General features: G+C 44.5%; 1 non-coding gene across 1 annotated transcript; it reads right to left on the bottom strand.

The window, feature by feature from the left end:
- Positions 1–40,402: 40,402 nt before the first annotated feature.
- trnaa-ugc (transfer RNA alanine (anticodon UGC)) lies at positions 40,403–40,474 on the bottom strand. Its single transcript has one exon. It is a non-coding gene; the product is annotated as a tRNA-Ala (tRNA).
- Between the last annotated feature and the right edge of the window lie 31,615 nt (positions 40,475–72,089).

Raw genomic sequence — 72,089 nt, 5'->3', positions numbered from 1 at the left:
CCTTCCGGTTTCCCCCCCATGTTCCTATGGCGTACTGATTGGTCGGTTAACTGGACGCTGTAAATTGCTTCTAGTGTGTTGGTGTGTGGTAGAATCTGGGAGGAGTTGATGGAAGTGTGGAGAGGATATGTTACGGGTAAAATTAGTGGAGAATGGAATTTTACTGTGGGCTGGCATAGAGTCGATGGGTCAAATAGACTCCTTCGCTGCTATAGTGAAATCAGGAAATGTAGAACCCCATATTCGTAGATTCCCCTCTGGGAAGTAGAATGTATCAGGTTGCAAGACTCAGCCATGAGTAGTGAGGACTGGAAACAGTTCAGAAAATGTGTATCTCGGGTAGTTGATGTTTGGATTGAGCTGTTCTCTGATCTTAGCAATTTACCATACGAGGAGACATTATCAGTGCACTGTTAATTGTGACGTGTTCCAAATGCTTGGCCTTCATATCGCCATTACGGAAACACAGTTGTGTAGTTGGGAAAAAATCTAGTCGCTGATTGGTTTTGTGGCAAACTTTGTGCGATCTGGAATTTTGCCTGCATTGACTCATAAATAGGATTGAGGTTTACACGTTTTGTTTACCGTATTGCTCAGAGAAAACCATGTTTCTAGGAATTCCCTTGCATGCCATGGGTTGGTGAGGACTACACCCCACCCCACCCCATTCAGGGGGCACTGAAAATGTGCACACACCTTGGTAGCCCAGAGGGGCAATGTTACGGCGCAGACTCTTCTGGTCCTTTGAGGCACATTGCCCAGCATCACGGGACCATTTACAATGACCAAATAACCTACAAACCCGTGAGTCTTTATTGAGGCACCCGGAGGAAACCCACAAAGCCATGAGGAGAACATACAACACCTTACAGGCAGTGGCGGGAATTGAACACGGGTGGTCTGTACTGTAACCTGCTATACTAACCACCACACTGCCATGCCGTCCCATTTGAACGTGCACTTAATATCTAAATATCTGTCAATGTCTTGTACATACTGAGACAACAGGAAATCCTAAAGATTCAAAACTATTTAGATGAGGAAATTCCTTTTCATTTCAGTGCTGAAAAGCCATTTCCTTCTTTTGGGACATTAACTGACTCCACAATCAATAGACTCAATTGCAAGAACACTACAACTCAGTATTATTTATTTACTTTTTTAACTATTTGCACGACTTATCTTCTTTTGCACATTGGTTGTTCTGTCAGTCTTCGTTATGTATAGTTTTTCATAAATAAGAATATAAGAAAGAGGAGCAGGAGTCGGCTATCCGGCCCGTCAAGCTTGCTCCGCCATTCAATAAGATCATGGCTGATCTGACCATGGATTCTGTTGTGTTTCTTTGTTTTCCTGTAACTTCCCGTAAGAAAATGAATCTCAAGGTAGTATATGGTAACGTATATATACTTTAATAATAAAATTACTTTGAACTTTGATCCCTTGTTCTAGAGTCTGTATCCAGGGAAGCAGTGACCTGGTAAAGCCCTTCAAGAATTTTGCATGTTTCAATTAGATTACTTCTCAGAAGTAGAAAGTATGTTTAATATTACACGCTGGTGGAGGAACTCATCGCCCGGTACCATTCACATCGACAGTGATGAATGCGTTGAGAGGTTGGTCATGACTAGACTGAACTCTTGCCTCAGCAAGGACCTGGACCCATTGCAATTTGCCTATCGCTACAATAGGTCAATGGCAGACGCAATCTCAATGGCTGTCCACACGGATCTAGACCACCTGGACAACACAAACACCTATAGTATTGTCAGGATGCTGTTCATTGACTATAGCTCAGCATTTAATACCATCATTCCCACAATCCTGATTGAGAAGTTGCAGAATCTGGGCCTCTGTACCTCCCTCTGCAATTGGATCCTCGACTTCCTAACTGGAAGATCACAGTCTGTGCGGATTGGTGATAACATATCCTCTTTGCTGGTGGTCAACACTGGTGCACCTCAGGGGTGTGTGCTTAACCCACTGCTCTACTCTCTCTATACCTATGACTGTGTGTCTAGGCATAGCTCAAATACCATCTATAAATTTGCTGCTGATACAGTCATTGTTTGTAGAATCTCAGATGGTGACGAGTTGGTGTACAGGAGTGAGATATGCCAACTAGTGGAGTGGTGCCGCAGTAACAACCTGGCACTCAATGTTAGTAAGACGAAAGAGCTGATTGTGGACTTCAGGAAGGTTATCTTATTTTTTAACTGCATTGCATTTGTGGTTTCTAAATGACAATAAACTGAATCTGAATCTGAATATTTATATTTATTGTGCTTTCTTGTGCTGTACTGGATCCGTAGTAACAATTATTTTGTTCTCCTTTATATTTGTATGTAGGAAATGACATTAAATAATCTTGAACCTTGAGATACTTTATATTGCGGATTACTGTTCAGTTCATAACCCATTATTATTTCAGCATCATAGACTCATAATGCAATCTCCACTGACTTTATCTAATTTTCATCAGCTTTTAAATTAATTTCACTATTCTCTCCTGTTCCTCTACCAAGCTAATGAATTCCTGTGTGAGTCCGACAGGACATCAAAGTGAGATGACATTGGTGGGACACAGGGAACAGAGGCAGCCTGGCTGTTGGGAACGGATGATGCAGCCCACGCTCTCCAAGTGGATGGGAACAGATGGGCTGTTGTCCCCAGCTTTCGATGAGCCTACCAACCAATGAGACTGGCTACAGCCCCTTTGAAAGAACTTAGACGTGTGGCCAATTTGCTGGGTATGAATAGAGAAGACCTGGCATTGACAAGAAAATACCATTTTCAGTGTTGAAGGGAGCAGTAAGAAGCATCAGAATCAGACACGTAGATATGACAGCTGCTCTCTCTCTCTCTCTCACACACACACTCTCTCTTTATCTCTCTCCTGCTTTCCCTTTTCTTTCTATCTCTTACTATGCACTTGTCTCTCCATTCCTTTTTTCTCTCTTGCTCCGTCTCTTTCTTCTATTCTTTACCATGCTGTACCTTTTGCACTTGATCGTTGGGATAGTCAGAGGCTTTTTCCCCAGGGCTGAAATGGCTAACACGAGAGGACACAGTTTTAAGGTGCTTGGAAGTAGGTACAGAGGAGATGTCAGTTTTTTACGCAGAGAGTGGTGAGTGCATGGAATGGGCTGCCGGTGACGGTGGTGGAGGTGGGTACGATAGGGTCTGGATAGGTACATGGAGCTTAGAAAAGTAGAAGGCTGTACATAACCCTAGGTAATTTCTAAGGTGAGGACATGTTTGGCACAGCATTGTGGGCAAAGGGCCTGTATTGTGCTGTAGGTTTTCTATGTTTCTTTCTGTTTTTCTTTGTCTGTCCCTCTCTCTTTCACTGTCTTCTTTGTTGCTTTCTTTCGTTCTCCCACTCTCTTCCTCTGTTTCTTCTTTGTCCCTCTCTTTCTTTCTCTCTCTCCTCCGTCTTTTACATTATCTACCTTGATCCATCTTTCTCATTTTTTCTCTTTTTCTATTTTTTTTCTGCCTGCCCCCCTCTTTCACTCTTTGTTGATTTCTCTCTCCTCTGTGTCTCTGAGACACTTGTCTCTCTTCCTCTCTCCCTTCTCACTCTCTCTCTCGCTCTTACTTTCTCCCTCTCTCTCTGTCTCTCAGTCTTTTTCTCTCTCTGTCTCTGTCCCTCACTCTGTGTGTGTGTGTGTCTGTCTGTCTTTATCTCTCTGTCTGATTCTCTCTGAATCTCTGGGTCTCACTCTCTCTTCCTCTTTCTCTCTCTCTCTCTCTCCAGGACTGCACACTGCCATGTCTGGGCATGTTCATGACTTATTTATGAATGTGATATTTATCTTGCAGATTACCTTGCCCGTTGCCAAAAGCAGTGTTGCACGAGCAAGAGACTGTCCAATGGGGGAGTCATCATTCACACTGAGATTCAATGTCACTCCCAGCCCTGATATTTACCTTGGGATAAGAAAATTGTTCTGTGACTTTAGGCAGTTACCAGGATGAGAATGAAGATGAGGGGGAGGGGGAGGAGGAGAGGGAGAGAGGGAGAGGGAGCGAATGTTGGCATTCATTAGCTAGGGCAAAGGTGGCTTGATTCAACTTGATACCTCCCATCAGAGAGGAGGCCATGCAGCCAGGACCACCAGCCTCAGAAACAGTTACTCTCACCAAGAAGTAAGGGTGATCATTATGTCCACCCACAAACCCACCCCTCCATACCCCCCACCACCATTGCTTTATCATTTACTGTCAGCCACCTTACATTTAGTGTCTCGCGTCACTTCATGGACATACAATCTCCTCAAGTATGTATCAATCCCCTCTCCTCCAAATTTTACCACTCACCTACACACTGGGGCCAACTCACAGCAGCTAGTTCACCTACTGACCCGCATTTCTTTGGGATGTGGGAAGAAACCAGAGTTCACTGTTGGGAGGAAACTGTTGAATTACAGAGTAAAGTTGCTATTTTCCCCAAATTTAACCTTTCCAATGCTTCCGTATGTCTTTATATAGTCACCTACACTCAGTGGCCACTTTATTAGGTACATCTTGTTCATTCAAATATCTAATCAGCCAATCGTGTGACAGCAACTCAATGCATAAAAGCGTGCAGGTTCAGTTGTTGTTCAGACTGAACATTAGAATAGGGAAGAAATGTGACCTGTGGTATGACTGTTGGTGATTGTAAGGTGGCTGGCACTCAAACCACTCTGCACAGTGCCTAGTGTCACTTTATGGACAGACAATCAATCTATGTATGGCATCTATTTTATGTGTTTATATTTATTGTGCTTTTTATTATTTATTCTTTACTTTATGTGTTTTTGTGCTGCATTGGATCCGGAGAAACAATTTTTTTGTTCTCCTTTACACTTGTGTACTGGAAATGACATTAAACAATGTTACAGAAAGGATGTGGGCGCTTTAGAGAGGGTGCCAGAATCATCTGGATCGGAGAGCATGTTTTATGAGAATAGATTGAGTGAGCTAAAATTTTTCTCTTTGGACTGGAGGATAAAAGGTGACTCAATACAAGATGATAAGAGGCAGAGATCGAGTGGACAGTCAGAGACATTTACCCAGGGTGGAAATAAAAAAATGAGAGATAGAAAAAGAGAGGAAGATAGAGGACATAAGAGCAAGAGAGATACAGAGAAGAATCGTAGAAAGACAGAGGGAGAAAGAGCAAAGAGCACTGGCTTTGCAGGCAGTGCAGAGGAGGTTCACCAGTTTGATTCCAGAGATGAAGGGGTTAACCTATGAGGAGAGATTGACTTGCCTGGGACTATATTCTCTGGAGTTTAGAAGAGTGAGAGGGGATTGTATAGAAACATACAAAATTTTGAAAGGGATAGATAAGATAGAAGTAGGCAAGTTGTTTCCATTGGTAGATGAGGCTAGAACTAGGGGACATTGCCTCAAGATTCAGGGGAGAAGATTTAGGATGGAGATGAGGAGAAACTTTTTTTCCCAGAGAGTGGTGAATCTGTGGAATTCTCTGCCCAGGGAAGCAGTTGAGGCTTCTTCACTAAGTATACTTAAGAAACAGTTAGATAGATTTTTACATAGTAGGGGAATTAATGGTTATGGGGAGAAAAGACAGATAGATGGAGCTGAGTTTACAGACAGATCAGCCATGATCTTATTGAATGGCAGGGCAGGCTCCATGGGCCAGATGGCCTACTCCTGCTCTTATTTCTTATGTTCTTATGTTCAGGAGATCAAAGGACAGAGTACACATCCCTCTCCATATACATGGAGAGGTCGTGGAAAGTGTGGAAAAGCTAAAGTTTCTTGGAGTTACATTGTCAAAACAGCTGACATGGACTATCAACACCTCGCTGCTTGTAAAAAAAAGTCACAACAAAGACTCTTCTGCCTCAGAAAGCTGAAACAGGCCAAACTCCCGCAAAAGCTGTTGCTTAACTTCTACAGAAGCACAATTGAAACCATCCTGACCAACAGCGCCACCATGTGGTGTGCCAGCTGCACAGCCACTGAGTGACGAGACCTGCATCGCGTGGTGAAGGCGGCCCAGCGAATTGTCAGGATGGAGCTCCCAGGACTGGACACCATCTACTCCAGCAGACCCAGGAGGAAAGTAATCAGCAAAACCAGAGACACCACACACCCCAGCCACTCCCTGTTTGACCCGCTGCCGTCCAGCAAAAGGTTCAGGACACTAAAAACCAGAACAAATAGACTGAGAAACAGCTTTTACCCCAGAGCTGTGGCCTCAATCACACCACTCCCACAGAACAGTGACTGAAACTGTGAGCACAGACAAGGACTCAAATACTTGCACTAACGGCACTTTGTGCATTACTGTGATATTCTGGTGCTGCTGCAACTTATTTTCTGCTGCTTATCTATTTAATACTGTTTTTCTATTACTGTCTTGTTTTTATCTACCACTTTATTTAATTGCCTGAGAGGAAGCCAAACAGACGATAAAGATCATTCATTCATTCAAAAGCAACAGAGAAGAGAATGAAAGAGAGAGGGACGGGCAAAGAAACATCATACTGACCCTAGATGTTAATTGCTTATGAAGGGTGACCTCCTCACTGCACAGTTATGAGACTGCTTGCAGAGGTAGCTAGCGAGTCAAGTTTGTTTGTACACGAGCTTGGTGAGAAGGTTACACTTGTGGCGGCTTGTCCATGATTTCGGATACACTTTGAATGCTGTTTTAGGGTTGATTAAGTGGTTGTGTGTTTAAGTCCATGTTTAAACTCGTGTCAGGGAAAGTGATGAAGGTACTGTATTATGGACACTACAGGTATTAAGGTTTGGTGCGATTCAAGGAGATTATCCACATATAATGTTTGTGTTCTGAGCGGTGTGTAGTCCTGATGAACTGCTACTCAGGGTGCTGAGTTCTGTAAAAGGGTTGGGAAAGTTACACTGATTGAACGACATTTTGACCAGTCAGCTGGTAAGGATGTCATGCTAGTCCAGACTAGGAGTGATGTGCTTGGAGACCCTGGAGAGATGGGACCATGGGCAGGACATATTTTTAGAGAAAGGGGAAGGTAGCTGAGGGTGAAGACTTCAAAGACAAGCTGTTCTTGTTTCTGCAAAGTGAGGGGAAAGAGTTGTCTGACGTGAAAGGTCTAATGGGTCCTTCAGTGATTGATTTGAATTCTGAGCTTGTTTTGGCTGTTACATCACTGTTTGATAAATGCCAAAGCAGTTGTAGGCTAGGAGTGTTCCCTGGGGTCATGCCCAGCTCTGATGGGGAAGAAGAACATGAAGCTTGGGTGCAGCAGACATCTCAGCTACTCAATGAATGGAAGTGCTCAGATAATATTAAAAAAGGAGACTGGTAGAGAGTTTCAAGGATCTGACAGCTGATATAATGAGGTTCCTAAAGGCAGAAAACCCATCAGCCATGTCAGCTAATTACCTGGAAGCTCAGGGAGATGCTTTTGGCGTTGCAGAAAGTGCAGACAATCTTAGGATGAAGTTTAGGCGCGCGTTTCAGGAGGAAGGAGACAAACTGTCTGCCTACCTTTTCAGGTTAGAGAAACCGCTGCTTTGTTTGTGCCACAGAGGGGGCATTCGACTGTCTTGGAGAAACTGCTTGAGGATGGAGCAAGTTGTGAAGGATGCGCTGTCACAAGACGCGATTGCTCTACCTATTGGAATGACCTACCTGATGCACCCTCCTCCATCTTTTACCAAGTTACTCGGAGAAGTTAGGGAGGAGGAAAGCATGATTGAAAAGTGAGACGTATCCAAAAGGCGGGAAGTGCCTTCAGAGGTATTCTCTGACCCCTGATGCCAGAGAGAGAGAGAGAGAGAGAGAGCTTCTGAAGAATTAGGTGGAAAACCTTCGAACTGACCTGATTTGGTGGATCTCTGCTAATGCTTCAGCTAAACGTGCTACATCTCCTGGGAAACCCAACCCACCTGTAGGACTTCCGTCACAGAGGACTGCTGCTGAAAAGGGTCTCTTGACTAGGGAGGTGACTGTGCAGAAGATGGACATTTCAACCGAAACTGTCAGGGGCAGGAAAAAGAGTAAGTCCACGGTTAATCAAACGGAGGAGAAAAGATTTCCGAGGGACCCAGTTAAGGGTCAAGCTGGCGTCTTGGAGAGGATACGTTCCAATTGTTCCAATCAGTGCATCAAGGGAAATACTAAAGTGCAAAACACTATTCCTGAAGGTTTAGTGGGACCAAACTCTGATGCATCTAATGGATTAAAAGTATTTATGTTAGAGCCAGACTTGACACAGGTTCTCCAATTACTTTACTCTACAGATATTTTACAACTGGTATTTGACAATTTACCATTGATGCCACTCAGTGCCCTTGAGATCCGGGGCCTTAATACTAATGGTTACTTGTCATTGAAACTAGAGTGCTTAAAGCAGATGTTGGAGTAACTGAGACTATTGACATGCCAGTGTTGGTTTGCTTGGATCTGGTTGAAAAGGGTGAAGCTTTCATTCTTGTGGGAACGAATACTTCCAGAAGGCTCATGGGAGCATGCAAGGAGAGAAATGGAGAGAACTTTTTGAACACCTTGTCATTCACCCTGTGTTCAGAGAAGGTATATGTTCCTCCTAAGCAGGATCAGGAGCAGAAACGAGGAGCTATGTGGTACACCCCGTCTAAACCTGTCATGTTACGTCCTGGAAGAGTAGCTAGAGTGACAGGAACCTACAAATTTGCTGGAATGCCCAACGTCTTGGGCCAGCCAGCAAGGTGGATGCCCCTGATGGCCAGGAAGAAAATTCATGCTTACCTGCCGGAGTGCCAGTGGGTCCTGAACTGCAGAAACCTTCGGCCGTCTATGCAAACAGGATGGCCGTGGTCGTCAGGAAAACCTCAGAAAGAGATGTTACCCTTGGACCTAGGATGCCAATTGCCCCTCTGTTGCCTGTGACAATAGTGATTAGTTTTCCGGGGGAACCACGAGGGAAACAATCTCCTGGATCGAGGAAGTCAACATCAAAGACATTCAGCTTTGGTGATTCACCGATACCAGAGGAATGGAAAAGGAGATTAACTTTGAAGATGTTGGAATGCGAAAATGTCTTTTCTACTAATGAGTCTGACGTTCATTGCTCCAAGAGTACTTGCCACACTATTAGAGAGGCCTTGCCAGTTAACACCAGTGTTCGGCAGCCCCTGCTCAAGCTAGAGGAAGCTAAGTTCAGTTGTGGAGCAGTGGAACCTGTGCAAGTGATGGACTGGGGGAGGCATTGTCAAGTGGGCAGAAAAAGCCACAAGGAGAGGCTGGAGCTGGAGAAGCTGAAGATGAGATAAGGAGCTCACGGAGGTTCAGGAAACCCCTGGCTAGGCTGGCAGAGGGTGCTCCTGGAAAACAGAGTTATGTCCATTCCTTTCTGAAGGTGAATCTGTGGGATTCTCTGCCACAGGAAACAGTTGAGGCTGGTTCATTGGCTATATTTAAGAGGAAGTTAGATATGGCCCTTGTGGCTAAAGGGATTGGGGGTATGGAGAGAAAGTAAGTACAGGGTTCTGAGTTGGATGATCAGCCATGATCATACTGAATGGCGGTGCAGGCTCGAAGGGCCGAATGGCCTACTCCTGCACCTATTTTCCATGTTTCTATTCCCATGGTGGGATATGCTACTTGCATTTATAAATGGATTGAGGGTCCTGAAGTCATGAAATTAATTTGAATACTGTGTTATTAATAATGGTTTAATAATTTACAAAGTCATTAGGACATGATTATTTTTGGTGGGGGTAAGTGCCCAGGTTAGGATTTAAAGCATTTAAAGATCGCATGGATGAACTACAACAATTGTTTATCCCAGTCTGGCAAAAAAATAAACCAGGGAAGGTAGTGTACCCGTGGCTGACAAAGGAAATTAGGGATAGTATCAAGTTCAAAGAAGAAACATATAAATTAGCAAAAAAAAGCGGCACACCTGAGGACTGGGAGAAATTCAGAGACCAGCAGAGGAGGACAAAGGGCTTAATTAGGAAAGGGAAAAAAGATTATGAGAGAAAGCTGGCAGGGAACATAAAAACTGACTGTAAAAGCTTTTATAGATATGTGAAAAGAAAAAGATTGGTCAAGACAAATGTAGGTCCCTTACTGTCAGAAACAGGTGAATTGATCATAGGGAACAAGGACATGGTAGACCAATTGAATAACTACTTTGATTCTGTCTTCACTAAGGAGGACATAAATAATCTTCCGGAAATAGTAAGGGACCGAGGGTCTAGTGAGATGGAGGAACTGAGGGAAATACATGTTAGTAGGGAAGTGGTGTTAGGTAAATTGAAGGGATTAAAGGCAGATAAATCCCCAGGGCCAGATGGTCTGCATCCCAGAGTGCTTAAGGAAGTAGCCCAAGAAATAGTGGATGCATTAGTGATAATTTTTCAGAACTCCTTAGATTCTGGATTAGTTCCTGAGGATTGGAGGGTGGCTAATGTAACCCCACTTTTATAAAAGGAGGGAGAGAAAAACCAGGGAATTATAGACCGGTTAGTCTGACGTTGGTGGTGGGGAAAATGCTAGAGTCGGTTATCAAAGATGTGATAACAGCATATTTGGAAAGCGGTGAAATCATCGGACAAAGTCAGCATGGATTTGTGAAAGGAAAATCATGTCTGACGAATCTTATAGAATTTTTTGAAGACGTAACTAGTGGAGTGGATAAGGGAGAGCCAGTGGATGTGGTATATTTAGATTTTCAAAAGGCTTTTGACAAGGTCCCACACAGGAGATTAGTGTGCAAACTTAAAGCACACGGTATTGGGGGTATGGTATTGATGTGGATAGAGAATTGGTTGGCAGACAGGAAGCAAAGAGTGGGAGTAAACGGGACCTTTTCAGAATGGCAGGCAGAGACTAGTGGGGTACCGCAAGGCTCAGTGCTGGGACCCCAGTTGTTTACAATATATATTAATGATTTAGACGAGGGAATTAAATGCAGTATCTCCAAGTTTGCGGATGACACGAAGTTGGGTGGCGGTGTTAGCTGTGAGGAGGATGCTAAGAAGATGCAGGGTGACTTGGATAGGTTAGGTGAGTGGGCAAATTCATGGCAGATGCAATTTAATGTGGATAAATGTGAGGTTATCCACTTTGGTTGCAAGAACAGGAAAATAGATTATTATCTGAACGGTGGCCGATTAGGAAAAGGGGAGGTGCAACGAGACCTGGGTGTCATTGTACACCAGTCATTGAAGGTGGGCATGCAGGTACAGCAGGCGGTGAAAAAGGCAAATGGTATGTTGGCATTCATAGCAAAAGGATTTGAGTACAGGAGCAGGGAGGTTCTACTGCAGTTGTACAAGTTGTACAAGTTGCACCTAGAGTATTGTGTGCAGATTTGGTCCCCTAATCTGAGGAAAGTCATTCTTGCCATAGAGGGAGTACAAAGAAGGTTCACCAGATTGATTCCTGGGATGGCAGGACTTTCATATGAAGAAAGACTGGATTGTCTAGGCTTATACTCACTGGAATTTAGAAGATTGAGGGGGGATCTTATTGAAACGTATAAAATTCTAAAAGGATTGGACGGGCTAGATGCAGGAAGATTGTTTCCAGTGTTGGGGAAGTCCAGAATGAGGGATCACAGTTTAAGGATGAAGGAGAAGCCTTTTAGAACCGAGATGAGGAAAAACGTCTTCACACAGAGAGTGGTGAATCTGTGGAATTCTCTGCCACAGGAAACAGTTGAGGCCGGTTCATTGGCTATATTTAAGAGGAAGTTAGATATGGCCCTTGTGGCTAAAGGGATTGGGAGTATGGAGAGAAAGTAGGTATAGGGTTCTGAGTTGGATGATCAGCCATGATCACACTGAATGGCTGTGCAGGCTAGAAGGGCCAAATGGCCTACTCCTGCACCTATTTTCTATGTTTCTATGTTAGGATTTATACAGCTATGCTGTAAGTATTTCACTTCAGCAGCTTTCTGCAAAAGCAGTGTACCCTGCTGGTAGAATGCTTTGGTTGCGGCTAGAGATAAGATGTCACATTGTTTTACTTAGGATTGCCGTGTCAGCCAATCAGGTTGGTGGGATCAGGAGAAAGTTGCAGAGAAAGCGGGGTTGAGAGAGTTTTGTGATGAACCATTTCCTAGTTTTGGGTTCTTTTGGCAGGAGCTGCAGAACAGGACAGAAGGGAAACTACCACAGTATGCCAGAGGAAGGAGAGGTCCCGTTGCAAGAAGTCTTTTGTGCAGATGAATGGCTCCAAGGAGAGAGGACCAATACTCCTAAGGGAGAGCCAGATTGTTTGAGATTGACTTTGAGGGAAATTCGGAATGTGGCGTGTGCTTTCACACAGACCGTGGGCCCAGCGCGTGAGTAAAAGACAAAAGGTGACTCCAGTGTGAGCTCCAACACTCATGTGCGTAGTGGACAGGTTTAACTGTAATGTGCTCTCTTATTTTCTTTTTCTTTTGTCTTTCCTATTAACTGTTTGATAAAGCTGAAATTTTTATAATTTTACGCGGTGTATGATCTGTAATTTCTTGCCAATGGACAATTGTGTGTGGGCAGCATTTACACAGCATTTGCTCAGATTGGTGTTTCTTTAATCAGAACATCACAATGTTCCTGTTTGGTTGAACCCCAAATCGTACTGACTGTAGACGCTGTCACGAGACTGTTAGCGGAGCTAGCTATCGAGTCAGGTGTGAATACGGGCCCGGTGAGAGGGTTACACTGTGAAATCCATTGTTTGCACCATCGTTCTTGCGATGTGCTGGGGGGCAGCCCTCAGGTGCATCCATAATTCCAGCACCAACACAGCATGCCCACAACTCAGTAACCCAAACCTGTACATGTTTGGAATGTGAAGGAAACCACAGTACTTGGAGGAAACCCATTGCTATCAGAGGGAGGCCATGCAGACTCCTCACAGACTGCAGTGGGAATCGGACCCCAATCAATGATCTCTGCTCTGTAAAGTGATGGCGTTCGCAACCATGATACAGTTGACAGGTGAAGCGTGCCAGATATACGGAGAATCTGGGTAGGCTAGGTTTGAATCCCTTGGAGCAGGGAAGTCTGAGAAGGATCTGACAGAGACTTCCAAGACAATGAGGGGTGCAGATAACACAAATATTAAATTCACATTCATCTATTTATCACTTGTACTTCGAAACACGTAGTGAAATGTTTTCTTCCTCCGAACATTGTGTGCATGTTACATTGACACCAGAATGCATGGTGACACTTTGAGGGCTGCCCCCCCCCCCACACTCCCAGCACAACTTTGGTTTGTTAACGCAAGCAATGTATTTCACTGTACAATGTAGCATGCAAAAGTTTGGGCACCCCTGATCAAAATTTCTGTTACTGTGTCAAAATTTACTGCTAAGCAAGTAAAAGAGGACCTGATTTCCAAAAGGCATAAAGTTAAAGATGACACATTTCTTCAATATTTTAAGTAAGATTACTTTTTTATTTTCATCTTTTACAGTTTCAAAATGACAAAAAAGAAAAAGGGCCTGAAGCAAAAGTTTGGGCACCCTGCATGGTCAGTACTTAAGGCTGATTTATACTTGTGCGTCACATCTACGCCGTATGTGTCGCGTACCCTATGCTGTACCTTACGCAGTAGGGTGACGTGTATCTTTCCAGAAAAGTTATTCACATGTCGTGGTGACACAGACTGCAACAACTGTGATTGGTCCGCTTGGTAGCATCGCATTTCCTCCTACACATTTCCGGTTACTTCTTCTCCGCCATGTTTGTAGGATGTGCGTACACCGATACGAAATAGATAAACCAACTCATCAGATCTACCTGCTGACATGCGAAAATGTTTGAAATGCATTTACTCGTTCATGTCCCTCACGAAGAAACTCAACACGGTGGCATAGAAACACCACCGCCAACTAACGTTTTGGCGCACACCGGCACATGCTTGCTACAGCGTAGAGCAACACAGAAGTGAAAGTCAGGGCTGCAGCGTAGCGTGTACGCACAGGTATAAATCAGCCTTGAGTAGCACCCCCTTTGGCAAGTATCACAGCCTGTAAACGCTTTCTATAGCCAGCTAAGAGTCTTTCAATTCTTGTCTGGGGGATTTTCGCCCATTCTTCCTTGCGAAAGGCTTCTAGTTCTGTAAAATTCTTGGGCCATCTTGCATGCACTGCTCTTTTGAGGTCTATGCACAGATTTTCAATGATGTTTAAGTCGGGGGACTGTGAGGGCCATGGTAAAACCTTCAGCTTGCGCCTCTTGAGGTATCTATTGTTGATTTTGAGGTGTGTTTAGGATCATTATCCTGTTGTAGAAGCCACCCTCTTTTCATCTTCAGCTTTTTTACAGATGGTGTGATGTTTGCTTCCAGAGTTTACTGGTATTTAATTGAATTAATTCTTTCCTCTACCAGTGAAATGTTCCCCATGCCACTGGCTGCAATACAAGCCCAAAGCATGATTGATCCACCCCCGTGCTTAACAGTTGGAGAGGTGTTCTTTTCATGAAATTCTGCACCCTTTTTTCTCCAAACATACCTTTGCTCATTGCTGCCAAAAAGTTCTATTTTAACTTCATCAGTCCACAGGACTTGTTTCCAAAATGCATCAGGCTTGTTTGGATGTTCCTTTGCAAACTTCTGACGCTGAATTTTGTGGTGAGGATGCAGGAAAGGTTTTCTTCTGATGACTCTTCTATGAAGGTCATATTTGTGCAGGTGTCACTGCACAGTAGAGCAGTGCACCACCACTCCAGAGTCTGCTAAATCTTCCTGAAGGTCTTTTGCAGTCAAACGGGGGTTTTGATTTGTCTTTCTAGCAATCCTACGAGCAGTTCTCTTGGAAAGTTTTCTTGGTCTTCCAGACCTCAACTTGACCTCCACCATTCCTGTTAACTGCCATTTCTTAAATACATTATGAACTGAAGAAACGGCTACCTGAAAACACTTTGCTATCTTCTTATAACCTTCTCCTGCTTTGTGGGCATCATTTACTTTAATTTTCAGAGTGCCTGGCAGCTGCTTAGAGGAGCCCTTGGCTGCTGATTGTTGGGACAAGGTTTGAGGAGTTAGGGTATTTATAAAGCTTTGCAATTTGCATCACCCGGTCTTTCCTAATGATGACTGTGAACAAGCCATAGCCCTAACAAGCTAATTAAGCTCTGAGACTTTGGAAAAAGTTATCTGAGAGCTCAAATCTCTTGGGGTGCCCAAACTTTTGCATGGTGCTCCTCTCCTTTTTCTCACTCTAAAATTTTGCAAAGCAAAAATAATACACTAATCTTGCTTAAATTGTTGAAAAGTATGTTTCATCTTTAACTTTATGACTTCTGGAGACCAGTTCATCTTCTACTCACTTAACTATTCACAGTAACAGAAATTTTGACCAGGGTGCCTAAACTTTTGTATGCCATTGTATTTCAATGTACACATAATAAATCAATTTGAGTCTGAATCATTTTTGAGTTCTGAAGAACCTTTGGACAATATCATCTCCAGATGAAACAGGAGATCCTTTTTGCCTGTTTTGACTATTTTCAGGACCTGCCTATTGTTGGCAAAGTAGCATTTCTTGCCCCATCCTTAATTGCCCTTGAGAAAGTGGTGGTGACCTAATCCTACTGGTAAAGTCAAGTCAAGTCAAGCTTATTGTCAATTGGCTATTACACGTATACTATTAAACGAGACAATATTTCTCCAGACCAGGTCGTAAAACACAGTAGCACACATAATGCACATATAGCACAAAATCACTTAGGAAAGTAAGGATAACATCTACAAATGAATTACGCATAATTAAACAAAGTGAAGTGCATAAATTAAATATTGTAAGGTACAAAACAGATTAATCAGTGATACTTCAAATATGATGTGGCAGGGAGTTCAGAAGCCTAACGGCCTGAGGGAAGAAACTGTTTCCTATCCTGACCGTTCTTGTGTTTATCCAATGGAGTCTCCTACCTGATGGTAGAAAGTCAAAGAGGATGCTGGAAGGCTCGGTGGGGATTCCTGATAATATTAAGGTCCTGCATAAGCCGCGCTCCTGATAAATGTCCCTGAAGGATGGTAGGGAGAGCCTATGATCCCCTCACAGTCCTTTGTGGGAACTTCCAGTCCGATGCTCGGCTGCTCCCATACCAGATGGAGATGCAGCTTGTCAGGACGCTCTCAATGGTGATTCTGTAAAAGTGAGTTGGTGGGAAGAATTTTACTGATTTACATCCAGTGATTACTCTGAAACACTGGAGATCCACGGGTGACCTGACAGAGGTATGTGAAACCATGGGGAGCATAAAGAGGTTAAAAGCATGAAGGCACAGACTCTTTTTCCCATGTAGAGTTGCTAAAGCAAAAGGGCAGAGAATGAACAAGGTCATCAGTGGCAGCTTCTTCACACAAAGGGCATTTGGAACGAGCTACCAGAAACCGTGGCTGAAGTGGGCACGTTAGAGCATTTAAGAAGCTTTTTAGTTTATGGTGGCACAATAGCATGGCAGTTAGCGAAACACTATTACAGTGCCGGCGACCCAGGTTCAATTCCACCGCGATCTGTACGTACATCCGCTGGGTGCTCCCACCTGCCAGAGTATTCTGTTATTTGAATTGCAAAGACTCGACAGCAAGTTTCCACAGATGTACCATGGAGAGCTCTCTAACTGCATCACCGTCTGGTATGGAGGGGCCACTGTGCAGGGTGGGAAAAAGCTGCAGAGGGTTGTAAACTCAGCCAGCTCCTTCACGGGCACAGTGCTCCCCACCAATGAGGACATCCTCGAGAGGTGGCATCCACCATTAAGGACCTCATCACCCAGGGCACACTCTCTTCTAATCAGGGTACAGGAGCCTGAAGACACACACTTGGTGTTTCAGGAACAGCTTCTTCCCCTCCGCCATCAGATTTCTGAATGGACATTGAATACTAATTTTCTTCTCATCACTATTTTGTTCTCTTTTGCACTACTTATTTATTTTTATTGTAACATAGCAATTTTTTAATGTATTGCACTGTAAGCTGCTACAAGACAACAAATTTCATGACTTACGTCAATGATAATAAAGCTGATTCTGAACCTTAAAGTCTCTCGCTCCGAGAGGGTGGGGGAGAATTAAGTTTAGTCCATGGGGGGGGGGGGGAATAAGTTACAACTGCACCACACCGCCCCAGAAGCAGAACATGCCCCCACATTGGGAGCACGTGCAGAGGGAAGCTGGGCCCAGTGTCCAACACACTCTGCTGCAGCCAATCCTGCGCTGGGAGACTAGGCACTCACTGGTTTGATTGATGAGTCGAACAACACTCTCCCCAACCCCCCCCCCCCCCCCCCACCCAACTGCCACGGACACTCTGCTGGCTTTGCTCTGATGATTAATGTGTTAATTAGAGACCATCACAGGCTGTTCATTAACCCTGAAGCAATGATTTTTAGCCTCATGAATTATGCTGCTTTGCCCAGCTCCCGGGAGCATTGGTGCCAGTTGGAATTTGCATAGAGTCACCAGGAGAAGGGGACAAGGCGAGCAGCCTCATTTTACAGGCCGGTAAAGTGTTCTGAGGGAAAGCTGTTCCCCTCACTCACCTCTGCTGCAAATTCATTAAGCCTACCTGTTGTGTATTTAATATTTCAATAATATTGGAGACGTCTTGTTTGATTAAGCATTCTTGTTTGTTTAAATAATTCATTAGGGGTTATATGTATAAATACATGAATTGCATCAGTCATCATGTTACCACGTGATACACAAGCAACTCCAAGTTAGACTCAGATTTCAGATTTGTGTGTTTTCCTTCAAATTAGTTTAAATTACAAAATATAACTCTACCGATACCTCTTGTTTATTCACTCAGTAACTTGTTATTGCCCGTACGTGACTTTGTTTCACATGGGGAGCCAGATGCACAGCAACCATCGACAGGTCGGGATCAGGTGCCTGGGGGGGGTGGAGTGCATGATGACTGGGACCGTCCACCGCTGCAGCTTTCCTCGTCACTGTTCTTGTCATGTGACTTCATCTTCCGCCAGCTCCATCACTGAGTTCTTGGTAGGGCCTCTCCCTTGACCTTTCCACCATGGGTCATCCTACCGGGAGCTAAACTCCACATGACATCACTCTGGGAATCTCAGGAACCCTCAAACCTCTCCACCACATCAAACAGATGATCTTTGGAGAGGGGTAATATCTGTACCTGTTGTGCGATAGGCTAATTGAATAAATAGCCTATATTAAATATTGATAGTATTTTATCTGTAGGGTTCTCAGATTATTAACTGTGATGTTAACTGTCAACTGCTTAAATAAAATGGCTTCTCAGTAGAGTTATAATGAAATGGCTTCTCTGTGGGTAACTGATGAGGTAATGCTCTGTTTAGTTGGAATGTTTGGGTTATAATTGTTGATAACAGAGCAACTAACCAATGATAGCGATGTTATTTTATATGTATGTATGTGCGCGGGATTTTGGGGAGGAGAACAGAAGAGGAAGGATGTGCTGGAAGCGCTCTGGTCGGCCAGGCAGCGGGTCGAGGAGATCGGAGAAGATCGAATAGTGGACCAAAGGCTTTGATAATTGAGCCCCAACGGTTGTGCACTAATTGATTGAACTCTGATGTTTTGACGCCTTTTTCTTTTCTTTTTATATTGTATCGCTATTAATGACCTAGTTCTAGTAAGATTTATAAAGAGTAAACGTACATGGTGTGCGGTCTGATATTGTGTGTGCGAGTTTGTACCAGTGTGCATTACAGAGCATCCATGCATACAGGAGACACGATTTGGCAGGTGGACGGATTTTCCCCTAGACATACATAAGCCAATAGTCCTGGGCATTACATATCAATATTCCCATTACCAAGTAAAGAAGCTGCAACTCTATACTACTTTTCTCAATCATTTCACAATATCCCTCAGTGCCAGATAGCCAGTGAGGCGTACTCAGTATTGTCGGAAAAGTAACAACCAATGCACACCAGAGTAAAGAGTTAAAATAACCGTTGGAGGATCTCAATGGGGCAGGTAGCATCTGATAAAGCAGATGCCTGGTTGGCGTCACATGTTCTCAACCTGAGAGTATATTGACGGGCTGCATCACAGCTTGGTACGGAAACACCAATGTCCTTGAACAGAAAACCCTACAAAATGTCATGGATACGGCCAATTCCAAGATGTCCTCCCCACCACTGAGCACATCTCAACGAAATGTTGTTGCAGGAAAGCCACATCCATTATCAGGGACTCCCACCACCCACCCAGGACTTGGTCTCTTCTCGCTACTGCCATTAGGAAGAAGGTACAGGAACCTCAGGAGTCACACCAGCAGGATCAGGAACAGTTATTACCCCTCAACCATCAGGCTCTTGAACTCTTGAACTTCATGCAACTTAACTCATTCAACACTGAATTGTTCCCACAATCTATGGAATCACTTTCAATAAGTCTTCATCTCATGTTCTTGATATCGTTTGCTTATTTATTATTATTATTATTATTATTTCTTTTATTTTCTTTTTGTATTTGTTCAGTTTGGTGTCTTTTCACACTGGTTGTTCACCCTGCTTGTGCAGTCCTTCATTGATTCTATTATGCTTATTGGATTTATTGAGTATATCTGCAAGAAAATGAATGTCAGGATTGTCTATGTTGACATATACAGTACTGACACTGAGGCTGTCTACAAGAAGTGTCAGAGCCGTCTCTACTTCCTGAGGAGACTGAGGACCTGTAACATCTGCCGGATGATGCTGAAGATGTTCTACGAGTCTGTGGTGGCCAGTGCTATCATGTTTGCTGTTGTGTGCTGGGGCAGCAGGCTGAGGGTAGCAGACACCAACAGAATCAACAAACTCATTCATAAGGCCAGTGATGTTGTGGGGGTGGGAGTGGAACCGGACTCTCTGAAGGTGGTGTCTGAAAAGAGGATGCTGTCCAAGTTGCATGCCATCTTGGACAATGTCTCCCATCCACTCCATAATGTACTGGTTAGGCACAGGAGTACATTTAGCCAGAGACTCATTCCACTGAGATGTAACACTGAGTGTCATAGGAAGTAATTCCTGCCTGTGGCCATCAAACTTTACAACTCCTCCCTCGGAGTGTCAGACACCCTGAGCCAATAAGCTGGTTCTGGATTTATTTTCACTTGGCATGATTAACTTATTATTATTTAATTATTTATGGTTTTATATTGCTATATTTCTACACTATTCTTGGTTGGTGTGACTGTAACAAAACCCAGTTTCCCTCGGGATCAATAAAATATGTATGTCTGTCTGTTTGTCTGTACAAAGGTCTTAGGTATATAAAAGTCTTAGAATGTCTCTCTGGTGTTTTCTGCTCCCTCCCTTCTCCCTTCCCCTTTTCCCAACCATGATTCCTCTCTCCTTGCCCCCTTCCCACTCTTAGTCCACAACAGAGACCCATATCAGAATCAGGTTTATCATCACTCACATATGGAATGAATTTTTTTTTTTTGCGGCAGGGGTACTCTGCAATATATAAAATTACTACAGTACTCCCAAAAGTCTTAACTATATATATGTAGGACTACAGGTTTTTGGATCATTGGGATCTCTTCTGGGGGAGGTATGACCTGCTCAAAAGTGACGGGTTGCACCAGAACCCGAGGGGGACCAATATTCTCACGGGCAGGTTTATTTGAGCTGCTGGAGAGGATTTAAACTAATTTGGCAGGGGTGTGAGAACAGGAGTGAAGGGACTCAGGATAGGACAGATGGGAAAAAAGCAAAGCTAGCGTGCAGTCAGACCACCAGGAAGGGCAGGCAGATGATAAGACAAAATTGCAGCCAGCAGAGTAAGTATCTGCGTTAGGGATGCAGAATCAAAAAGGGTAGCAAATTCAGTACGCGAAGTGTTATAACTCAATGCACAGAGTATAAGAAATAAGATGGATGATCTTGTTCCACTATTACAGATTGCCAGGTATGGTGTTGTGGCCATCACGGAATCGTGGCTGAAGGATGGTTGTACTTGGGAGCTGAATGTCCAAGATTACACGTTGTATTGGAGGGATAGGAAGGTAGGCAGAGGGGGTGGTGTGGCTCTGCTGGTAAAGAATGACATCAAATCAGTAGAAAAGTATGGCATAGGATTGGAATATGTTGAATCCTTGCGTGTTGTTAAGAAACTGCAAGGGTAAAAGGACCCAGATTGCAGGGAGACTGGGAGGTGGACCACAGATTGCAAAGGGAAATAGAAAAGGCGAGTCAAAAGGGCAATGTTATGATAGTAATGGGAGATTTCAACTTGCAGGTCGATTGGGAAAATCAGGTAGATGACAGATCTCAAGAGAGTGAGTTTGTTGAACACCTAAAAGATGGCTTTTTAGAGCAGTTTGCTGTTGAGCCTACTAGGGGATCAGCTACACTGGATTGGGTGTTATATAATGGACCAGAGGTGATCAGGAAGCGTATGGTAAAAGAACCCTTAGGAACCAGTGATCACAATATGATTGAGTTCAACTTGACATTTGATAGGGAGAAAATAAAGTCTGACGTAGCAGTATTTCAGTGGAGTAAAAGAAATTACAGTGGTATGAGAGAGGAGTTGGCCAAAATAAATTGGAAGGAGATGCTGGCAGGGATGACAACAGAGCAGCGATGATGTGAGTTTCTAAGAAAACTGAGGAAGGTGCAGGATATTCGAAAAACAAAGAAGTATTCAAATGGCAAAATGGTACAACTGTGGCTGACAAGGGAAGTCAAAGCTAATGTAAAAGCAAAAGAGAAGGCATACAACAAAGCAAAAATTAACAGGAAGATAGGGGATTAGGAAGTTTTTAAAAACCTACAGAGAGCAACTAAAAGAATCATTAGGAGGGAAAAGATGAATTATGAAAGCAAACTAGCAAACAGTATCAAAGTGGAAAGTAAAAACATTTTCAAGTGTGTAACAAAATAAAAGAGAGATGGGAATGGATGCAGGACCACTAGAAAATGAGGCTGGAGAAATAATAACGGGACAAGGAGATGGCAGATGAACTAAGTGAGTATTTTGCATCAGCGTTCACTGTGGAAGACACTAGCAGTGTACCAGGTGTTGAAGGGTGTGAGGGAAGGGAAGTGGGTGCAGTTACTATTACATGGGAGAAGGTGCTCAAACAGCTGAAAGATCAAAAGGGACATAAGTCACCTGGACCAGATGACCTGCACCCTAGGGTCTGAAAGAGGTAGTGGTAGAGATCGTGGAGACATTAGTAATGATCTTTCAAGAATCATTGGACTCTGGCCTGGTGCCAGAGGACTGGAAAATTGCAAATGTACTCCACTCTTTAGGAAAGGAGGAAGGCAGCAGAAAGGAAATTATAGACCAGTTATCCTGACCTCAGTGGCTGGGAAGATGTTGGAGTCAATTGTTAAGGATGAGGTTATGGAGTACTTGGTGACACAGGATAAGATAGGACACAGTCAGCGTGGTTTTCTTAAATGAAAATCTTGCCTGATGAATCTGTTCGAATTCCTTGAGGAGATTACGAGTAGGATAGATAAAGGGGATGCAGTGGATATTGTATATTTGGGCTTTCAGAAGGCTTTTGAGGCTGCTTAACAAGTTAGGAGCCCATGGTATTACAGGAAAATTATTGGCGTGGTTAAAGCATTGGCTGATTGGTAGAATACAGTGAATGGGAATAAGAGGATCCTTTTCTGGTTGTCTGCCAGTGACTAGTGGTGTTCTGCAGAGGCTGGTGTTGGGACCATTTCTTTTTATGCTGTATAAAAATGATTTAGATGATGGAATAGATGGCTTTGTTGCCAAGTTTGCAGACGATATGAAGATTGGTGGAGGGGCAGGTAGTGTTGAGGAAACAGGTTGGATGCAGAAGGACAGACAGATTAGGAGAATGGGCAAGAAAGTGGCAAATGGAATACAATGTTGGAAAATGCATGGTTGTGCACTTTGATCATTGAAATAAATGCACAGACTTTTTTCTAAGAAACTCAAAAATCTGAGATGCAAGGAGACTTGAGAGTCCTTGTGTAGAACACCCTAAAGGCTAACTTGCAGGTTGAGTCAGTGGTGAGGAAGGCAAATGCAATGTTAGCATTCATTTCAAGAGGTCTAGAATGCAAGAAGTTCACAGGGATGATTCCGGGAATGAAAGGGTTATCTTGGGAGAAATGTCTGATAGCTCTGGGTCTGTACTTGCTGGAATTTAAAAGGATGAGAAGGAATCTCGTTGAAACCTTTCAAATGTTGAAAGGCCTGGACAGAGTAGATATGGAAAGGATGTTTCCCATGGTGGGGGAGTCTAGGACAAGAGGGCATGGCCTCAGGATATAGGGGCATCCATTTAAAACAGAGATGTGGAGAAATTTAGTTAGCCAGAGGGTGGAGAATTTGTGGAATTTGTTACCACAGGCAGCTGTGGAGGGTTATTGGGTGTATTTAAGGCGGCGCCTGATAGGTTCTTGATTGGACACGGCACCAAAGGTTACAGGGAAAGTCTGGGGAGTGGGGCTGAGGAGAAGAAACCATGATTGAATGGTGGACCAGACTTGATGAGTCAAATGGCCTAAATCTGCTCCTATGTGTTACAGTCTTTTGTGCCTCAAAGTTTTACACTGTACTGTATGTACTTTGTAATAAATTTACTTTGAACTTTTGAACTTTTTTGAAACATTGTTCATCCATTTACCTCCACAGATGCTACTTGATCAACTGCATTAGACCATAAAACCAGATACATAGGATTAGAATAAGGCCATTCAGCCCATTGAATCTGGACTGCCACGCAATCATGGCTGATTTTGATTTCAATCCACTTCTCCTGCCTTCTCTTTGTAATCCTTAACTCACCTACCAATCAAGAACCTGTCAGTCTCTATGCCTTAAATTGATAGGGTAGTTAAAAAGGTATGCGCTGTTTTGGCCTTTATTAGTCAGGGGATTGAGCTCAAGAGCCCCAGGGTAATACTGTAGCTCAATAAAACTCTGGTTAGACCGCACTTACCTATTCATTTATTTGAAGACACAACACGGAATAGGCCCTCCGTGCCTTTTGAGTCGTATTGGCCTGCAAAACTTGACAACCCTGATTTAACCCTAACCTAAGCGCCGGACAACGGACCAATTAACCTATCCAGCACATCTTTGGACTGTGGGAGGTAACTGGAGGACCCAGAGAAAACCCACATATTCCACAGGAGGAAGTACTGATACCCCTTATGGAGGACGGCAGAATTGGACTCCGAGCCCTGACACCCCGAGCTATACCAACGCCGTGCTGACCCCTAACACTACTGTGGCACCACTTGGAGTATCGAGTTCAACGATCAGTCCAGAGTTGAGGTGAGTGAAGTTATCCAGGATCTCACTGAAACCTGTTGAATATTGAAATGCCAAGATAGTTTGGCATAGTGTTTCCTACAGGAACAAAAGGCACAGCCTTGGAATAGAGGGATGTCCATTTAGGACAGAGGTGAGGAGGAATTTCTTTAGCCAGAGGGTGGTGAATCTGTTGAATCACATGGCTGTGGAGGCCAAGACATTGGTTATATTTAAAATAGAGGTTAATAGGTTCTTGCTTAGTAAAGGTGGCAAAGATTCTGGGAGGAAGAAATAGGGTTGAGAGGGATAATAATTGAGGCATGATGGAATGGCAGAGCAATCTCAATGGGCCGAATGGCCTAATTCTACTCCTTTGTTTTATGGTCTTATGCCCTTCAACCGAGAGGCTTACTTGGCCATTTTACTGGTGGCCACATGTGGGATGGGTCTGACGCCAGATAGCAGTCAGATCAGATTGAGCAATGGATTTGTTTCTGTGAAGAGCATTAGTGAAGCAGATGGGTTTTTACACCAATCGCCTAGATTTTCTCTTCATCACTCATGATTAATTATTGTCCCTTCAAATTCCAGATTATTAACTGAATCTAAATTTCACAGTGAGATTTCAGTTCATGTCTTTGGACTACAAGCCAAGTAATTTAACCAGTGCATCTCCACACACCAGGTGAGTTTAAGGCCGGATTGACTGACTGTTTGATTGGTAAGGGGGCTAAGGGCTACAGGGTGAAATGTTCAGCCATGATTGAATATCAGAGCAGGCTCGGTGGGCCAAGTGGTTTAATTCTGTTCCTATACAGAACATAAAACATAGAACATTACAGCCCAGTATAGGCCCTTTGGCCCACAAAGTTGTGCCAACCTATTAACCTACTCTAACCCTTCCTTCCTGCACGGCCCTCCATTTTTCCTATCATCCTTGTGCCTATTTAGGAGTTTCTTTAACGCCCTGAATGTATCTGCCTCTACCACTACCCTTTTCAGTGTATTCCATACAGCCACCACTCTCTGTAAAAAATTACCTCCAACATCCCCTATTCTTTCCTACAATCACCTCAAAAAGATGTCTCTCATATTAGCTGTTGCTGCTCTGGGTAAAATTCTCTGGCTCACTACTCTTATCTATGCTTCTACTCATCTTGTACACTTCTGTCAAGTCACCTCTCATCCTCTTTTCCTCCAAAGAGAAAAGCCCTAGCCAGCTCAGCCTATTTTCATAAGACATGCTCTCTAACCCAGGCAACTTCTTGATAAATTTCTTCTCTAAAGCTTCCACACTCTTCCCATAACGAGGTGACCAGAACTGAAAACAATATTCCAAGTGTGGTCTAATCAGGATTTTATAGAGCTGGAACACTACCTCATGGATCGTAAACTCAATCCCCCAACTAATCAAGGCCAATACACCGTACGCCTTCTTAACAATCCTATTAATTTGTAGTCTAATGGGCTCCAAAAGCTGATATCAGCAACGGTGACAATGAAACAAGGCGTGGCTGTAAAAATGCATCAGATTCACTGAAGTCTCTCACAGATACGCAATGCTATTCCAGCTTGGGGCTTCAAAGTTCAGGGTTCAAATCCAGCACCGCCTGTAAGGAGTCTCTGTATACCTTTCCCATGGAATGTGTGGGTTTTCCCCGGGCGCTCTGGTTTCTCCTGTTACGTTTTATAACTTCAAAACATTAAACTAATTCTAGGGAAGACACATTAGTCAAAAATGCAGGTCTAACTTTGAGTTTACTTTAAGTAATATGTATAAATACATATAACTATAATGAATTACTTAAACAAACAAGAATACTTAATCAAGCAATATATATACAAAATTACTCAAGCATTACTTAAATACACATCTCCACAGGCTAAAAACGTACTGAGTAGGTTCGTTACTCATTGTAAATTGTCCTGTGACTAGGTTGGGGTTAATCAGAGCCGTTGGGGTTGTGGGGAAAAGTGGCTCAAAGGGCCGGAATGGCCCACTCGACAACGTGTCACTGAACAAATAAAGAAATAGATAGATAGATGGAAACCTGTGTGGCCTTCCAAGTGAATCCAGACATGTCAGTCCAAGGCCTCCTCTGCTGTCGTGATGAGGCCACACTCAGGTTGGAGGAGCAACAGCTTGTATTTTGTCTGGGTCGCTTCCAACCTGATGGAATGAACATCGATTTCTCGAACTTCCGGAAATTGCCCTGCCCCTTTCACCATTCCCCCATTCCTGTCTCCCTCTGTCACCTTATCTCTTTACCTGTCCATTACCTTCCCCTGGTGCCCCTCCCCCTTCCCTTTCTTCCATGGTCTTCTGTCCTCTCCTTTCAGATTCCTACTCTTCCAGCCCTTTATCTCATTCACCACTCAACTTCCCAGCTCTTTACCTCATTCCCCTCCTTCTCACCCGGTTTCACCTATCACCTACCACCTTGTACTTCTTTCTCCTCTCCCCCCACGTTCTGCCTCTGACTTCTCGCCTTCCTTTCTGGTCCTGTTGAAGTGCCTTGGCCTGAAACATTGACTGGTTACTCCTTTCGACAGATGCTGCTTGGCCTGCTGAGTTCCTCCGACATTTTGCGCAAGGACGTAGTTGTTCTCGTTGTGTTCTGGCATGGTCTAGCAAGGTATGACAGGGTGATTACAGGGGGACAATAAGTTACCCACATCCGATGAATGAATGGATTTTAAAATAATGATAGATGATTCCTTCAAAGAGACATTCCCTTTCATTCAGTGTATATATTGAACTATCCACACATTCATTACTGTGTCCTCGAAACCCACACAGAGCATAGATCAATTTGACACATCGATACTTTGTGGACTAATCACTGGGGTCTCATGAGCCCAGGAAGGAGTGAGGATACATTGATTAATCATCTAGTTGGATCTGGAAGCCAAATTTATCAACATTCGGCAAATCTTCAGGCAGGGTCAATGCCCTCCAATTGAGAAAATCTAAGATAAAATGCATATCCTCTTTTGAAGTGTTGAAGGAGATCTTGTATTTATTTCTGCTGTAATGAGGCCAACTTCGCCAAGATTATTATTAACCCTACTTATTTAGCCTTACTTTTAACTAACACCATTTGGTCTTTTATCTTTACTTTATCCCATTGTAAAACACCGTGAACTGCTTTGTGTGAAACTGCTGCAGGAAACTGTGATGTGTTGGATCATTCTCTTGGCATTTACTGCATTTATCATCTTGAACTTGGTGGTCTTTTATTATGTATTTTTGATATATTTTTGTGTTAACTATCTGGTCCTGTATTGCTACAAAGAACCCCTCTGTTTCTGGGAAGCGGTCTCCAGCTCTGAGTCAGATGTTGAACATTCCTTGTCCACATCTAGTCTGTTCAGATCGTGGGGATGTCTTCCATGGAGGATGATGCTCTTCCATTGGGTAACTGTAGTTAAAATTTATTCATTTGTCTGGGTTGTACTTTCTTTAAGTTTAGTGGTGTGTACTCCTTATCAGAATTGCCCATATAACCGTATAACAATTACAACACGGGAACAGGCCATCTCGGCCTTTCTAGTCCGTGCCGAACGCTTACTCTCACCTAGTCCCACCGACCTGCACTCAGCCCATAACCCTCCAAACCTTTCCTGTCCATATACCTATCCAATTTTGCTTTAAATGACAATACCGAACCTGCCTCTACCACTTCTACTGGAAGCTCATTCCACACAGCTACCACTCTCTGAGTAAAGAAATTCCCCCTCGTGTTACCCTTAAACTTTTGCCCCTTAACTCTCAACTCATGTCCTCTTGTTTGAATCTCCCCTACTCTCAATGGAAAAAGCCTATCCACATCAACTCTATCTATCCCCCGCATAATTTTAAACACCTCTATCAAGTCCTCCTCTCAACCTTCTACGCTCCAAAGAATAAAGACCTAACTTGTTCAACCTTTCTCTGTAACTTAGGTGCTGAAACCCAGGTAACATTCTCGTAAATCTCCTCTGTACTCTCTCTATTTTGTTGACATCTTTCCTATAATTCGGTGACCAGAACTGTAGACAATACTCCAAATTCGGCCTCACCAATGCCTTGTACAATTTTAACATTACATCCCAACTGCTATACTCATGCTCACACAGAGTGCTGAATCCGTTTTCATTGATGAAAATATATCCTTAGAAGTTTTATCTGACAGTTGTGGAAAATTTTAATGTCTTTTAATCCTCTTCCTGCTTCTGTCCTAGGTAGTGTTAATCTAAGTGCATTCGAGTATACGTAGTGGTTTCTAAAATTTGTCATGTCAGTTCTTATTTTTCTTTGTAAATTTTCCGGATTGGTTTTGGACCAAGCTATCGTACCAGAAGAACGTATTAATGTGGGTATAGCAAAAATGTTTATTGCCTTGGTTATATTTTCACTATTGAGCTCAATTTAGAAGATTTTGGTTAAGCTTTGAAGTAAATTCTGTCTACAGTTTCCTTTTGACAGAATCAAATGCTGTTTGGTAGTCGATATAACAACATGAAAGATCTCTGCTTTCCTGCTGGGCTTGATTTAGAATCACGGAATCTATTATCAGTTTTTCTCTACATCCTTTCATACCCTTATGGCATCCTTTCAGTTCTTCTGTAAGTATATTGTGGTTATCTAAGTGAGTGGTGACTAGTTGCGAGATGCATGATGTTACAATTATGATTATTATCATCTGCAGTTAAGTTCACCCTACAACCTGATCAATCCTGATGCTTAGCTTTCAATTTTTTGTTATTGTGTTCCTGTTTCATTTACCGGGATATTTTCTTCTTTATTTAGATGTTCTTCTCAATCTGATTCTCTCTTTGATTTATGACTTTTTTCTGAAAATATATCAAATTAATAAAGCTTGCACTGCACATTTATAAAAGAGTAGAGATAAGATTTGTTTTATTTGTCATATGTACATTGAAATATCGAAACATACAATGAAAACCGTTATGAAATACAAAGTGTTATGTTAGCTGCTACACTACCGTGATGCCCTGCAGTGCTAACGTCCGTCATTTCCACCAACACAGTGAGAGGATGTAGTGGGGGGCAGCCTGTACATGTTGCCATGCTTCCAGCGCCAACATAACTTCCAGAACAGAGTTCAAAACCCTTTCAGCCAGTTCCCTCCATCAGCCTTTCTGTGTTTCTCTGCCTCACGTTGAACACTACAGGTGCATTGTTCCTGGATCTGCCACTTCCTCCTTTCGAAAGGTAATTCTGAAGCACAGTTCTATTCTTGGATTCTTCTCCGGGTTATGATGGCATTCATCATTTAGATCTTCTTAAAGATTTCATTGTAGTTGTTACTGGGAAACTGTCAACTAGAGATTAAAGAAGAAATTTATTTGTCTCATGTACATCGAAACATACAGTGAAGTACTTTGCTAGTGATGAACACTGTCCGAGGATGTGCTGAGGGCAGCTTGCAAATGGCACCATGCTTCTGGCGGATGCCCACACCGGCTAACCCGCACATCCTTGGAATGTGGGAGGAAACAGCAGTGATCGCGGGCAGAGTGAACAAACTCCTTTCAGACGGCGGCGTGAATTGAATCCTAATCATAAAGCATTGCGTTAACCCCTATGCCAGCGCGACACGCGCTGCCATTCCCAGTAAAGAGATGCCATTACAGCTCAGGCCATTCTGGAGTCAGAGTTCAATTCCGGCGCCGTCTGTAAGGAGTTTCTACATTCTTCCCGTGACAGCCTGGGTTTCCTCCGGGAGCTCCGGTTGCCTCCTACAGTCCAAAGACAGACCGGTTAATAGGTTAATTGGTCATTGTAAATGACACTGGCACTTATATGACATCAGTTTCTCTTTCTCATACATTCTGAGTGACAAGTCCCAAAGTTACATTTTGTTTTGAAAAATATTGTTTATTCATAACACATACAGTAAGTACTGGTGATGCAGAACATTAATTAGACCACCAATGCGTTACTTTCTTGCATGCATCAATACCACTCACCTCTCCTCATTACACAATGCACTGTAAGGTATTTGAGAGACGGTTATACAGGGGCCATTCGGGCAGTGAGTCGCAGATATGGGCAGGAATCATGAGGGCATAAGCCCACCCTCTCTAGTTCACTAGGGTTGGAAATCGGTGTGAGTCCAGAGGTCAGGGCTTGAAGGTCAAAAGACATCCGCATCAGTCCGGCAGTCAAGACCCAAAGGTCAAACCCACGATTGGTTAGTCCTGGGGGGGGAGTCAAAAACCAGTTGTCGGCAAAGTCCAGAGCACAGAAGTGGAGCCTGATGGTCGAAGACCGAAGGTAGAGGCCAAAGAGACATGAGGGCCTGGGTCATCAGGCCGGACGTCTGTGCGAGTCCAGTAGGTCCAACACGTAATCTGTAGGACCTCAGTCTGAGTGTGAAGTTGGAGCCCAGTGTCAGTGAGGCTGAGAGTCCGGGACCAAGGGTTGGAGGATCTCAGAGACTCTGTGTGTGTGTGTGTGTGTGTGTGTGTGTGTGTGTGTGTGTGTGTGTGTGTGTGTGTGTGTGTGTGTGTGTGTGTGTGTGTGTGTGTGTGTGTGTGTGTGTGTGTGTGTGTGTGGTGAGTTTTGCTGTTTTGTAGTTTTAGTGTTGTGTCGCTGATGAAGTTTCTGCTGAACACTGTGGGCACGCTATGTGGCGCTGGAATGTGTGGCAATACTTGCAGCTTTCCCCCACTGCAGTGTATCTAATATTTCAGTAATATTTTAAATATATAGTTTGATTAAGCATTCTTTGCTTATATAGTTCAACATGGCTTACAGTATGTGTAGGAAGTACATGAACACCATACATCACACCAGAGTGCCTTATGAAAGAAAATGAACTTAAATTTAAGTCCATGAGTCCCCCCCAGACTCCCATTTTTTTTTCCTTTGATTAGTGTTTGGAGTTTCAAAGGTAACAGCCAGCATATCCTGACGAAGGGTCTCGGCCCGAAACGTCGGCTGTTTATTTCTCTCTACAGACGCTGCCTGATCTGCTGAGCTCCTCCAGCATTCTGTGTGTGTTGCTTTCGATTTCCAGAATCTGCAGAATCTCTTGTGTTTGTGGAATGCACACTGTTGTACAAATGCAGGGAGGGGGAAGTCAGGAGTGAGGTTGGCAAACAAGAGAGAGTGAAGGGTTCTTGGAAGGTTGGAGCTGGATGTTGCGGTTTAATGCCATCTTAGCCTGTTTTTCTGTGTGACCTTCCCAACAAGCATCCACTTCCACTGAAGCAAGCTGCCCATCTCTGCATCACTTATCTCTTGAGAATGAGTGGGTGTGTGGGGTCCTTTGGCTCCTGCCTTCCTGGATCTGTCCCCACAGAAGATAATATTAATTTGCGGGTTTGAAACAATGCGCACTTGACGTGCACAAGGGAAAATACAGGCTTAATGTCACATCTGTTTCCACGCCGGATCAGATGGCAGTTGAGAAGCAGGTGGGGTGTTATACGTGACCGTCATTCAAAGAGAATTGTACCAGGCTCTCTTTCACAGCGCAGGCCGAGGGAACTGAACTGGCTGCTCTCTGGTGGCCTCTGCTAACGTTTGGGCTTTGCTGTCTATTATGTGTGATGGACTGAGTGTTTGTCTCTGGTGTGCCCAGGGACTTTCATTGCCTTGAATTGTCACTTGGCACAATGACGCAGATGCCAGTGGAGTTTGGCATAACTGGAACAAGGAGCATTCCACGCTCCTAGTGTTGCTCGTAACTCCGTCTATCCATGTTGGTTGTTTCCTCTTCAATATCCTTGCTTAACAAAATCGAAGTCAAAGTAAATTTATTATCAAATTACGTGTATTGGTTTGTAGGGTTGTTCGCCAAGCCTGGAGGCTAGATCGCAAACATTTCGTCACCAGTCAAGGTGACATCATTGGTGTACGATTGAATATTGTTTTCGCGTTGTACTCGGCACAAACAACACTCAGTTGTGCACTGCCTTGACTGGTGATGAAACGTTTGTGACCCAGCCTGCAGGCTTGGCGAACGTCCTTACAAACAAGCAGCCAATCCCCTCTTTCATTTCAAATATGTCACCATACACTACCCTGAGATTCAGGCATTCACAGGAAAACGAAGAAATACGATAGAATTTATGAAAAACTTTACACAAAGTAAGGCTGATAAACAACCAAGGTGAAAAAAAAGACAAATTGTGCAAATAACAATTTAAAAAGAAAATAAATAATACTGAGAACATGAGTTGTAGAGCCCTTGAAAGTGAGTCCATGGGTTGTGGAATCAGTTCAGTGTTGAGGTGAGTGAAGTTATCCATGCTGGTTCAGGTTGAGGGGCAATAACTGTTCCTGAAGCTGGTGGTGTGGGACCTGGGGCTCCTGTGCCTCCTACTTATTGTAGTGGCAAGAAGAGAACATGGCCTGGATGGTGGTAGTGGTGGTGGGGATGTCAATGGTGATGGATGTTGCTTTCCTGCATCAGCGCTTCACATGGATGTACTCAGTGGTGGTGGGGGGGGGGGGGTCTTTGCCTGTGATGGACTGAGCCGTATCCACCACTGTTTGAAGAATTTTCCAGTCCTGAGCATTGGTGTTTCCATACCAGACTATGATACAACCACTCAGGATACTCTCTACAGTGCAACAATACTGTGTCTATAGAATTGTCAAAGTTTCAGACAACTTACTGAATCTCCATGAACTTCTAGGAAAATGGAAGCGCTGTTGTGCCTACTTTGTGACTGCAGGTTACGTGCTGGTCTCAGGACAATTCCTCAGTTGTGGTAAGAGCACGTGGTACTAAAGTTACTGCCCCTCTCCACCTCAGATCTCCTAATGTGAGGACCGGCTCATGGGCCTTCAGCTTCTTCCTCCTCTAGTCGATAAACAGCACTTTGGTTTTGCACAGAGGTTATTGTTATGGCTTCTCTCCAAACGGCTTTTCAATTGAGCCCCGTTTTCCAGAGGAGAGAGTTCCTGGCTTCCGTCCCACTTTGAGAGAAGAAATGACCTCTGCTCTAATATTAGACTGCTCCCACCTACTCCAGAGTCTGAGGTCCTCATCCACGGTCCCAACTCGTCGTCATCGAGGCCAAGAGGATGATTGGAGATCCAGGAGCCAAGGACTGAAGGCTAAAGCTGTCAGCCCACTAGGGAAGCCAAAAGCCCAACGTCCATGATTCACAAGTCTACTGGAGGCTGGAGGCCCTCGTCTGGGCTGTCCTTGGGTTAGAGGGCTGTCTGTGTGTGCTCATGTCTGAACAGGGTAGTCAAGAGGGAGGAAAGGGGCTTGGGGTAGCACAATAGCATAGTGGTTAGCTTCACAGTACCAGCGACCCAGGATCGCTGCCTGTAAGGAGTTTGGGTACATTCTCCCCGTGACCGCGTAGGTCCAGAAACGTACTGCTTGGCAGGTAAACTGGTTATCGTACATTGTCTTGTGATTAGGCTAGGATTAAACCAGGAGATTTCTGGGTGTAGTGGATGAAGGTCGGAAGGGCTGTTCTATACTGTATCTCAATAAATAAATAAATTGGTTTGCTGTTGTTGCTTTTGTGTTCCACTGAGCTGAGCATTGAGGGCAGGCTATGTTGGCGCAGGAGCGTGTGGTGGCACTTGTGGGCCACCCTCAGTGGATGCTTAAGTTGCTTTGGTTGTTCATGCAAATGATACATGTTTCAATGTACATGTGACAAGTAAATTTGAATCTAAATTATTCCAACTCTTCCATACCACAACAGAACAAAATAGTCCTTCTTTCTATTTCTCCCAACCTCATGGACCAATACTATTAAGCAAAGGACCTGTGGACCCCTGGTCTAAATAAACTAAATAAATTTCAAAGGTTATGGGGAGAAGGCCGGGAACTGGGGTTGAGGAGAAGGGAAAAAAAGGATCAGCCATGATTGAGTGGTGGAGCAGACTCGATGGGCCAAATGGCCTAATTCTGCTCCTATGTCTTATGGTCTTAAACATCCTTTGGTCTTCAGGAGAATACCAGTCTCATCATTGTGATTAAACACTTCAATTCAATTTATGCAGTTTAAAAAAGACCTATTTATTTTCTAATAAAAGACATTTCACTATGAAGTCAGAGGAGTCTCAATGGACAAAACCAAATTTAATTTTTTGGAAAATAGCTATTTCATTTTATGACAACAGCTGATTTTTTAATTAGACTCTGCTCTTCACGGACAGGAATTTTTTGTAGGAAGATCTGAATAAAATTAAAGTAATAACTAGTGCTTTAGGGCCATCCCCACCACCCAGGACATGCTATCTTCTCACTGCTGCCATCAGGAAGAAGGTACAGGAGCCTCAGCACCCACACCACCAGGTTCAGGAACAGTTATTACCCCTCAACCATCAGGCTCCTGAACCAGTGTGACCAGTATGAGTGACATCTCTCCACCTCAATTCTAGATGTTTTTCTTTCATAGGCTTATGAGTGGAAGGTGAAATGTTTAAGGGGAACCTGAGGGGTGAACTTCTTCACTCAGAGGGTATTGCGAGTGCGGAATGAGCTACCAGCGGAAAAGGGGATACAGGTTTAATTTCAATATTGAAGAGAAGTTTGGATAAGTACACGGAAGGGAGGGGTCGGGAGGGTTATTGTCCGGGTGTTGGTTGATGGGACTAGGCAGAGCGACAGGAGTCCAGGTCTCAGGATGTTGGATAAAACACAGAGTCATAGACTTCCAGAGCACTAGGCACAGAGACAATCCCTTAAGCATGGATTTGATAGGCTGAAGGGTCTCTTTCTGTGTTGTAGTGCTTTATGACTCTGTCTTATCCCATACCCTGAGACTAGAACTCTTGGTCAGTGGGCAACATCTTCCCTGCACCCAAACCTCCACCCCTCACCCAGCATGTCCACTAATTCTTGCTCTGTCTAGAAACACCAGGGTCCTTTGTGAAGACCCTTCCTCTTTACAGACTGATGCACCATCAATAACTCACACTGAGACGTAAGGCGAGATATCGGCTTTTATTGACTGGAAGAAGGAACCAGGAGTGAGTGTCTATCATACAATGTCTTGGAGACTGAGGCCGAGCGTCAGGCCGCAGGTCTCCTTTATACAGGGGCCTGTGGGAGGAGCCACAGGAGCAGTCAGCAGGGGCGTGACCTGACAGGCACATAGTTCACCACACAGACCTTCTGTCTCTGCCGTTGGATGGGTGTTTTTAAGGAAGAGGCCCTTTCTGCACTGTGGAGCTCCTGGACTCTAACTTCTGGTAATTGTTCCCCCCCCCCCCCCCACACACACACACACCTTCTTCACCATTCCTCATTCCTGTTTCCCTCTCACACCTTATCTCCTTACCTGCCCATCACCTCCCTCTGGTGCTCCTCCCCTTCCCCTTTCTTCCAAGGCCTTCTGTCCTCTCCTGTCTGATTCCCTCTTCTCCAGCCCTGTATCTCTTTCATCAATCAACTTCCCGACACTTTACTTCACTCCAATCTCCCCCTCTCCCAGTTTCACCTATCACCTGCCACCTGGTACTTCTTCCTTCCCTCCCCACCTTCTTACCCTGACTTCTGCCCTTCCTTTCCAGTCCGGATGAAGAGACTTGGCCGGAAGAGTTGGCTGTTTACTCTTTACCATCGATGCTGCCTGGCCTGCTGACTTCCTCCAGCATCTTGTGTGTGTGGCTTTCCTCACTGACGTTGGGTGAGACTAGAACTAGAGGTCATGGGTTAAGGGTGAAAGGGGAGATGGGGCACATGAGGGGGAGCTTTTTCACTCAGAGGGGGGCGAGTGTGGAACACGCTGCCAGCAGAAGTGGCGGATGCAGGTTCAATTTCAAATTGGAGGGCTATGGTCTGAGTGCAGGTTGATGGGACTAGGTAGGCTAGTAGTTTGACTTGGATAGAATGGATCACAGGGCCTGTTTCTGTGGTACAGTGCCCTATGACTCCATGAATTTAATGATGGAGCCATACAGCACGGAAGAAGGTTCAACTTGTCTAATCCAAACATGGTGCCCACCTAATCTAACCTTATTTGCCCATATTTGCCCCATATTCCCCTAAACACTTCCTATCCACGTGCCTCTCCAGCACAGGTGCATGGCTACACAGTGACTGAAGTGGTCCTGCAGACTTGTCACGCAACTGGATCTGCTTTATATATAACATTCATATCATTTTGAAATTGTTAATATAGTTGTGAAATACCCTGTAATTAATTGTGTTCATGAATATAACCCATAATTTTTCTCAATAATAAACATGCCACAACCTTTACTTTGAAACATTTTTGCGTTTCAACGTATTTACATTCAGTGCTTCAAGTTACAAATTGCAGCTCATTTGTAATAGACTGTCGGCCTGCTGAACGCTGACACTGTAATATGTATATTGCAAACAAAACACTTAAAGTGCCACAAAGTTTTCTGGCTTTGTGAAAATTTCTTGCTCAGAACAGCTGTAAAAAAAAAATTAGAGGGAACTTTGCCCTCCAAGCTTTTAAATGTTATTACTGGACCTGTTTCAACCTGTTCATTCCATATACTGACCACACTCTGGGTGAAAAATTTGCCCCTCAGGTTCTTACTAAGTCTCTCCCCTCTCTCCTTAAACCTGCACCCTTCAGTTCTTGATTCCCCAACCTTGGGCAAAGCTCTGTATACATTCACCCGACCTATAACCCTCATAATTTAATACTTGTCTGTCTTGGGCACTAGCCCACTAACAAGGGCAACTTCAGGTGGCAATGCCTCAAGAAGATTGCATCCAATCACTGAAGACCCTCAGTCTCCAGGACATGCCTCCTACTCATTACTCCCCTCATGGAGGAGGTGCAGCTGGCATTCCCAGCCCAGGGTCCACATTTAATGGTTTTGGCCCATGGATCCCACAAAGCTGGGAGCTCCTGGGGTATAGGAACCTGACGACACACACTCAAAATCTAAAGAATAGCTTCTTCCCTTCCACCAAAAGGCTCGTTAACCAATAAACACCTCACTATTTTCTCTTCTTTTGCATGATTTATTACTATTGCTGTTTTTTAAATTTGTCATGTTGTAACATAGTGATTCGTTATGGATTGCGCTGTACAATTGCTGCAAAGCAACAAATTTCGTGACATGTCAGTGATAAACCTGATTTTGATTCAGAGTACCACCTTTCAGTATCCTATACGCTCCAATAAATAATGTCCTGGGTCACTAGGCTGAGGAACCCACCAATTCTAGCTGTTCTAATCTTCCCACATAATCTTCCCACAACAGCTTATTGACACCATGGATAAGGAATTATCCAGCTGGCCTCTGGGAAAGAGAGATAAGTTTCCTCCCCAGTGGAACTAACAAACATTGGTATGTTTATGAGACAGGAGGCTGTCAGAAAGAAAGCTAATCATGACAAATAGTTGTTAGGGGGATAAATGGTCACCCTGGGTGAGGTCTTGTAGTTTTCCCATTACCCAGCATCAATATCAGGTGGTGAAACTCATAATCGCAGGTCAAGCTTATTAACGGAATCGCATCAGGGCCTGTTTAATCCATCGGAGAGCTACACGTTTTCTCACACACGGAGAATTCTCGGGCCCGGGGGGCACAGCTCAGAACACAGAGATCTCCAGTTATTGTTCATCTGAACACAGGACAAAGGAGACCGATAGCTGAAATTGAATTTATGTGAGAAATTTGTCTGCTTTAAATGTAAAACGCCCCCAGATTTCCTCTGGATCGTTGAGGGTAAATAAGGCATCAAGGGTTTCTTCACAAAAGCAGCATCCATCACTAAGGACCCCCATCACCCAGGACATGCCCTCTTCTCATTGCTACCATCAGGCAGGAGGTACAGGAGCCTGAAGACACACTGTACACTCAACTTTTTAGGAGGAATTTTTTCCGCTCTGCCATCAGGATTTCTGTATGGACATTAAATCCTTGTACAGTACCTCACTACTTTTTATCTTTATTTTAAAAAATCTTTTTCACTACTTATTTCATTTATATATGTATATACATGGCACTGTGCAAAATATTTATGGGACTCTTGTCGACTGAGAGTGAAAAAGGGGAATCATAGTTGGGAAAAGGAAAAGGGAGAGGGGGTGGAGCTGGAAGCACCAGAGAGACATTCTGTAATGACCTATAAACCAATTGTTTGGAATCAAATGACCTTGCCTGGTGTCTCAGAGCTGGGTGTGTCTGCATGTACAACACCCTCCTCCCCTGGCATTTCTTCTCTGCCGCCTGTCCCACACCCATAAAACCATAAGACATAGGAGCAGAAGGTGGCCATTCAGCCCATCGAGTTTCCATCATAGCTGATGCCGGATACCACTCAACCCCATACACCTGCCTTCTCACCATATCCTATGATGCCCTGACCAATCAGGAAATGATCAACTTCTGTCTTAATACACCCACGGACTTGGCCTGCACCGCAGTCTGTGACAGAGCATTCCACAGATTTCCTGCTCTTTGGCTAAAACAATTCCCCTGCTTACCTCCATTCTATAAGGTCACCCCTCAACTTTGAGGCTGTGCCCTCTAGTTCTGGATACCCCCACCATAAGAAACTCCCTCTTGCTATCCACCCTATCTAGTCCTTTTAACATTCGGTAGGTTTCAATGAGATCCCCAGCATTCTTCTAAAGTCCACTGAGTACAGGCCCAAAGCTGCCAAACGCTCCTCAGATGTTAACCCCTTCATTCCTGGAATCATCCTCGTGAACTCTCTCCAATGACAACACATCCTTTCTGAGATATGGAGCCCAAAACTGTTGACAATACACCGTGTGTGGCCTGACTTGTGTCCTATAAAGGCTCAACATTATCTCGTTGCTTTTATATTCAATCCCCTTGAAATAAATGCCAACATTGCATTTGCCTTCTTTACCACAGACTCAGCCTGTGAACTAACCTTCTGATGGTTTTGCATGTGGACTCCCAAGTCCCTCTGCACCTCTGATGTTTGAACCTTCTCCCCATTTAGCTAATAGTCCACACTATTGTTCCTTTTACCAAAATGCATTATCATTCGTTTCCCAACAGTTTCCCATCCCTCTTGTGGCACTCCATCCTCACCATTCCCAATATCCTTTGCTTCCACCAGATTTACAAACTCGCTCTCCGCTCCACGTTGACAAATAGTACTGTGTAGGTCTTTAAGCATCCTGGTGCACTCTCTCTCTCTACTGTATATATTTCTTATTGTGATTCATTGATTTTTTTCATTATGAATTACAATATACTGCTGCCATTAAACAACAGATATGACAACGTATATATATTAAACCTGACTCTGATTCCAAGCCTATGAACTCCACTCCTTATTCTCGTGATGTGGGTGGGCATAGAGGCTTGATAGGAACCTGAGGGGCAACTTTTTTATACAGTACGTGGAATGAGCTGCCAGAAGGAAGTGTTAGAGGCGGGTGTTATTGCAACATTTAAAGCACATTCGGACCAGCACAGCAATGGGAAATGTTAGAGAAAGTCTTCCTAACCGTTTTTTATTCTATGGACCAATACCACCAAATAAGGGGTCTGTGGACCCCAGGTTGGGAACCCTTAGTTTAGGGGAATATGGGCTAAGCTAGGACAAATGGGACTGTCTTAGTTGGATAATTTTTTTCTGCATGACAGACCCATCTGGCCTAACAAGCCCGCGCTGCCCATTACACCCAAGTGACCAATTAACCTACTGACCGGTACGGCTTTGGAATATGGGAGGAAACCGGAGCACCCGAAGGAAACCCATGCGGTCACGGGGAGAACGTACAAACTCCTTACAGGCAACGGCCGGAATCAAGCTGGTACTGTAATTGTGTTACACTAACCGTTACACTGCCATGCTGCCCCAATGTCCGAGAGATAACAGCGGAAATATTGGAGGTGAGGTCTCCATGTCAATGTCTCAGGTTTGGATTTTACAGTCCGAATTCCCTCTGAGGTCAGGTCAGAATTCTTTCTATTTATTATTAAGACCCAACATGGAATTGGCCCTGCTGGCCCATCGAGACACACAACCAAGAAATCCCCGGGTTTTAATTCCAGCCTAATTCCGGGTCAATTTACAATGACCAATTTACCTACTTATTGTTATATCTTTGGACCATGGAAAGAGCACTCAGAGAAAACAGCAGGAGAACATACAAACTCCTTACAGGCAGGAGCTGGAATTGAACCCGTGTCACTTCTACTGTAAAATGCTGCGCTAAACATTACCCCCCCCCCCCACCTCCCCACCTCCCCACCTCCCCAGGGACTTCCTTCCAGTTATTGTTCAAAACTCAAAAACTCCTTTGTGGAGATGCTGGGGATTGAACCCAGGACCTCATACATGCAAAGCATGCACTCTTCCACTGAGCTACATCCCCACTTTGATTAGTTGGGCCAAAGGCTCTGCTTCCATGCTGGGTTATTCCGTAGGTGGTGGATGAGGCTGTGAAAGAGTCAAATGTTTTGTTTGATAATAGGGGAAAGAATTTTTTTTAAAATTCTGTGGTTGTAATGCAAGCACCATATTTGTCGCCTTACAGCCTCTTTCACAGCGATTAATCAGTCGCAGAAGCTGGAAAGAACATCACTTACCCCAGCCAATCTCAGATCTATCGTCTGAGTCACCGAGCAGTGATCTGTCTTATGATTGAAAGGTTTAATTTACTAGAGCCACTGACACAGTAACATAATTAAATAGTTAGCGTCAAGATGTAGTATTTGTCAAATTTAGAATCCTCACCTCAGAAATCTGAAGAGAATTTCGAGAGAAGATTTACAAGAATGTTCCCGGGATTCGAGGACCTGAGTTATAAGGAAAGATTGAATAGGCTAGGAACTTACTCCCTGGAAGGTAGAAGATTGAGTGGAGATTTGATAAAGGATATCATAAACATGAGAAAGTCTGCAGATGTTGGAAACCCGAAGCAACTCACACAAAAAGACAGAGGAATTCAGCAGGTCAGGCAGTATATATGTAAAAGAGCAAACAGTCGATGTTTTGGGCCGGCTGAGAAGGAAGGGGAATGGTACCAAAATAAAAAGGTTGGGGGAGGCTAGCTGGAAAGTGAGAGGTAAAGGAAGGAGGGTGGGAATGATAAAGGGCTGGAGAGGAAGGAATCTGATAGGAGAGGAGAGTGGACCATAGGAGAAAGGGAAGGAGGAGGGGACCCAGGGGAGGTGATAGGCAGGTAAGAAGAGGTAAGAGGTCAGAATGGGGAATTGAAGAGGGGGAGGAATTTTTCTTAACCACAGGGAGAAATTGATACTCATGCCATTGGATTGGAGAGTATCCAGATGGAATATAAGGTGTTACTCCTCCACTCTGAGGGTGGTTTCATATAACCATATAACATTTACAGTACGGAAACAGGCCACCTCGGCCCTTCTAATCCTTGCTGAACGCTTACTCTCACCTAGTCCCACTGACCTGCACTCAGCCCATAACCCTTCATTCCTTTCCTGTCCATATACCTATCCAATTTTACTTTAAACGACAAAATCGAACCTGCCTCTACCACTTCTACTGGAAGCTCATTCCACACAGCTACCACTCTCTGAGTAAAGAAGTTCCCCCTCGTGTTACCCCTAAACTTTTGCCCCCTAACTCTCAACTCATGTCCTCTTGTTTGAATCTCCCCTACTCTCAATGGAAAAAGCCTATTCACGTCAACTCTATCTATCCCCCTCATAATTTTAAATACCTCTATCAAGTCCCCCCTCAACATTCTACGCTCCAAAGAATAAAGTCTTAACTCGTTCAACCTTTCTCTGTAACTTAGGTGCTGAAACCCAGGTAACATTCTATTAAATCCGCTCTGTACTCTCTCTATTTTGTTGACATCTTTCCTATAATTCGGTGATCAGAACTGTACACAATATTCCAAATTTGGCCTTACCAATGCCTTGTACAATTTTAACATTACATCCCAACTCCTATACTCTGATTTATAAAGGCCAGCATACCAAAAGCTTTCTTCACCACCCTATCCACATGAGATTCCACCTTCAGGGAACTATCCACCATTATTTCTAGATCACTCTGTTCTACTGCATTCTTCAATGCCCTACCATTTACCATTTACCATGTATGTCATTTTGGCCCAAAAAGAGGCCATGGACCACCATGTTGGAATGGGAATGGGAATTAAAATGTTTGGCCTCTCTTGAGTCTTGGGACCTGACCTGTTCTGGACAATGAAAGGTGATTAACTGGATTTTAAGATAAGAAGCTGGGGGAATTCAACGTGTCAGGCAGCATCTGTGGAGGGGAATGGACAGACAATGTTTCTGGTCATGTCCCTTCATCGGGGTTGAAAGATCAAGGGAGGTCACCTGTATCAAGAGGTGAGGAGAAAGGGTTGGACAGGTATGGTAGCTTAGTGGTTAGTGTAATGCTATTTCAGCAACAGAGACCTGCGTTCAGTTCCCACTGCTGTCTGTAAGGAATTTGCATGTTTTACCTTTGACCGTATGGGTTTCCTCTGGGTTCCCTGCTCTCTTCCCACATCCTAAAGACATATGGGTTAGTGGGTTTTTTGGTCACATGGGTGTAGTTGGGTGGCGCGCTGTCATTGGGCTTGGAAAGGCCTGTTACCGTGTTGTATCTCTAATTAAAAATAAAAGAAGTGATTGGCGGACCCAGTTGTGGTGGGGTTGATGGGCAGATAGAAGAGGGGGGAGTGGGAATACCGACAGGAGGTGGGAGGTGGGAAATGGGGAATGGGGGCTGCAAAGATATGTTCAATCGTCTGAGTTGCTGCAATAGTTATTCGGTGTACCTTTGCTCTCCCCAACTTTTCTGCGGAAAGGAGACACTGCGTTCAAATGAGTATGCACTGTGTGTATGAGTATGCACAGTGGCCAATGATAATCAAGCGTTTGAGATTCTGCATGATGCCATCTCCAAACAAGAACCAGTCCATCCTGACACATTTCAGGCTCATTTGAAGAAACCCCTGCCCAATTACCATCAGCGTATAACCTGCAGCATCGGTGGTCCCAACACACTGGACCACAAGATTGCAGTTCAGTAAAGTGAATCACTTGGCTGTCCTTCTACCTGCATACAAGCAGAGACTAAAGAGCAAAGCTCCAGAGATCAGGGCAACAGAGAGCTTATTGTGGAAGGCAGAGGAGTATCTTTGGGATTGCTGCAAGTCCCTGGACTGGGCCATGTTCAAGGACACAGAACCATGAGGCAGCAAGTGGGAATAAAATTATCCTTTTCTGGTTGGCTGCCAGTGACTAGTGGTGTTCCACAGGGATCGGTGTAGGAAGCACTTCTTTTTATGCTGTTTATCAATGATTTAAATAATGGAATAGATGGCTTTTTTGCCAAATTTGCAGATGATACTAAGATTGGTGGAGGGACAGGTAGTGCTGAGGAAACAGGTAGGATGCAGAAAGACAGACAAATTAGGAGAATGGGCAAGAAAGTGCCAAATGAAATACACTGTTGGAAAATGCACTTTGGTAGTAGAAGTAAATGTGCAGATTATTTTAAAAATGGGGAGAAAATCCAAAAATCTGAGATGCAAAGGGTCTTGGAAGACCTTGTGCTGAACACCCTACAGTTAACTTGCGGCTGAGTCGGTGATGAGGAAGGAAAATGCCCTGTTAGCATTGATTTCAGGAGATCTAAAATACAAGAGCAGGGATGTGATGCTGAGGCTTTATAAGGCACTGGTGAGGCCTCACCTTGAGTATTGTGAACAGCTTTGAGCCCCTCATCTTAGAAAAGATGTGCTGGCATTGGAGAGGGTCCAGAGGAGGTTCACAAGGATGATTCCAGGAATGAAAGGGTTATCATACGAGGAATGTCTGATGGCTCTGGGTCTGTATTCACTGGAATTCAGAAGGAGGGATCTCATTGAAACCTTTCGAATGTTGAAAAGCCTAGTGGAGAGGATGTTTCCTATGGTGGGGGAGTCTAGGACAAGAGGGCACAGCCTCAGGATAAAGGGGTGTCCATTTAGATCAGAGACGCAGAAAAAATTCTTTAGCCAGAGAGTGGTGAATTTGTGGATTTTATTACCACAGGCAGTTGTGGAGGTCAGGTCATTGGGTGTATTTAAAGCAGAGCTTGATAGATTCTTGATTGACACGGCATCAAAGGTTACAGGGAGAAGGCTTGGGAGTGGAGCTGAGGAGGGGAAAGAGCCATGATTGAATGGTGGAGCAGACTCAATGGGCCAAATGGCCTATATCTGTGGATCTGAATGAACATATCATGATTGTCACGGACTTTATAAAAATAGTCATAGATGAATGTGTCCCCACAAAATCTACAGAGTCTTCCCAACCAGATGCCCTGAATGAATCATCCTTGTGAACCTTCAAATCTCTATCTCTGTCTCTCCCTTTCAGTCACTCACCTGCTCTTCCTCTCTCTTCCAATCTCTATTTCTCTGTTTCTCTCACTCTCTCTCTCTCTGCCTCTCTCCCTCTCCCAGTTTCTCTCCCTCCCCCCTCTCAATCTCTCTCTCTCTCTCTCTGTCTCACTCACTTGCTCTCTCCCTCTCTCTCACACACACATGCACACTCTCCATCTCACTCATGCACTCCCTCTCTCCCACTCTCTCTCACTCTCTCTCTACCCCTCTCTCCCACTCTCTCTCCCCCCTCTCAACAAGTAGTTTGAAAGCCACGTGAGAACGGAAATCGCAGTTTGAGAAAGAAAGCTGGATAATTGCTCGGCTCATCAATCTGGGACAGATAGGTTTTGGAGCTGAGCAGGACGTTGCGGTCAGGACGAAAGCTGCACTCGGGAACGTTTGCCCGGTCTTGCCTCGCGAACTGGAAGGGTAGGCAGCTGCTGTGCCTCGTCCTCCTCCCCTGGGAAGCCAGGCAGAATGACTACTGATCCACATTCATTATCAAATGCAACCAGGAAACTAGCAGTAGAAAGAAACAGAGGGCTGGCAGAACAAAGGGAGTTCCCTCTGTCCTCTGGCTGGGAGCACGGACAAAGTGAAATGCTTATGGGCTCTGCATAATTTGAGGGTGTGGAAACGATCAGGAGAATACTGAGCTACAAGGATTAATCTATGAGGACAGGTCCAATGGAGATTAGGAGGCTGAAGGGTGATTTTAAAGGTACATAAACTAATTATAGGATCATAGGGGTCTCCCTACCATCCTTCGGGAAAAGTTACCAGGAGTGCTGCATATGCAAGCCCTTAGTATCCATCCATCCAGCATCCTTTTTGACTTTCTACCATCAGGCAGGAGACTCCGATGCATAAAAAGAAATGGTCAGAATGAAGGCAACACGAGTGAATCTGCAGATGCTGGAAATAAATAAAAAACACAAAATGCTGGCAGAACTTAGCAGGCCAGACAGCGTCTATGGGACGAGGTAATAACCCTGATGAAGGGTTTCAGCCTGAAACGTCGTTATTACCTCCTCCCATAGATGCTGTCTGGCCTGCTGAATTCTGCCAGCATTTCATGTTTTTTATGGTCAGAAAGAAGAACAGTTTATTCCCCCAGGCTATTAAGCTTCTGAACTCCTGCTGCATCGTATTTGAAGTGTCACTGGTTCTGTACCTTACACTATTTGATATTAGTGCAATTTAGTTGTTATGGATGTGTGATTCATCGGCAGATTTTATCCGTGCCTTCATAAGTTATCCTGGTTGGGAGAAACATTGTCTCATTTCTGCATATGTAATATGGTTATGTATATTATATACATGAATATACTTAACTGATAATGAACCTGACTTGATAAGAGCTGATATTATGGAGTTTAGAATTAGTTTTATTTATTTAGAGATTCAACACAATAACAAGCCCTTCCAGCCCAACAAGCCCCCACTGCCCAATTAGACCCATGTGGCCAATTAACCTACTAGCCATTACATCTTTGTATATGGTCCGGAAACCAGAGTACAGGAGCGGTTAGCACAACGCTTTACAGTACAGGCTGTCTGGGTTCAATTCTACTCTGCCCCTAAGCAATTTGTACATTCTCCCTGTGACAGCGCGGGTTTCCACTGGTTTATGGTTTAGCATTCCCCCCCTTCCCATTATCACTGATATATGTTGTGAAAGTCATTTTGCAACAGCAGTACGGTGCAAGAGAAAAATGATCATAAATCCCACAAATAAATAAATAATGAGGTATAGCTCATGGGTTCATGGACCGTTCAGAAATCCGATGGCAGAGGGAAAGAAACTGTTCCTAAAATTACGAGTGTGTGTCTTCGGGCTCCTGTAGCTCCTCTCTGTTGATAGCGATGAGAAGAGGACATGTCCCAGATGGTGAGGGTCCTTAATGATGGATTTTGCCTTCTTGAGACGCTGACTTTTGAAGGTGTCCTCAGTGCTGGGGAGGGTTGTGCCTGTGTTATAACTGGCTGAGTCTAAAATCCTCCGCAGCCCTTTTTTGATCCTGCACGTTATAATCTCCATTCTGTTCCCTGATGCAACCAGTCAGAATGTCTTCGGTGACATCCCAAATCTCTTCAAACTCTTAATAAAGTCTAGCCACTGTCAAGCCTTATTTGTGATTGTTTCAATCAGTTGGGACCTCAATAGATCCTCCAGGGTGCTGACACCCAGGAACTTGAAGCTACTCATCCTTTCCATTGCTGATCCTTCAATAATTTGGATATGTACGTGGATGGCATGAGCGTAGAGGGCTATGGTCCAATGAAAGTCAACAGGACCAGCCAGAATAATAGTTTGGCATTGACTAGATGGGCCAAATGGCCGTTTCTTTGCTGTAGTGGTCTATGGTTTGCAGACTCTAATGAAGACTGGTGTGTGATGGCCCAACTTCTCTTTCCTGAAGTTCAAAATCAATCCTTTGTCCTTGTTGACATTGAGTGTGAGCTTGTTGTTGCAACACTACCCAATCAGCCGATCTACCTCATTCCTGTACGCCTCCTTGTGATCATCTGAGATTTGGCCAATGACAGAGGAGTCTTTGACAAATTTGTAGATGGAGTTTGAGATGTGCCTAGCAACGCAGTTTAGAGTGTAGAGAGCTGCGGGCTAGGAGAGGAGGAGATGTTATTTCTGATCCACTCTGACTGTGGACTTCCGATGAGAAAGTTAAGGAGTCAGGTGAAAAGGAGGTACAGTGGTCTAGATTTTGAAACTTGCTGATTTGTACTGAGGGGTTGCTAGTGCTGAATGCTGAGCTATATTCAATAAACAGCAACCTGACATACTGTAGGCATTCTCATTGCCCAAATGCTCCAAAGCTGAGCGGACAGCCAGTGTGATTGTGTCCTCTGCGATGGGAGAGAGCAGAAGGGAGAGTCAAACAACACACACAAAATGCTAGTGGAACACAGCAGGCCAGGCGGCATCGGCCCGAAACGTCGACAGTGCTTCTCCTTATAGATGCTGTCTGGCCTGCTGCATTCCACCAGCATTTTGTGTGTATGTTGTTTGAATTTCCAGCATCTGCAGATTTCCTCGTGTTTGCAGAATTGAGAATGTCAGGTCTTTGATTATACTGACTGCCTTACTGAGGCAGAGTCCATGGAGGGGGGAAACTAGAGCTAGGGGACATAGCTTCAGGATTCAGGGGAGTAGATTTAGGACAGAGATGAGGAGGAACTGCTTTTCCCAGAGAGTGGTGAATCTGTGGAATTCTCAGGCAATGAAGCAGTGGAAACTACCTCAGTAAATATATTTAAGACAAGGTTGGACAGATTTTTGCATAGTAGGGGAATTATGGGTTGTGGGGGAAAGGCAGGGAGGTGGAGATGAGTCCATGGCCAGATCAGCCATGATCCTATTGAATGGTGGAGCAGGCTCGACGGGCCAGATGGCCGACTCCTGCTCCTATTTCTTGTGTTTTTATGTATGCTGTGATATGCTTAGCTGTGTGTACACTCTCTGTAGTTTCCTGTGGTCACGTACAGAACAGTTGTCAGAGGAGACAGAGTTATCCCATCTCGTTCCAGCTCTTGAACCATTCACCCTCACTCACCCTAACACTGATCCCACAGCCAATGGACTCACTTTCAAAGACTATTCATCTCATGTTTTTGGTATGTATTGCTTATTTATTGATTTATTCTTTTTGTATTCACACAGTTTGCTGTCTTTTGTACACTGGTTGTTTGTCTGTCCTTGTTGTTTGTGGTGTTTTGATTCTATCGTGTTTCTTTGTATTTACTCTGAATGCCCGCAAAAAAAATGTATCTCAGGGTAGTATATGGTGACATATATTTGCTTTGAACTTTGAACTTTGAAGCCTTTATGCGCCCACACAGAATGCTTTCCATGGTGAGAATTGGTAAGAGTCGATGGGGAACATTGAATTTCTTTAGCCTCCTGAGGAATTAGAGGTGTTGGTGATGTCAACATGGTTGGAGACTATTGTTGACCTAGGAACTTGAAGCTCTCAACCTCTCCACAACAACACCACCGACGTAGACAGGAGCATGTGTCCCGTCCGCTGTTACCCCAATCTGCACGGGCACATGGCCGCGCAGTAACTGAAGTGCTCCCGCGCAAACAGGCTTTGTTGCAGCATGGCTGCAAATGGACGCAGTGAGAAGAAGTTCACAAAACATGAAAGAGCTTCTTTGTTGTACAGGTATTGTGTTTCATTATACCCTTCAATTAGTAAATAGGATCAAAAGTATGTGATTTCCCCATTTTCGTTCTGAATATTCATGGCATGTATATTACAAAAAGGACATTTAAAGTATCATGTAGTTTTCAGGCCATGTAAAAATGTCCTGTTCAGAGCAATGGTTGGTCCACACAGCTGTAAAAAGAAATTAGAGGGAATGTTGGCCCTGCCTCCCCCCACCTTTCTGAAGTTAATGACCAGCTCTTTTGGTTTGTTGACATCGACACTAAGTTTATTATCTTCTTCCTCAACTCTGACTGGTCATTATCTGTCATGAGCCCTGTTGGCCTCTGCAGCTGGCACTGGGCTTCTGGGCTTCTCAAGCTCCTGCATTTTACTAATTGTGTCTTGACTAGAGCCGTTAACCCCTGGTGACTTCCGTTTAATCCTGTCGAGTTAATTGTGACTGGCACAGGCTTCCTGCATTCTCTGATTATTTAAAGCTGACTCTGTAGTGGATCCTCTGTATGTTTGTGGAGAATGATTTGTGTCGCTCAGTTGTGCCTCCGATTTCATGTTGGTATTCCTATGTATAGCCTCGTGTTTCTGTCTCCTCCTCGAGAGTCTGCCGTTCCTCCGCTCCTGGGTCTAGTTGTCGCCAGCGCTCACCCCGACAGGGTCTGCCGTTCCTCAGCTCCTGGGTTCAGTCATGCCAGCAGTCCACTACAGTGCCATCATCTGTAAACTTTCAGTGGGAGTTAGACCCAAATCTGGCCACACAGTCCTGTGTGTACGGGGAGTAGGGGATGAGAATTCATCTTAGTGGAGCGTCAGAGTTTTATAAAAACCATGGCAGAGATGTTGCTGTTTACCAGGGAGGTGAATCTGTGCAATTCATGGGAGTGGAGACCCAAGTCTTTGGATATATTTAAAATGGAGGTTGAGGGGTTCTGGATTAGCAAGGGTGTCAAAGGTTATGGAGAGAAGGTAGGAGAATGGGTTTGAGAGGGATAATAAATCAGCCATCACACACAAAATGCTGGTGGAACGCAGTAGGCCAGGCAGCATCTATAGGAAGAAATACAGTCGATGTTTCGGGCTGAGACCCATCAGCCATGATGGAATGGTAGAGTAGGTTCAATGGGTCGAATGGCCTAATTCTGCTTCTTTGTGTTGTGGTCTTGTGGTCTTATCCTTACCGATTGCAGCCTATAGGTTAGAAAGCCAAGGATCCTGTTGCAGAGGGAGGCATTGACTCCTAGGGTTTGGAATTTGGTGATGAGTTTGCTGGGAATTGAAGGCAGAGCTGAAAAGTAACGTAGCGCCATGGTAACTTAGCGGCTAGCGCGATGCTTTTACAGCTCAGAGTTCAGAGTTCGGAGTTCATTTCTGGTGTCATCCGTAGGTTGGGGTAGGGGTCTCCTCCAGGTGCTCTGGTTTCCTCCCACATTCCAAAGACGCACCAGTTGGTCAGTGAAGTGGACATTGTAAGTAGTCCTGTGATTAGGCTAGGGTTAAATTGGGGGATTGTTGGGCGGCTAGGCTCAAGGGGCTGAGAGGTCCTGTTCCTCACTGTGTCTCAATAAATAAATTAGAATGCAATGGACAAGTTCAAGTTCAGGTTTACTGACTGTACATTTATACAACCAAATAAAACTACGCTCCTCTGGACAATAGTGCAGCCACAATGCATCTATCACACACAGCACATAAAACAAAATACTACCACAGATAAGTTAATAAAATTGCATGTGAAGTGTGCAGCACAAGTAAACAATAAGCGGTAAACTGCTTACTAACCTGGTGACGAGACCTCAGTAGTGGCAGGGTATTCATTAGTCTCACAGCCTGAGGGAAGAAGCTGTTACCCAAACTGACAGGCCTAGTCCTGATGCTCCTGTACCTCCCTCCTGACAATAGTGGGTCAAAGAGATAGTGGGTTGGGGGTTGGGAATTCTCAACAATGCTTTAGGCTCTTTGTATACAACACACTTGGTAAATGTCACAATGGGGAGGACGGAGACCCCAGTGATCGTCTCTGCGGTCTTCGCTGCACTGAGGGCGTAAGTATTCTGTAAACTCCATTGCACCAGATTGCTTCTTTATCTCTGACTTAGAAATGTGCGGAGGGTCTTGTTTACGTTGTTGCTCAGCACATTGACTGCCACTGAACTCCCTACCTGTGGTTGGAAACATCTGCTATTGCTTCCTTTCACCACTTCGCCTCGACTGCACACGGTGTCAGAAGGAGCTCACCGCTCAAAAGAATGAAGCCACTCGTCTCTGAGAGCCTCTCCACTTTAAGCTGCTCTTATCTCAGAAGCTGCAACACGAGATTGGACTGCAGCCAGAACCACTTCCTCAAAAACCAGCAGCAGATTGAGAGTGTTTATGTTCAACTTTGACTTTTACCCTTGTTTTTCCTTGAAGGGTCTCTTCCTTGGGTGCACTACCAAGAAGTGAATCATGGCCATTTAGTTATTTTACACCTGCACGGACCAACTATTGCTCTAAGCAGGAAATTTTTATACAGCCTGAGAACTGTGTAGAACTTTAAATGTTTTGTGTAATATGCATACTCTGAATATTTAGAATGAAAGTTGAAAAATCACACACTTTTGATTTTATTTATAAATGGAAGGGTATAATAAAATACAGTACAAAAAAATCTTTCACGTTTCATGAACTTTTAAATTTAGACAGTGTTGGAGTTCAACAGGCTGGCGGTTTATTAAATATGAGATACAGACTTCCATTCTGAGTTTATTGTTACAATTTTTAACAGTGTTATAACTTGAAACACGGACAATGTTGAAGCTGTAAAATGTTTCAAAGTAAAGGTTGTGGTACATTTATTATTTAGAAAATTTATGGATTAGATTCATTAACATAATTAATTACAGGGTGTTTCGCAATTATTTTAATATAGCTTTCAAAATTATATTAACATGATTTCAGGCAAAACAGTGGCGTGGTGGTGAGCAGAATGCCTTATAGCACAGGTGATAGGGGTTCAGTTCCTGCCACTGCCTCCAAGGAGTCTGTACATTCTCCCTGTGACTTTGTGGGTTTCCTCTGGGTGCTCAGTTTCCTCCTACAGTCCAAAGTCTTACTGGTTAACACACACAAACTGCTGGAGGAACTCTGCAGTTGCCAGGCAGCATTTATGGAAAAGAGTACAGTCGATGTTTTGGGCCGAGACCCTTTGGCAGGAAGGTTAATTGGTCATTGCAAATTGTCACCCAATTAGGCTAGGATTAAATTGGGGCACAGCTCGAAGGGCCAGAAGGGTGTATTCTGCGCTGTATCTCAAAAATTTTTTTTTGATATTATTAACATTATGTAAAAGATAATTCCAGGTGCGTGGCAATGAAGTCTTTACAGGTGTCCCCCGCTTTCCAAATGTTCGTTTTACGCCACTTTGCTTTTACAAAAGACCTACATTGTTTTCGCATTACAAAGAGGATTTTCGCTTTTATGAAAATATTTCCCATATAAATGAATGGTTCTTCACTTTATGCCATTTCAGTTTAAGAAAGGTTTCATAGGAATGCTCTACCTTTGTAAAACAGGGACACCTGTATTCATGGGAGCATTTCAGTTATTGTGTGCCCTGTGCAACAGAGAGTAAACAGTGGCCATTACTATGTTATCCACTTAGCTGATGATTCATTTATCTGTCTGATGAAGGGTCCCAACCCGAAACATTGACTCTTTATTCCTTCTATAGATGCTGTCTCATCTGTGTGTTGCTCTGAATTTCCAGCATCTGCAGAATTGCTTGCGTTAACCCATTTATCTGATCTGTACATTGTTCAGTTTAACTGTCTCATAGTTTAGAATGGTATAGCGAAAACAATCTTGGACTTCAGGAACGAGAAGTCGGGTGAACACACACCAGGCCTCACTGAGGAGTTAATGATGGAAGCGGAGAGCAGCTGAAGTTCCCTGGCGTCAACATACTTCGATAGACAAACTCAAAGGTCTAAAGGTGGATAAGTCACCCGAACCAGATGGACAATATCCCAAAATCCCAAGAGAGGTTGCAGAAGAAATAACAGATGCATTGGTCATGATCTTTCAACAATCCCTTGATTCTGGCATGGTCCTGGAGGACTGGGAGATTCCAAATGTCACTCCACTCCTTAAGAAGGGAGGAAGGCAAAAGAAAGGAAATTATAGACTAGTTAGTCTAACCTCAGTGGTTGGGAAAGTGTTGGAGTCTATTATTAAGAATGAAGTTTCGGGGTACTTGGAGACTAATGATAAAATGTCAAAGTCAGCACAGTTCCTGTAAAGGGAAATCTTGCCTGAGAAATCTGTTAGAGTTCTTGAGGAAGTAACAAGCAGGATGGACAAAGGAGAGGCAGTGGATGTCATTTACTTGGATTTTCAGAAGGCGTTTGATAAGTTGCAACACATGAGGCTGCTTGACAAGATAAAATCTTACAGTGTTACAGGAAATATACTGGCATGGATAGAGAAATGGCTGACAGGGAATAAAGGGGGCCTTTTCTGGTTGGCTGCCAGTGACTAGTGGTGTTCCTCAGGAGTCAGTATTGGGGTTGTTACTTTTCACACTGTTTGACAATAATCCAGATAATGGAATTGATGGCTTTGTGGCAAAGTTTGTGGATGATATGAAGATAGGTGGAGGGGTAGGTAGTGCTGACTACTTACCCCTCAGCAGGGGATTGCAGCAGGACTTTGACAAATTGGAAGAATAGGCAAGAATGGAGGTAAGGGGGAATTTTTTTAGCCAGAGAGTGGTGAATCTGTGGAATGCTCTGCCAGAGACTGCAGTGGAGGACAAGTCCATGGGTATATTTAAGATGGAGGTTGATGGTTTCCTGATTGGTCAAGGTATCAAAGGATATGGCGAGAAGACAGATGTATGGGGTTGAGTGGGTCCCGGGATCAGTCATGATGGAATGGCGGAGCAACATTGACGGACTGAATGGCCTAATTCTGCTCCTATGTCTTATGGTCTTATTGTCTAAGGCTCACCAGTGGCTCTACTTCAGTAGAAGTTTGAGGAAATTTGGTATGTCACCAAAGATTTGTACAAATTTCTATGCGTTTACTGTGGGGAGCATTCTAACTGGTTGCATCCCAGCATAGAGTGGAGGCTCCAATGTGCAGGATTGCGAGAGGCTGTGGAGAGTTGTAGTCTTGGCCAGCTCCATCACGGGCACATCTCTCCCCACCACCGAGATCATCTTCAAGGGTCAATGCCTCAAGCAGGTGGTATCTACCAGTAAAGACTTTCACCACCTAGGACATCCCCTCTTCTCATTACTACCATCGGGGAGGAGAGAGAGGAGCCTGAAGGATCACGGTCAGTGAATCAGGAACAGCTTCTTCCCCTCTACCATCTGATTTCTGAATGGTCCCTGAACCCTACCACATTATTCCTTTTAGTTCTGAATGACTTATTTATTTATGTATTTGAGAATAATTTTAGTCTGCTCCCTACTGCTGCCACAAATCACCATACCATCTAAGGCTGTGATAGAAAACCTAATTCTGACTCAGATTCTGATTTTGTCATCATGTATCAAATTCAAGTTTAATTGTTGTTCAACTGTATAAGAAAACCCATGAATACAGCGAAACGAAACGTGTTCCTCCAAGACCAAGGTGCAAAACGCAGTACCAACAATAACACAGCACAAGGCACATATAGCACCTATAAGATATCATTAAAATACACAGTCACGCACAAAAAAATATAGTCCACATCTCTGCAGTTTGCAGTCAAACACAATACATCTTGTCTTCTGCTGAGTGAACACTGGCGAGCAGAACCAACTCCAGTGTGGTCACCACACTACACCGCTTCTAGCACTCTGGTGGTGTGCACTGGCTCCAACAGCTTTCTCCAGGATCAGCAAACAGGTGACACGGCGCTCGCTACAACGGAGGGCACACAGCTCCCCCACCGCTTATACACCAAGTTGCAGACATTCCTTGCTGATGTGAAGGTCAAAGAGCAAACAGTGCTCACAGTAATAACAAATACAGAAATAAATATAACGACGAGTGCACAAGAGCAGAATGGTGCAAAGAATATAGTGCCAATCCGAAGTAGTGCAAAAAGAAATGAGATAAAGGCAATAACAGAATTAATTTCAATTAACACACACAAAATGCTTGTGGAACACAGCAGGCCAGGCAGCATCTATAAGGAGAAGCACTGTCGATGTTTCGGGCCGAGACTCTTTGTCAGGACTAACTGAAAGGAAAGATAGTAAGAGATTTGAAAGTAGTGGGGGGAGGGGGAAATGCAAAATGTTAGAAGAAGACCGGAGGGGGTGGGATGAAGCTAAGATCTGGAAAGGTGATTGGCGAAAGAGATACAGAGCTGGAGAAGGGAAAGGATCATGCGACGGGAGGCCTCGGGAGAAAGAAAGGGGGAGGAGGGGGAGCACCAGAGGGAGATGGAGAACAGGCAAACAACTAAATATGTCAGGGATGGGGTAAGAAGGGGAGGAGGGGCATTAACGGAAGTTAGAGAAGTCAGTGTTCATGCCATCAGATTGGAGGCTACCCAGCCAGTATATAAGGTGTTGTTCCTCCAACCTGAGTGTGGCTTCATCTTGACAGTAGAGGAGGCCATGGATAGACATATCAGAATGGGAATGGGACGTGGAATTAAAATATGTGGCCACTGGGAGATCTTGCTTTCTCTGGCGGACCGAGCATAGGTGTTCAGCGAAACGGTCTCCCAGACTGCATTGGGTCTCACCAATATATAAAAGGCCACACCGGGAGCACCGGACGCAGTATACCACACCAGCCGACTCACAGGTGAAGTGTCGCCTCACCTGGAAGGACTGTCTGGGGCCCTGAATGGTGGTGAGGGAGGAAGTGTAAGGGCAGGTGTAGCACTTGTTCCGCTTACAAGGTTAAGTGCCAGGAGGGAGATTGGTGGGAAGGGATGGGGGGACGAGTGGACAAGGGAGTCGCGTAGGGAGCAATCCCTGCAGAAAGCAGAAAGAGGGGGAGAGAAAGATGTGCTTGGTAGTGGGATCCCGTTGGAGGTGGCAGAAGTTACGGAGAATTATACGTTGGACCTGGGGGGTGGTGGGGTGGTAGGTGAGGACAAGGGGAACCCTATCCCGAGTGGGGTGGCGGGCTTAATTTCAGTTGTAGCTCTGGGTTAAGTTTTAACTTTTATGAATAGTTTGTATAAGTACATGGGATGGGACGGGTATGGTGGGCTATGGTCCAGGTGTTGGTTGATGAAACTAGGCTGAATAACAGCTCAGCATGGATCAGATGGGCCAAATGGCCTATTACTGTGCTATAGTGCTCTATGACTCTATAATAACAGAGGTAGATATAAATGTCCAACACTTGCCAAAACCATTGGGAAGGGAATCAAAGTCGGAATCAGGTTTAATATCACTGGCATGTGTCATGAAATCTGTTGTTTTGCAGTAGCAAAACATTGCAATACATAATAATAATAAACTGTAAATTACAATAATAAATATATATATTTCCTGAAATGTTGAGTGTGTGCCTTCAAGCTCCTGTGCATCCTCCTTGATTGTAGCAATGAGAAGAGAGTGTGTCCTGGATGACGGGGGTCCTTTAATAATGGACGCCACCTTTTTGGGGCATTGCTCCTTGAAGATGTCCTCAGTGCCAGGGAGACTAGTGCATATGGTGGAGTTGGCAGCCCCCATCATCTTTGTAATGTCGAGTTTCTTGAGAGTCATAGTGCACTCATCCAGTCAAACAGAAAATGTTACGTCGCACCCCTGGCTTGTGCAGTTGATGGTTCCTGTAATGAGGCAGATGGAGACGATTGAAAAGGAAAAGCAATTCACCTCCTTCCCTTTCTCCCAGATTATTAACCTCAATATCTTTCTCTGCAGTGCTGAAGTTTTCACACCAGATTAAGTCATAGGCGTTGATTTGGCAGCAGCTGTTTCACTTTAACGCCCTTGCACCCAGAGTGTGGGCAGTTTCATGTAAATTAATGGCGCAATGAAGACTTGCCAGGCTGATTAGCTCCTTCTGGCAGCAAAGTGCATCAGTTCAAAGAATATACAATCATTAGCCACGATGTTCTTGAGGCAACAGTGAACACAAAGATGTAATGTCTCTATCAGAAAGTCATTATATGCTTTTTAATTAAAATATTTAGAAAAATTACATGAAGCCAGAAATTAAACTTAATTACATTGATGTGTGTTGTGAGCCAGTGTGGAGAATCTGTGTGTACAGTTTAGATATATTACCTCAAATATCACCTCCCCCATCCTAGAGTAATGGAATCTGATGGTCTTAAGACCATAACATATAGGAGCAGAATTAGGCCATTTGGCCCATCGAGTCCGTTCCACCATTTCATCACAGCTGATCCAATTTTCCTCTCAGCCCCAAGCTCTTGCTTTCTCCCTGTATCCCTTCATGCCCTGACCACTCAAGAACCTATCAACCTATGCCTCAAATATACATAAGCACTTGGTCTCCACAGTTGCCTGTGGCAATGAATTCCACAGATTCACCACCCTCTGGCTAAAGAAATTCCTTCTCATCTCTGTTCTAAAAGGACACCCCTCTATTCTGAATTCTAGTGAATACAGGACCAGAGGCATCAAATGCCCTTCATCTGTTCCAATCTGGACTCATTTTCATGAACCTCCATTGAACACTCTCCCGTTTCAGCACATCCTTTTTAACATAAGGGGCCCGAAACTGCTCACAGTAGTCAAAGTGAAGCCTCACCAGTGCTTCATAAAATCTCATAGAATCAAAACCATTACCAGGTTTTGCAGCAGCAGTACAGTGCAACACATGAAATATATTATAAATTACAATAAGAATATATGGTATACACTCTAGGCACTTCATTAGATACATACCTCCTGTACCTAATGAGTGGCTATTGAGTGTTTGTCCATGGTCTCCTGCTGTTGTAGCCTATCCACTTCAAGGTTCAATGTGTTGTGCATTCAGAGATGCTCTTCTGCACAACACTGTTTTAACAGGTGGTTACTTGAGTTACTGTCGCCTTCCTGTCAACTTGAACCGGTCTGGCCATTCTCCCCTGACCTCTCTCATTAACAGGCATTTTCACCTACAGGATCACTGGTCACAGTACATTTTTTTGTTCCTTGCACCATTCCTGTAAATTCTAGAGACCGTTGTGCATGAAATTCCCTGGAGACCATTAGTTTCTGAGATCTTCAAATCACCCCAGCTGGCACCGATAATCATTCCACGGTCAAAGTCAGTTAGATCACATTTCTTCCCATTCTGATATTTGGTCTGAATAACTGAACCTCTTGACCACGTCTGTATGCTTTAATGTGTTGAGTTGCTGCCACATGATTGGCTGATTAAATATTTGCATTAATGAGCAGGTGTACAGGTGTTCCTAATAAAGTGGCCTCTGAGTGGATATAGCATATATTACTGCAGCATGCAGAGACCCAATGGGCTGAATGGGTCCTTCTCTGCATAAGAACATTTGAAACAATCAAAGGAAATTCAAATCGGAATCCTTTGTGAATGCAATGAGGGAGGTAGATTTAAAAAGTACTGTCCTGATGCCTGAAACATTGGCTCTTTATTTCTCTCCATAGATGCTGCCTGACCTGCTGAGTTCCTGCAGCATTTTGTGTGTGTGTACTGCAGACAGTAAATCCCGTTACGGGAGTCCCTGGGGTCTGCAGAGGTTGGAATAAAGAACGATATGCTGGATTTGAGGCTGACTGGGTGAGAAGATGAAAGATTAGGGTGAGGAGTGCCTGACTGGACAGTAAGTGAGAGCAGATGTACTTGTGGAGGTTCATAGGGTATCAGCCCAAAACCCTATATAGTGTATATAGGTATAGCAAGGGTTCAACCCAAAACATCAACAACTCCCTTTCTCTCACAGATGCTGCTTGGCAGACTGAGTTCTTTCAGCAGATTGCTTGTTATTTATCAAAGGACCTCTTCTTCAGGGAGATCTTTTGGACTGAAATATTAAAACGTGCTTTTTCTTAGTTACAATATTACTACCTAATTTCAATACATTTTTATTAACTAAATTAAAGCCTCATCATGGAGTATTACCCACTGACTTTTCAGGAGTTAATTTAAAATCTCGTTGCCATAGCAACTCGGCATCAGACAGAAACTGAACTATTCCTTTTTATCATTACTGAAAGTAGGATAGGATTAAGTTGAAGATTACTGTGCATATTTATTCCATTTTAAATGACTAATTGCAGAGCAGAAAACAGCTCTTTGGAAAAAATCTTGCTCCAGGCAATGTTACAACATGTTTCTTAAATGTTTTTCTTGTGATTGCAAGACCCTGTTGGACTCTGGTAATATAAAATACTGCAAGTGCAGTTCATTGATTTGTTGGTGAGACTACCGGTGGGGGAACTGATTCTTGTTGTTGCTGGAGAATGACTTGGATCTTGGGCTTTTGACTTGGATTTAATCAATGTGTTTTGGGGATTGGACTCTTGTTCATGTTGTATGTGTTTCTGGTTACTACTTTTTTATTGTTATTCGGTGCAATTATGATCGGTCGAACTGGCATTGCGGTCTGCAGTCAACAAATGACACAGCGCTAAATTGAACTGAACTGAACCAAGCTGAACATTCCTGGACTGTTAACCAACTTAATGTAGGTTGATGTGATATATTCTGTCTTTCTCGCTTGTTTTTTTTCCTGTTTGCATGATTTGTTCTTTTTTTGTGTGTATTGGATATTTGATGTGAAATACCTCTGGTTTAGCTGTATTTTACTAATACAGTTATGCTATTGGGTATCTTATTTTCCGCAGATTTTCTCAAATGCAAGGTGTTCCTTTATATTATACAATTGAGTAATTCAGTAGATTGATAAGTTAGGCTTGTTAAATTCGCCAGTAGGAATTATCTTGTTAACTTCTGGTCAATAAGATGCCCTGAAACATTCTGGAGGGATGGAGGGGGGGGGGGGGGGTAGCCATTTTCTGGAGAGTTTTGCAGGAAGGAGTTTTGCTCCAACTAGATATATATATATATACACATACAATATATATGTAATGGGTCCTTTTCCTTTATTTGCTTAAAATATTTTGTCAATGTAATTTCAATCCAAGTTTATTCTGGTTAAATTATTGTTTCCTGGTGAACAGCACATTTGCATGGGTGTGTCAGTGTTCATACAAGTCATACCCTAATTTTCCATTAAAGGAACATTCAAACTGTTAAATTTTGTATATACCTGAATCATGTTCACTCTAAAGGTGTTTATTTCTTGGAAATGGTCTTTTCATTGTTATACCCCATGCATGGTTTAGTTATGTTGCACGGGTTTATAACTAACTCATTACAAGCCAACAAAAGTTTTCTTGAACGGGTTCCATGTTGTTTCTTTGTTTTGTGTCAGTCTTTGGGAAGACGAATCTCAGAGTTGTATTCTGTATACATACTTTGAAAATAAATGTACTTTGAATCTTTGATTTGTGCCATCGTGATTATACATGCCGTTTGTGACCTTTGGTTCTGTGTTTTACACCTTGGCCCCAGAGGAACGCTGGTTCATTGAGCTACATGCATCTGTATGATAGTCAAGAGTGTAATACCTTCTAATCCAACATGACCAAGGATACACTGATACACATCATACTTTTATCTCTACTGACAATTTTGTCCGATCATGTCTCTGTGTAGCGCCACAGAATGTTCCCCAGTTTGAAGTTGGTTATAAATACAAACAGGCTGAGGTTAAAAAGGTTTTTCTGAAGCAGGAAACAAAAATAATTCATTACCCCAACCCTGTAACCTAGAAGATCAGAGAGAGCAAATCCACAGTACTATCATACAACATAGAACAAACAGCACAGGAACAGAGCCGTGAGCCCACAATGATGTACGGAAAAGCAAATTAAAAACACTGAACCGTTAATACTTCCTACCTACTCCATGTCCATATCCCCCCCTCTGCCTTACATCCATGTGCCTATCCAAGCGTCTCTTAAAAGCCTCTAATGAGTTTGCCTCTACCACCAGACCAGGCAGCACATTCCAGGCATCTACCACTCTCTGAGTTAAAAATTTACCCCTCACATCCAATTTGAACCTAACCCCTCTCACCTTCAATGCATGCCCTCTGGTACTAGACATTTCAACCCTGGGAAATAGATACTCCCTTTTTTCTTCATCTATACCTCTGCTAATCTTGTAAACCTCAATCAGATCTCTCCTCAGCCTCTGGTGCTCCAGAGAAATGACTCAAGTTTATCCAGCTTCTTGTGATAGCATGTGCCCTCTAAACTAGGCAGCATCCTGGTAAATCACTTCTGCACCTCCTCCGAAGGGTTTAAACTCCTTAAAGATTCTCTCCAAGTTACCTACCACCTTGATTTGGAAATCCACCTCAATTCCTTCTTGATAGCTTGATCAGGAGTGTGGAACTCCCAGCAAAGCAGCTCTACAGAATTACGGTCCAAGTGGAGGTGTCAACATGTTTGGATATGGCCCGGCTCCTGGGAGAGGGAGAAGGAGAGGGACAGGGAGAGAGACTAACGTGAATCAACAGTTCACTGACTTTAATGACAACTGTTGCAGAATTTAAAGGGAAAGGAAACAATAAATGCTGGACCAACAGGGCCATAAACAAAAACTTTCAAACTGAAACTTAAATGCCAACGCTGCAGCTGGAAATCACAACTAAACGAATACCGTTCCTTTTCAAAGTCAATCAAAGTGGTACTCCTCTCTCCTGGACAAGGACAGGAGTGAGCAGGAAGCAGAAACACTGCTGTGCTTTGGGACAAGTCTGGACAGGACTGGGAGGTAAGTACCAACATAACGAAACTGGTTTGCTGGAGTGTGCATAGTCACGAGTGCGATGGCTGGACCTATGTCACAGCCCACCCGCGTGTGTGCATAGGATTGGTTTCAGTATCTCAGAAACTTTGGATTTCCTGCAAATTTTCACACACATCAGCCTCTACAATAGGGGTTCCGAACCATTTTAATGCCATGAACCAATGCCATTAAGCAGGGGTTCCATGGACCCCAGGTTAGGAAGCCCTGCTCTAGAGGTTACCTCTAGAGGTACGAAAAACATAAAAAAATCATCCAGTGAGCAGCAGTTCAGTGGGCAAAAATACCTGGTTAATGAGAGAGGTCAGAGGAGAATAGCCAGAGTGGTTCAAGGTGACAGGAAGAGACATCACCGAGGATCTCATGTGGTCTGTACACACCAGCTATGTGGTGAAAAAAGCACAACAGTGCCTCTTTCACCTCAGATAGTTGAGGAAGTTTGGTGTGGGCCCCCAAATCCTAAGAGCTTTCGACAGGGGCACAATTGAGAGCATCCTGACTAGCTGAACCACTGCCTGGTATGGGAACTGTAATTTCACACCACTGGTCACCAACCTCCATGTAGAATATGACCCGTCTACAACCACTCAAGTCAGTTCTAGATCCACAAAGCAATGTCCCCTTGGATTCCACGCCTCTTTACTTTCTCAATAAGCCTTGCATGGGGTACCTTATCAAATGCCTTGCTGAAATCCATATACACTACATCTCCTGCTCTACCTTCATCAATGTGTTTAGTCACATCCTCAAAAAATTCAATCAGGCTCGTAAGGCAGGACCACCTGCCTTTTACAAAGCCATGCTGACTATTCCTAATCATATTATGCCTCTCCAAATGTTCATAAATCCTGCCTCTCAGGATCTTCTCCATCAACTTACCAACCACTGAGGTAAGACTCACTGGTCTATAATATCTTTACTCCTTTTCTTGAATAAGGGACAACATCTGCAACCCTCCAATCTTCTGGAACTTCTCCTGTCCCCATTGATGAAGCAAAGATCATCACCAGAGGCTCAGCAATCTCCTCCCTCGCCTCCCACAGTAGCCTGGGGTACATCTCATCTGGTCCTGGTGACTTATCCAACTTGACTCCAGCACATCCTCTTTCTTAATATCTACATGCTCAAGCTTTTCAGTCCACTGCAAGTCATCCCTACAATCGCCAAGATTTTTTTCTGTAGTGAATACTGAAGCAAAGTACTCATTAAGTAGCTCTGCTATCTCCTCCGGTTCCATACACACTTTTCCATTGTCACACTTGATTGGTCCTATTCTCTCTCGTCATCCTCTTGCTCTTCACATACTTGTAGAATGCCCTGGGGGTTTTCCTTAATCCTGTCCATCAAGGCCTTCTCATGGCCCCTTCTGGCTCTTCTAATTTCCTTCTTAAGCTCCTTCCTGCTGGCCTTATAATCTTCTAGATTCATATCATTATATAGCTTTTTGAACCTTTTGTAAGCTCTTCTTTTCTTTTTGACTAGATTTACAACAGCCTTTGTGCACCACGGATCTTGTAACCTACCATCCTTTCCCTGTCTCATTGGAATGTACCTACTCAGAACCCCACACAAATATCCCCTGAACATTTGCCACATTTCTTCAGTACATTTCCCTGAGAACATCTGTTTCCAATTTATGCTTCCAAGTTCCTGCCTGATAGCTTCATAGTTCCCCTTACTCCTATTAAACATTTCCCTAATTTGTCTGTTCCTATCCCTCTCCAATGCCATAGTAAAGTAGATAGAATTGTGATCACTATCTCCAAAATGCTCCCCCACTGGGAGACCTGACACCTGACTAGGTTCATTTCCCAATACCAGATCAAGTACAGCCTCTCCTCTGTAGATGTGAACTTCCCACTATTCAGGACATTTACAGCAACAGGTGTGTGAAAACGGCCTGAAGATCATTGGGGATCCGAGTCACCCTAACCACAAACTGTTCCGACTGCAAACGTCCAGGAAACGGTACCACAGCTGTACAATGTCCTGTGTATGTTACTCAAAATGGGTTTTTTTGGTTTGTTAAGAGTAGGAATGCTTCTTTGTCTTATAAGTGTTTCTCTCGCAGTTGTTTTGCTTTATACTTGTTGATATGGTAATTGTATTCATTTGTTAACCAATGGGGAATGTTATTTTGTCTTGTGAGGCTGAGAACTTGGGGAAGGGGTTTTTCGCGGGCTTTTGGTAGAGAGTCGGGAGGAAGACGCCGAGGAATGTGGACGTGCACTGCACTGCTCGGAAGACCACCAGGCGTGGTCCTAGGTGCGAAGACGTGGAGGTCGGAGGCAAGCGACGAGGGGTCGAATGGTCCGATGTTTGAGCTCCAATGATGTGCATTAAACTGACTGAACTTTGATAAGTTGGCGCCTTTTTGTTTTTTTCCCTTGCATATATATTGTATTGCCTAATACTCTTTTAATTTTAGTAAACTCTTTAAAGTGTATTTCATAACGGTATTTGTTGTGGGTTTGATACTGTGGGCAGGCGCGAGGCATAAACTCGATTCTCACAGCACCTGCGTGTACGGGTGGTGGGATTGGTGTGTGGCTGGATCTCCTTTTCCCCTAGACATATACCAGCCTGTTGGGTAAGTGGTACCACAGCATAAAAGCCAGGACCAACAGGCTCCGGGACAGCTTCTTCCACCGGGCCATCAGACTGATTAATTCATGCTGATACAATTGTATTTCTAAGCTATATTGACTGACCTGTTGTACATACTATTTCTTATAAATTACTATAAATTAGATATTGCACATTTAGATGGAGACGTAGCATGAAGATTTTTATTCCTCATGTACGTAAAGGATGTAAGTAACAAAGTCAACTCAATTCAATTCAAACCTGAATCAACTTACAATCAGTTTCAGAATCAGAATGAGCTCATAGCCAGTGGCTGAAACATTCCTGCTGCTGTCTGTAAGGAGTTTGTACATTCTCCCTGTGACCCTGTGAGTTTCCTCTGGGTGCTCTGTTGCCTCCCACAGACCAAAGATGTACCGGTTCATAGGTAATTAAGCAGTGTAAATTGTCCCAAGATTAGGCTACGGTTAAATCAGGGATATCTGGGAGGCATGACTTGAAGGACTTTCCAGGGTCTATACTGCCCTGCATCTCAGTCAATCAATAAATACATACATACATACTAAAATTGATTGTGGTTCGATGCCAAGCGTAAAACACAGGACAATCCATAACAGACAGCACAATAGCAACCGACAATTTACAAGACAAGAGTGCAAGCAGACTGAGCAATCAAGAGTTATCAGAACAGTCATACATATGAGCAGACTCAATAATCATCAGCAGAACAAGGAGAGCAAAGGAAATGTGTTCAACTTAAAAGGACCATCAGTTTGGGTTTGGGGCACGTAAGGGGGAAAACAGGAAGACATCAAGGTATTTAGGTCCACCTTTAATCGGACTGGTGGAGGTGTTGTGGTCACTAAGAGAAAGGGTGAAGTCTCATTTCTAATAAGCTGAGGGCCTCCCTGCGAGCAGCTGGATTTCTGACCGAGATAGACTGAGTCAGAAACAAATGAGTGGTTATTTGTGACCCTGTCTGACCTCTGATCGACCAACCTTGTCTCCATAGTTCTAATCCCTCAAAATGTTCATGCGTCGTAATGGGTAAGCATCAATTTAGAAAATTGCAATACACTGGAAGTTAATAAATTGTGCTGTTTCTGAGGAATGCTTAAATATTTATATTAATGTGTATTCTTGTGATTTCAATAGAAAGACAGACGGAGTGATTTAAAATGTGGCTTGGCTTACTATCAAATATTCTACCCTATGCTTCAAAGTCACAATCAGAGCACCAGGGGGTTGCTTTGTACAGGACTATCAACATGTTTAGATACCCCCACCCAGGCCATACTCTCTTGCTGTTGCCATCAGGAAGGTACAGGAGTCTCAGGACTCACACCACCAAGTTCAGGAACAGTTATTACCCCTTAGCCATCAGACTCCTGAACCAGCATGGACTTTGACAAAAAATTTACTTAGAACTTTGAACTTCATAGGTTACTGAAAGGACTGCCACCAAACTCTGCGATATAGAAGGTAGAAAAAATAGTGAGGTTGTATTATGGTGGTGAAAGTGTAAAATAGAGAGAGCAAGTTATTTACCTTCATCAATCCTTTCAAGATCTTTTTAACATTGATCAAATAAACCTTTTTGTCTTAGAACCATAGAACCATAGAACATCACAGCACAGAAACAGGCCTTTTGGCCCTTGGCTGTGCTGAAACATTTTTCTGCCTAGTCCCACTGACCTGCACCTGGGCCATATTCCTCTATACACCTCTCATCCATATACCTGTCCAAGTTTTTCTCAAATGTCAAAAGTGAGCCCATATTTACCACTTCATCTGGCAGCTCATTCCACACTCCCACCACTCTCTGTGTGAAGAAGCCCCCCCCCCCCCAATGTTCCCTTTAAGCTTTTCCCCCTTTACCCTTAACCCATGTTCTCTGGGGTTTTTTCTCCCCTGGCCTCAGTGGAAAAAGCCATCATAATTATCTATACCCATCATAATTTTATACACCTCTATCAAATCTCCCCTCATTCTTCTACGCTCCAGGGAATAAAGTCCTAACCTATTCAACCTATCTCTACAGTTTCTCAAGTCCCGGCAACATCCCTGTAAACCTTCTCTGCACTCTTTCAACCTTATTAATTTCCTTCCTTCTGACTATATCATCTTCTGGACTGTAGGAGACACACAAGTGAGGGGCTTCAGAGGAAAATGTATTTACATTTAGACACTTACAATCTAGTGCACCATCTTATTGGACTCTTACAACCTACTGAGTTTCCTCAGCATTTTGTAACTGTGGCTCTGGATTTCCAGCATCTGGGTGTGCTCTCTGGATTCAAGGTACATAGCAAATACCAATTTCAACAGCAGCCAGTCTGCAGACCTGAACATGGATTGCAGATTAAATTTAAAATGCAGCCCTGAACAGTGGGCTTCCTGGAGCTGCAGACTGAGGTTAATCGCAAATCAGGAAATACCCCTTCACCTGATATGTCTGCATATGCATGAATGCAGCCAAGGGACAGTGACGATTTACATTCACTCAAATGTGTCTGGAGTGTTGGTGTGCAGGTTTAGATGTTTGAAAATTATACAAAACTTAAATAAAGCATTGTCAACCCAAAGTGTTGAAGTGAATGATATTGGTGTAACCATTGAAACTGTATTGAGATACCACTCTCTGCCCCTTTATTGGGGGAAGGGAGAGAGAGCGAGAGAGGGGAGGCAGAGAGAGAGGGGGAGGAGAGAGAGAGAGGGGAGGCAGAGAGAGAGAGAGAGAGAGAGAGGGGGGAGCAGTGAGAGAGAGGAGGAAGCAGAGAGAGAGAGAAAGGGGGGGAGGCAGAGAGAGGGGGGAAGCAGAGAGAGAGAGAGAGAGAGAAAGAGAGAGAGAGGGGGGAGGCAGAGAGAGAGGGAGGAGGCAGAGAAAGAGAGAGAGAGGGGGGAGGCAGAGAGAGAGAGAGAGAGAGGGGGAAGCAGAGAGAGAGGGGAAGCAGAGAGAGAGAGAGAGAGAGAGGAGGCAGAGAGAGAGAGAGGGGGAAGCAGAGAGAGAGAGAGAGAGAGGGGAAGCAGAGAGAGAGAGAGAGAGGGGGGAAGCAGAGAGAGAGAGAGAGGGGGGAAGCAGAGAGAGAGAGAGAGGGGGAAGCAGAGAGAGAGAGGGGGGAAGCAGAGAGAGAGAGAGAGGGAAGCAGAGAGAGAGAGAGAGGGGGAAGCAGAGAGAGAGGGGAAGCAGAGAGAGAGAGAGAGAGAGAGGAGGCAGAGAGAGAGAGAGAGAGGGGGAAGCAGAGAGAGAGAGAGAGAGAGAGAGAGAGGGAGGAGGCAGAGAGAGAGGGAGAGAGAGGGGGGAAGCAGAGAGAGAGAGCCTGTGCTATGTAGAACTGGCAGGTGAATGATTTGTTTTTGTTGTATTGCAAAAATATCTTGAGAGCTTTGCTACTGCCTACTTGGTGGGTGGAGGGTGCTGATACTTTTTGCTGAACTCATTGTGGGGGGACAGGGGTGTCGCTTTGCCACTGCTTGTGTGCGGGGGCTTTGGGTTCTAATGTTTTTACTTTCTCTCTGTCTCTCGTTCCACAGATGCTGCCTGAATGGCTGAGGATTACTCAGTTAAGCCCACCGACTCTAGGGGGCACGGGCTACCTGCAGCTCGCCGGACTCCTCTGGACAGTCTTTCAAGTTGTCCCCAGGTGGAGCCCATCTTCGAAAGACCGTCCTCTCCCAGGGATGAGGTTGTTGAAGCTTCTGCTGGTGTTTGTGTAGGTCTGCTCTTTTTTCAGGATGGTGTTGCTCGCCCCTTGTGGCTTTGAAGCCAGGCTTGGGACCGTCCATGGCAGAGATACGAGGATCCCCACGATTTTTATAATTTCACTTCCAATCCTCAAGCACGCTTATCAGACTATGAATGGAGTCTTTTCTAACACCAGTTAATAAAAAAGGAAATCTCAGTAATAAAAAGCTTTAATCAGTTCTGTCAGCATTGGCGACCCTGACTTTAATGAGATTGAGCTCTGCTAATTATGAGGCGCAAAAGCATTTCTTTAATGCTTTGAAGGAAAGGCATTCTGTGGGATGCGACTCGCTGACCACTGATAAAGAAACTGGAATTCAATGTAATAAAAAAGCACAGTTTCATTTCCTGAATCATTACTATCCACTGTTCTTTCCAAAGCATTTGCTTCTAGCTCTATTGCAACTTGGTGAATTTTAATATACTTAAAATGCAAAACAGGATGCTACACCCCTGCAATAATTCTCTGTAATTTCATCTAAATGGTTTATAATAGCATTTACAGTCCTCTGCAGATGTCTTAGGCACATGTACTGTATCTTGGGTATCTAAGACTTTTGCACAGTACTGTAGTAATTTTATGTATTGCACTGTACTGCTGCCAAAAAGAAATCAAATTCCATGATGTCTGTGAGTGATGATAAACCTGGTTCTGATATGGGTCTCTGTTGTGGGCTGAGAGTGGGAAGGGGGCAGGGAGAGGGAATCATGGTTGGGAAAAGGGGTAGGGAGAGGGAAGCAACAGAGAGACATTCTGTAATGATCAATAACCCGATTGTTTGGGATCAACTGACCCTGTCTGGTATCTCAGGGATGGATCCCTTTATTCCCACTCTTTTCCTCCTGTCAAGCAGCCAGTGCTTTAGCCATACAACACACATAAAAATTACACTCATGTCCTGCCAAAGAGTTCTGGCCCAAAATGTGGACTGTTGTAGTGAACTATGTATACCTGTCTGGACACGCCCCCTGCTGACTGCTCCTGTGGCTCCTCTCACAGACCCCTGTATAAAGGCGATCGAGGCCTGAGCACGGCCCTCACTGTCCAGGATGTAGTATGGTGGTCACTCACTGCTTGTTCCTTCTTCCAGTCAATAAAAGCCGATATCTCGCCTTACGTCTCAGTGTGAGTTATTGATGGTGCATCAATTTTATTGACTGGAAGTTTTAAAACATGGAAACCGTTTTACATCCAGAAAGATTGGATTTGGACCCCCAAGACCCTGAAGCAGCTCTTGCCTTTGAATTCTGGCTTGCATGCTTCCAATCATACTTGGAGGAGGTTCGTACAACTGAACCCACCGTTATGCACAGAATTCTCCTCTCGAGGGTCACCCCAAAAGTTTATTCATTTATCAGGGACCTGTCGACCTATGAAGGGGCACTGGACGCCCTCAAAAGACAGTACCTGCGGCCGGTGAACACCGTCTACGCAAGACATCATTTAGCTACGCGACGACAGTGGCCTGCAGAGTCATGCGCCCAGTTTCTCCGAGCCCTACAGACAGTCGTGCGGACTTGTGACTGCAAAACGCTCACGGCGGAACAGCATGCGGAGCTGCTAGTACGAGACACCTTTGTTACAGGAATCAGGTCAGTGTACGTGCGCCAGCGGCTGCTGGAAAATGCCGATCTTACCTTACGCTCGGCGATCGAGATGGCCCACACGTTGGAGGCTGCTCTGCACAACGCTGACGCTGTCCAGCCGCGCGATTCCCCACCGGTTCCGTGGATACCTCAGACCCCACCACTGCCGGTTCCCGCGAGTGAATTTGCCAACGCCGCTGCCAGTCGTGATTCCACAAACTCCCCGAACTTGACTATGGCTGCGGCCAGGCGAAAGCCTGAGCTGTGTTACTTCTGCGGACTCAAAAAGCACCCCCGAAAACGTTGCCTGGCCTGAGAAACAACCTGCTCCACCTGCGAGATGAAGGGCCATTTTGCCAAGGTCTGTAAGTCTAAACCGCGAGCGGGATCGAGCAACGCTGCGTGTGAGACGTGGGGGCCGCCATCTTGCATGCCCGGATGTGGGCAGCCATCTTTGTCGGCGTCACCATGCCCCGCCCCCGACCCACCGGTGTTTACCGGGCACCAAGACGGCAGTTCAACTCTGGCCACCGTGACCCTCAACCAAAGTGCCCCACACCAGCTTCAAGGTCAATGATAGACATCCTGGTGGAGGGGCTCAGGACTAGCTAACTGTTTGACACGGGCAGCACTGAGAGTTTTTTTGTCCCGGACACAGTGCGACGCTGCGGACTCGTGACATGGCCGGTAAGCCAGAAGGTCGCCATGGCTTCTGGATTGTATTCCACAGACATCCGGGGGGGGGGGGGGGGTTGTGTAGCGACATTGGTGGTGCAGGGCACAGAATATCGGAACTTTGCGTTACTGGTCATGCCTCAACTGTGCGCACCTGTGCTATTGGGGCTGGACTTCCAGAGCCACCTCGAAAGTGTGACTATGGCACCACTCACTGTCAGGAATCCTCAGTTTGGTGGGACTTCGCCATATACCCTGCTACTGAGCACACACACACACCGAACCACACGTCCCACCCAGCACCATGCCGACAGCTGCGCTACTGACACCACTTGCAGCCTCCCCACCCTCAAGATCCCTCCCCCACCGCTGTTCGCCAACCTGACCCCCGACTGTAAACCTGTGGCAACTAAAAGCAGGAGGTACAGCGTGGGGGACAGGGCCTTCATTAAGTCAGAGGTGCAGCGGCTGCTCAGGGAGGGGATCATTGAGCCAAGCACAAGTCCTTGGAGGGCCCATGTGGTTGTTGTTCGGACCGGGCAGAAAAATAGGATAGTCGTGGACTATAGTCAAACCATCAATAGGTTCACGCAGCTTGATGCGTACCCCCTACCCCGCATCGCGGATATGGTCAACCAGATAGCTCAGTACAAGGTGTACTCGACAATAGATCTGAAATCCGCTTATCACCAGCTCCTCAAGAGGACCACCCCTACACCGCCTTCGAGGCGGGCGGCAGGCTCTATCACTTCCTGCAAGTCCCATTTGGTGTCACAAATGGTGTCTCGGTCTTCCAGAGGGGAATGGACCGGATGGTGGACCTGTGCCAACTGAAGGCCACATTTCCCTATCTGGATAACATCACCATCTGTGGTCACGACTGGCCGGATCACAACGCCAACCTCCAACGATTTTTCCAAGTGGCCAAAGCTCTGAACCTTACATAACAGGGACAAGAGTGTGTTCGGAACCACCCGACTCGCTATCCTTGGGTATGTCGTGGAAAACAGGGTCATTGGCCCTGATCCTGACGGTATGCGCCCCCTGTTAGAACTCCCTCTTCCCACCACCCTCAAGGCCCTCAGACGGTGCCAGGGTTTTTTTTCCTATTACGCCCAATGGGTCCCCATTACGCAGACAAGGCCTGCCCCCTGGTCAAGTCTACCACTTTTCCCCTCTCTGCTGAGGCCCGCGCGGCCTTCAGCTGCATTAAAGAGGACATTGCCAAAGCTACGATGCATGCAGTGGACGAGACCATTCCCTTCCAAGTAGAGAGTGATGCCTCCGATTTCACACTTGCTGCTACCCTCAATCAGGAAGGCAGGTCAGTAGCATTCTTTTCTCGTACCCTTCAAGGCTCTGAAATTCAGCTCTCTGTGGTGGAGAAAGAAGCCCAGGCCATAGTGGAAGCTATTAGGCACTGGAGGCACTATCTCGCTGGCAAAAGGTTCACCTTGCTGACCGACCAGTGCTCGGTTGCGTTCATGTTCAGCAACCAACAGCGGGGCAAATCAAAAATGATAAAATTTTGCGGTGGAGAATAGAACTCTCTATCTACAACTTTGACATCCTGTACCGGCCTGGCAGACTCAATGAGCCCCCTGATGCCCTATCCCGGGGAACATGTGCTAGCGCACAGCTTGACCAACTATACGCCCTTCATGCATATCTTTGCCATCCGGGGGTCACCCGATTTTACCATTTCGTGAAAGCCCGGAACCTGCCGTACTCCCTGGAGGACATCAGGACGATGACTAGAGACTGCCAAATCTGCGCTGAGTGCAAACTGCATTTCTACCGGCCTGAAACGGCGCAACTTGTCAAGGTCACCCACCCCTTTGAGCGACTGAGTGTTGACTTTAAGGGCCCCCTTCCCTCCACCGACCGCAATGTCTATTTTCTCAATATTATCGATGAATACTCGCGGTTCCCCTTTGCCATTCCCTGCCCCGACACCACTACCACGTCCGTCATAAAAGCCCTGCGCCAGGTCTTCACTCTGTTCGGATATCCCTGCTATATCCAC

Source organism: Hypanus sabinus, chromosome 9, assembly GCF_030144855.1.
Source record: "Hypanus sabinus isolate sHypSab1 chromosome 9, sHypSab1.hap1, whole genome shotgun sequence".
Classification (NCBI taxonomy): Eukaryota; Metazoa; Chordata; class Chondrichthyes; order Myliobatiformes; family Dasyatidae; genus Hypanus; species Hypanus sabinus.
This window is presented reverse-complemented; position numbering and strand designations above follow the sequence as displayed.